Genomic DNA, 60,948 nt, shown 5'->3' on the forward strand with positions numbered 1-60,948 from the left:
CAATACTATAGTTGATGAGACGTGACTAAGTTTTTTTTTGGTTTAATTGATGAGTTAATGGGTCTTGGATTTAGAAATTTTTGGGCTATGGTTGGGGAAAGGACCAAGTAGGTAGAGGAGAATTAATATATTGGATCGGTTTTCATTAAATCATCCGAAAACCGATCCAATCCAATTAAAATTTGCGGTTTTTTTTCGGTTTTCGATTTTCGGTTTATTCGGTTATCGGTTTTTCGGTTCGGTTTTCGCGGTTTGGATCGGTTGATGAACACCCCTAATCCTCTGTACCAGACAGGCGTATGGAAGATGAACCTTATGTTTGGCCTTAAACATAAACCAACAGATAAAGTGCCTCTAGTTGACCAGGGTGGCATGTCGGATAGCCCACATGATAGGAATGTCATGTTCCAGCACCCTGGAATGATTGAAAGTTCGCGGGAACAGGATGTGGGTGATGACATAGTGTAATATGTGGGCCTCTACACTGACCAACCCCACCGTATAGTGAATGTGACGGCCACGTGCAATATCAGGCCTCTTGGCCTCCTCCACAGCATCTCCTCGGGAATATCCAGGAATTGTTACACTGCTATCAGCATCATATTTCACAGTCTGCGAAGCATCAAAGTCATACCCCAGTATCTCCAACCATACTGGAGCCGTCATGATGATGTCTACTCCACAGACACTGGACCTCAACTCACCCTGTACATAGCTGAGGTTATGGTAGAAGGCTCGCACCATCAGCTCTGAGTAGGGACACAACATCTCAGCCAAAACCCTCAGATCACGCCTCCAACAATCCCACATTCTGAAACCCCTCCCCCGCAAAAAATGTTGTATCCAATGACTTCAGAGGGCATAAGGGACGGTTCGCATGGTCACGTACAAATGTAGCGTGAACCGACGGGTCATCATCAAACAAGTATCCATATGGGAGGTCGACAGGAGCCGACTCTTCGTCTTGTTGCCTTGACGAAGAGGGCCAGTCTTGTCGTTGCTTTGTGCGTCTCTCAACTTCGGCATTGTCTGGTCTTCTACGGGGAGCCATTTGAACAGGCGTACCTACAATGGAAGTGGAAGCAATGGTCAAAATCAATAACTCAAAATCAGACAATAAGAATATCCAAAATTTTCAAAAATCAATAGTCATGCATACTAAAAAAAAATTAATCAAAGAGCACAAGTAAACCAAGCTATACAAATAAGCTAGTGATAACTAAATATTAAAAATATTAATAACTAAATCAAAACCCTAACCCCAACCCTTACTGGTGGCTGTGGAAAATATTAAAAATCAAAACCCAAACCCTAATGTTCTTCATTACATGAAACAATATCAATAATCAAAGACAACAAAAATCAACCAACGTTCTGCCATAAAACACAAAAAAAAAAAAAGAAATCATGTAAAGGAGAACGAAATAAAAAAAACTACACATAAAACACAATGCAAGGGTTTAATCGTTACCTACCAACTCAGATTCACAAGGTAGATGGTTGACTTGGTGTAATTGGACGGCCAATGAGAGGGGCTTCGATCGATTCTTCAAGAGGTGGTGCCTTGGTGTCTCTTAATCGACTAGGGTTTCAAAATAACCCCCTTCGCGAAATTTTTTTTGGGGGGGGGGGGTTTAAAAAACGTAATCCACAAAAAGTAGTCGACTACATAATAGATTTAGTCGATTAAACCTTCATGATTTTTAATCGATTAAAACGCGGGGTTCATATTTCCTGAGTTTTTGCAATGTAGTCGACTAAAAATGTAACTTAATCGACTAAAGGGGGCAGGATGGTGGATAGTCCTGGGGGAGGGGCAAATTGGTTATTAATTAATTAATGAGGGGTAAAATGGTCAAAAAGCCTAAGATATTGTAATAAACAATTAGAATTACTATCAATATTACTACCAATCAATTTCACCGTTAGATCGATTATATTGATCAAACGGTTATATTTATTTCCATCTTTGTATGGTTATGATTCTTCATATTTAATGTGAAAACATTAAATATGAAGAATCATAACCATAAAAGGTGGAAATAAATATAAAATGTTAAATATGAGGAATCAAAACCATACAAAGATGGAAATAAATATAACCATTGGATCCATATAATCGATCTAACAATGAAATTGATTGATAGTAACATTAGTAGTAACCCAAATTGATTATTATAATATTTTTCCCCTTTAAATAATAATTTCAAATTCAAGTTCGAGAACGGAGCACCTTAAGTAACCATTAACCAATGCTAAGTGGGCAGATAAGCCCCACATCCAACAAAATCTACCTCTTTACTATTTGATTTCAGTTTTTAGTCTTCTTCTTCTTCTAAGGATGTATGAATCCTTCAACTTCAAGGCGAGTATCTTTTTATCAAACCTCTTCTAATGAATGCAGAAATAAACTCAGTGCGGTGACAATTTTTGACCGATGACTTTGACATCTTTTGCTAAAGAATCATGCTGTTTTATAAGTTGCAATATGAACACCGTCCATTCCATATTAGATGCAAAGATGGAAAAAAGAAAAAAGAAAAAAGAAAAAAAAAAAGAGGCTTGAGTTTATGAATCCATTACCACCACTGCTTTAAAACAAAACAAAAATTAATAGATGCATTTCTTGATTATTGATGATATTAGAAGGGGACAAATTACCGCCTGTAATAATTTAACGTACCTACCGAAAACACTATAGTTAGTCCATTTTGAATCAAGATACGTTTTTTAATTATAATCTTTTTGTTTAGTCAATAAGTAGTACGATTGGAAAGGATGTGCTATATATCTACTATACTATGATAAAAATTAAAATAAAAAATTTAGAAAGAAAGAAACGAACACTCAAACAAATTGGAGCGATTGGTTGTCTTGTGAAATTTATGTGTTTTCAAGGTCTGTTTATTTAGTTTTTCCCTTGAGTTTTTGTTACAAATGTAAACTTATTGAATAGAATTTAGTTTTGCAATTTATTTCATTTCAAAAAAATTAAAGCTAATCGTTTAAACACAATTAAGCCACCTATCTCCACCTTATCAATATTTAAAACAAAAAATGAAAATTCATGATAACAAAAATCCGGTGATCTTATTAAAATATAGAGTTTGTGCAGGGTTGATTCATCCATCTTCTTCTCATTAAAATCATGTGTGGTTGGTACACTGCTAACAGTCCCTCACAATTCAAATTTAGAAAGTTTTTAAGTACTTAATGGGTGCAGCTCAGTTGGTAACTTGGCGTTGAGTTAGTGGGGTTGGACATGCGTTCGATTCCTGCTGAATGCATTCTTGGGGAGGGGGCTGAACTTTTAGCCATCACTGATCCCTCGCACTCCGGATTAGTCCCATAGCCGGCTCAAAGAGTCGAAGCTCGTGGAGATACCAGAGGGAACCAACTCGCCTCAAAGAGATAATTAGAGTTGGGTAACTCCAAAAAAAGAAATTTTTCAAGTACTCTGATTATTGATTTTGAACTCATTAATTATCTAATATTTTAAATTTCATATTTTGTTATTACTTTTTTTGTTTGTTTGGTGTTTTGTTAACTTTTTTTCCTTAAGATACAGGTTAAAATGTTTAAAAAATTATTGTTATTTATTTAATCATCGTAATTATTAAAAGATAGTTATTTGCTTTATATTAATAATAATTTATTTTTTAACCCGAGCCTTAAAAATACTGTTGAGAATTTATTTCATAAAAATTTATGATGAAAGAGTATTTATCTCACTATCATATAACAAATATGCGCAATTATGAGTTATTAGGTATATCCCCTTTAATAATGGTCAATGGTTATAAACAAATATGCGCAATTATTAGTTATTAGGTATATGCCTTTTAATAATGGTCAATGGTTAGATTTAAAATCCAGAATATGCGTTGTATTCTATCTGGGAAATACAATTTTTTGTTGTAAATCCTTGATTTGTGACAATCATTTTGAACTCTGAATAATCTTAGTAGAGTTGGTACACATATTAAAGTCAATTATGAGAATGTCAGAAGAATATTGAGAAAACATGTTTAGGCAAAATAAAAATAAATTAATTTATTGTATTTTAAATAAAAAATTATAAATTTATATAGATATTTTTGCATCATTCATGTCTTGGTTGGGCTATATTTATATATTTGTATGTGTCACGTTCAAATTGGACTCACAGGTCATGATCCATTTAGACGTGACCCATTTAGGCGCGACTCACGTAAAGGTGACGCTTACATGGGACGTGACCTGTGACTTCAATTTGAGCGTGATATTATGCAATAAATGTATAATTATTTTTAAAATAACAATAAATTTATAATTTTTTATTTAGAATATAATAAATCAATATTTTTGCCAACATGTTTACCTATCTTTATGTTCCCAGGATGAAGAAACACGTGAATCTTTCTGAATGCTGAATACATCTCCTTTTTCATTTCCATTTTCCCACAACGAAAAGTTTGAGGCTGGATGGTGGGGTGTACTGGGGTGTACTGTCTATTCCTACCTCTATTTTCTTTTTGGTTTTAATCTTATTACGAATAATTGTATCAAAATATATTTTGTCCTTTCTGTTTTTATCTTATTGCGAATAGTTATATCAAAATATATTTTGTCCTTTCTCTAGTGCTTTGCCTATAGCAACTGTACGAAACTAAGAGTTGCTTCAGGTAATCGGAGAATGAACTCGTCCCATTTTACAAGTGCTTTTTTAGAGACAAACCTTAATATTGCATGAGTTCCTTCAACTAAATGCATCAAATTTGTCTATCCCTATATACATTGAGGAAAGTTGTGGTTTTTTACTTTTCTTTTCTGAAAAAGACAATTATTAAATGGGCAGGTTATATATTGCCGATCAATTTAATTTTCTTGTTTTTATTGTTACTTTTGTACAATTGGATTATATTTAAATTAATAATTTCCAAATATATTGATTTTCTCTTCTCTTTCTTCTCTCTTCAAATAAATTCTCTCTCTTCTGTTTCATTAGTCAAATATTCTCTTTTCTTTTTTTTAAGGGGTGGCTTTTTCTACATTCAATTCAATGTAGATAACTTATTTACATTGAATCCAAAATGATGTCGTTTTGAAGCGGAAATCAAGGTATTTTTATAATTATAATTTATTTCAAGGTTATAATAGTATTTTTCATTATAATTTTTTAATTTTTCAACTCAAAACGACGTTATTTTGGAAGCGAATGTAAATAATTTATCTCCGTAGAAACATTAAAGCCTTTCTTTAACCAAACATTCTCTTTCTTTAATTAAAAATTTTCTCTTTCCTTTTTACTTGTTTGATTGCTGTGAGTGAGTGAGAGTAAGAACAATTAAAATGGATTATATTAGAGGTGCACATTGTCAAGATTAAAGTGAGAGAACATTTATTTCAAAAAAAATAAAAAAATAAAATTGACATTGCATATGTTGGAGATGGCTAACCTTTCTTTCCCATAAATTTTTGCCTTTGTCCTTAGTGTTTTAGGTTTACTAAATTGTTTGTTTTTCAGTTATTTTAATGACAATGAAAGTAATAACAACTAAAAAATGTGAGAATGTGTGAAGTCAAATTAATGGGACCTTGCAAAATGTAGTCTAGAAATTCTCCAACGAGAGAAGAAAGGGAGAGAGGAAGAGGGGAAATCAATATAATAGAGAGAGAAACAAGAGGTGTAATTTGTTAAGAAAAGAGAGAGAGATACAAAATCCAGGGCGAGAAACAAAGAGATAGAGGTGTGTAACTTTTTTTTTTTTTTTTGGTATCCGGTGTGTAGCTTTTTTTATTAATATAAATATTAACATAAAAAAGAAATACCAACATAATAATTTCTTAGATTGAAAAAGATCTAGGACAAAATGAAGTTTTAGTAATAGAACCTTCTTTTCTTTTATATTTGAAAACTCAAAAAATGGGTAGCTTTAATGTTTTTACAGTGGATATAGATAAGTTATCTACATTCGTTCTCAAAACGACATCGTTTTGGGTTGAAAAATTAAAAAAATATAATAAAAAAGACTATTATAACCCTGAAATAAATTATAATACAAAAATACCTTGATTTTCGTCTCAAAACGACGTCGTTTTGGGCTCTCTACATTGACGGTAGAAAAAGCGAACTCCTCAAATAAATTAAGAAAGTTAATATTAAACAATTTAGCAGTGATAATTTTATTTTGAAGACTTAAATGAGTATTAAAAAAATCACTCCACAAAATTTATTTATATATAAAATTAAACTCCGTCAAAGTAAAATCTCGCGTTTAATAATTTAAAATAAGTTATGGCAACGGGCTCATTACATTGTTTTTTTTTGTGTTATTTATTTAGATTATAATTTTTATAAAGGGGAGAGACAGAGAGAGTTAAACTTGAAAGAGCGGTTTTAATAATAATACCACTAAGTTTTATTTGTTTATGTGATTTTTTTAACTGATTTTATAAATCTTTGTTATAATAAAAGGAAATATGCAGATACACTCTCTGAATTTTATCACGTTTAATGATCATAATAAGTTTTTGGAAATAACATCTGTCATTTTAAGGAATATATGTAAGCTTATATCATATTAGATCTTAACCGTTGATTTCCGTCCATCAACGGTTATAATTTATTGGATCAAAATTATTAATTAATTAATAATAAATTTAGCCTATTAAGTTTGACCCAATAGATTATAACCGTTGATGGACGGAAATCAATGGTTAAGATCTAAAATGATATAAAGTTATATCTTTAAAAGAATAGATGTTTTTCCCTAAGTTTTTTCACATAAAAAAATGTTTAAAATATTTTTGAAACTTGCAAACAAATCATTCAATTCACTAGCCAAGCCAGCATACTTTATAATGTAATTTGCAAGATGTAGTAACCCTCCATCTGTCTATATTTAAAAATATATATTTAATCTATGATTTTTTAATAAATATTGAATAGTTAAAAATGAAATTAAATTACAAAGGTAAAAATATTAATTTTTTAAAAAGATATGAAGAAATTAAACTTTGTGAAGTATATTATTGAATGGGTTTTATAAGAGTTATGTTGTAGGAAAAATGATTGTGTAATGTTATAGAGATTCGTTTTGTGTGCCACAGTTTTTTTTTTTTTGTTTCAAAAAGTGTGGGCCCCACAAAATATTGTGTGTGTAGGAAATTTTGTTGTGTCATGTTAAATGATAAATGCAAACTCCTTATTGAATATGTGTAAAGTATGTACTTAACAATTTATTTTATTTACAAGCGAGTTTGTTTAAATAGTTTGGAAAAGTTTAACCACCACTCGATCGTAGCAATTCAAAAGTTTGTGATTACTTATTTTAAACAAAATAAATATAATAAAGACAGCTTTTATGCATTTATTCCCAATAATAAACAATCAAAATGAAACATCTATTATTAGTGTAAAATCAAATTTCAATTTTGGTACGAGTATTTGGATAACTTTGTTCTAATTTTATATTCTACGTGTATTAAATGCTCCACTTTTTACATGCTAGCTCACAACCAATATATAATAATTATATTGGGTCAAGGTCTTAACGCAGTGGAAGTTACTCTTTTTCCTTCTTAAATTTTTTCCAAGGTAACAAAAATGTGCTTGCCCCTTGGAAATTGATCAATGCCTATTGTACTGCATGCATAAAAAAGAGCATCAGTTTCTTAAGAGCTACCAAATTCAATTACCCCAGCAAGTTATAAAAAAAGACATAAGACTTGAAAAACCGAAGGAGCAAGGCCATTTTCAATTTTTAGAGATATCAAGAAGCTAACGAAGTTTTACAAAGCACCAAGTCCCATGGCCAAAGAGAATAGTGTTGTATCTCAGTTTCCCAACAATTCACAAGTGCAGGGTGAAAATTTTGATCATCAAAATCTTGTAACATTAGTAGCAGATAAAAGAAAGGTGGAGAATACCGAAGGACTTGAGGGCACATTTTCTGCGTTTCCTGGATGGTATGCTGATGAATCTTGGCCAGGTACTCTTACTTCATGCCAAGTTTCTCTAGGGAGGATTCGATTATTTATACTGATTTATATGCTGTGACATCAAATTTATTTTATATTAGTATTCAAAAAAAAAAAATTATAGTTTTATGAGTAAATACCTTTTTTGGTCCCTGGCAATATCGACGAAATCCTTTTTAGTCCCTGACAATAAAAAAGGACCAAATTGGTCCCTAACAGTATGTAAAAAGGGCTACGTTAGTGATGGAGGAGTTGACATAAGGACTAATGTGGCCCTTTTTTCATAATTTTAGGGACCAATTTGGTCCTTTTTTATTGCCAGGGACTAAAAAGGATTTCGTAGATATTGTCAGGGACCAAAAATGGTGTTTACTCTAATTTTATTTGGTGTTTAATTTTCAAGTGGGCCTTTTTAGTATTTAGATACCCAATTGGTAGTGTTATTCCACGGCTGACTATGAAATCAATTTTATTTTTATATTTAATAATAAAAAGATAAAAGGTATAAAATTAATTTTATTTTTAGGATTTAGATACCCAATTGGTAGTGTTACTCCAAGGCGAAATCGATCTGTGATCACTGACTGGAATGAATTTTGACAGCAGAAGAGAGAGTTGTTAGACACAGATAGAAGGTTAGAGAGAATAAAGAGTAAAAATTAAGATTATAAGGATTGATTCTGAGCCATTAGATTTAATTCTGATCTAATAGTGATTAAGTTGGTTATAAAGTTGATAAACTTTTATAGTGATAAATATAAACCCTTCCAATATATATATATATATATATATATATATATATATATATGGTCGGAGAATTCTTTTCTCCTACCAGTGACCCTTCGATTTCAGTACAGTATTTTCTTTTATTTCGTTTTGTTTTTTAATAGATGCGGACTCATATAAGATGTGTCTATGGCATGAGAATTTTCACTCTCTCTCTCTCTCTCTCTCTCTCTATATATATATATATATATATATATATATATATATATATATAGGCTTATCATTTCTCAAGCTGCTTGAGATAACTTTGTCTTCGGCTACTAAATCGTAACCGTACAAAGATAGATCAATGGTGATTAAGGTAGAGAGAGAAAAAGAAAGTCATAACTATTCAAAGCTGAATAAATTAATATAAGAAAATAAGTAAACAAAACGACGTAATTTTTGGGTAGATGGAGATAAATATATCTCAAACTGTTTGAGAAATATTTCTCCCTATCTTTCTCTCTCTCTCTCTCTCTCTCTATATATATATATATATATATATATATATATATATATATATATATAAGGGCAGGTTATATTTACAAACTTTTTTGTTTACAAACTACACTATGTTCTCCCAGGAAAACACTGATTACACTACGTTCTCCCGGGAGAACATAGTGTAATTTGTAAAAATTTTCAAAAAAAATTTGTAAACGGATCCTTCCCCATATATATGACTTATCGTTTCACAAGTTACTTGAGATAACTTTATCTCCGGCTACTAAATCATAACAGTACAAAGATAGATAAATGGTGATAAAGGAAGAGAGATAAGAAGAAAATCATTACCATTCAAAGGTGAATCAATTGATATAAAGAAATAAATAAACAAAATGACGTAATTTTTGGATACATAGAGATAAATATATCTCAAGCTGCTTGAGAAATATTTTTTCTCATATATATGTATATAGGGTTCGCTTTTTCTATAGTCAATGTAGATAAATTATCTACATTGAGACCAAAATATATCATTTTAAGGAAAAAAATCAAGGTATTTTTATAATTATAATTTATTTCAGAGTTATAATAGTTTTTTTCATTATAATTTTATAATTTTTTATCCCTAAACGACGTCGTTTTGGGAACGAATGTAAATAACTTATCTACATTCACTGTAGAAACATTAAAGCGACTAGAATGTGAAAAATGATATATTTTTCATATATATCTTTTATATATGTATATGTAAGATTCTATTTCTATTATAGAATAAAATCTTCTATAAAATATATTTCGTTGTATACCAACCTATATTCTATTCATATAGTAAATATAATAATAATTTAATATATATATATGTGTGTGTGTGTATATGAGGTAGGATATTGTAACAACCAATTAGTGTTACTACCAATCAATTTCATCGTTAGATCGATTATGTTGATCCAACGGTTAAATTTATTTATATCTTTGTATGGTTATGATTTCTCATATTTAATGATTTCCCATATTTAATGTTTTCACATTAAATATGAGAAATCATAACCATACAAAGATGGAAGAAAGCATTAAATATGGAAAATCATAACTATACAAAGATGAAAATAAATATAAAGTATTAAATATGGGTGTAAGTGAAAATTTGAAACCATACGGGATTAAATGATAAATTATTTAAGCACAATAGGTCTAAGTAACAAGTTTATAATCACAGGAGTAGGTCTAAATAACAAGTTTATAATCACAGGAAGTCAAGTGATAAATCATAAAATCACAGTAGGTAAAAATAAAGTTTTCCCTTATTTTATTATAATGATATTGTAATTTCTTGGAATTTCACCAAGCAGTTGTTAGTAGCTACATCTTGCAACCACTGGTTAGCGGGAAGAAAGTGTGTTTGGTTAAGATTTATTATAATGCATATTCAAAATTCTTGTTGTTTAACACTGGTCACAATTTCCCCAACTATAATTTGTGAAGACAATGCTGCTTGGATTGCACAAGTTAGAGAAGAATATATCAAAGGAGATATAAGATCAAACATATCTCACCAAAAAAATTTCTGTACTCATGAATTCCAAGAAATCATCAGATTGATGTTAAACAAATGTGAATAATCCTGCCAATTTTTTTTACCAAATCACTACTGACATCAAGTTTTGAGAAATTCATATATAACATTGGTACGCGACAAGTACACAAGACTAATTAGCTCTAGCAGTATCTTTATGGTCCAATTAAGGGGAGTTATACACATTGTATTCTTCACTTTACCAAGTTTTTTTCACAAGAGTTTTTCTTGGAAATTTTTTAATGAGATAGTATAAGTTAACGTATAATAAAAGACGATGAATATGATACTCTTTTTCCTTCGCTATGTTTTTATCCCACTAAATACATTTTTTAGCAAGATTTTAACAAAGCATATTCATAGCGTATAGTCATCCAATTGGGGAGCGTTACAAAATATCCATGGATGACTTTAATTTGGATTTTGAAATGGTAACTAGAATTAGAATTCTAAAAACCGTTGCCATTTAACCATTTATGATTGTTCAATACCAGAGATTAGTTATCATTTAATGCTGTAATCCTATATATGGATACCATCATGTTCATGAGACTATACTTTTCTTGACACACATTTCTCATTTTCTTCTTGACTTTCTCCCTAATTTTCTCTCTAATTTCTACTTGATTTCTCTCATGCAAATTTCCCTCATCTAAACCTCTTAATTCATATCACATTATTATTTATTTGCAGCATTTTGTGCTATTAATTATCATATCGAATAATTGTACAGGAGCAGCACACATATACAAGATGGAAAAGGTCATATTCCAAGGGAAATCAGAATTTCAAGATATCCTTGTATTTGAGGTACTTGTTGTTCATAATTCGTTTCATATGCTATAAATATTAAGGATAATATTATGAAGAATAATGTATTTTATTTGATTATTAAATTAGTACAAATATTAAATAGAAAATAATTAAAGGGATACAACAAACCTCTAAATTTTTATTACCTACTAAACTAGGTTAAAAATCTTTTGCAAGGCACAAAATGAGAAAAAGACAACAACTCTTACTCCTTTTTTATCCCAATTTTGTAGCACATAACATAATACAAAAGGTATTATCATTGTTGGGCAAATTAGATCGACCTGGTCCGGTTCAGTCCTACCGAAAACCAGACCATTAACCAATTGCGGGCACTGCCCTACTTCTATAAATCTATCACCAATGATTAAGGCTTTGTTTGAGAGTTTGGAGGGGAACAAAAGGAAATGAATTCAAGGGAGAGAAAGGGGAAGAAATGAGAGGAAAATGAAGGGTATTTCTTTTCCTTGTTTGGAAGTTAAAACCCCCCAAAATATTTAAACTTTAATTTAATTTCTAATAAATTATAACCGTTAGATTGAGGGAAATCAACGGTTATGATTTGGTAGTAAGAAGTAGTAAGAAAAATAAGTAGTAAGTATAACTTTTCTCATTTATTTATATTAACTTTTTGGATAAATGGTGCTAAGTAGAGGTCTTTTTTAGCTTCTCTTTTTCTTATAACTAGAATTTAGGGCGAACAGATTTTTACAAAAACTCTTATAATAAAATGAGTTTTTTTATAATGAAAGAAAAAATCAAAAGCTCTTAAGCGATTTTCTTTTTAAATTGCATCAGTTTTTTTTTTTAAATTAATTAATTTTTTTTTTGAATTAATGGTGCTAGGTGTCGAACCTGGCTCCATCACTTGCATGGAAATAAATTCAGTGGTCCCTTTCTCTCTCTCCTCCTCCCCCTCTCTCTCAGGGTGCATTGGGCTGGGAGCGTGCAATATTTGCTCCACTTGCATAGCTCCTTAGCCAACCATTAAGGCACGTGTTTCTACTTATAATATGATTCTTTTTATATTTATTATATTTTTATATATGTATCTGGTTCAATCAGTTTAATCAATAACCTATTAGTTGAATTAATAATCCATTGACCGAGTAACTTTATTGGGTAGATGACCAATCCAAGTTTAATAACGTTGGATTATAATAAACTTTGAGTTATTCTTATATTAATATACCTCAAATTTTAATCCTATGCATTAGTCGTCAAAATAACACAAGAAATTATAGTGTGACTCAAAGCACGTGTGTTATACTCTTTTATTTATACTATTCCTTCAAAATGCATAAAACAAAAAAAAATCTTTTTCTTTCTTTTACATACATTCATGTCACATGTAAGTAAAAAAAAAAAAAGTTGTGCTCAATTTTGGTAGTGATTTTTCATTAGTAAATAAAACATTTGCAAATATTACATTAAGTGTTTCATCATTGAGGCCGCCTCATCTTGGATTTGGATGAAAAACTTTGATTATTTGTTTTTATTTTTCCTTAAGAACCTAAAAGATAGTTAAGAGAAACATTATTTATGTGGCTATCCAGCAGTTCGATACAGAAATAGTTTGTGTCCATTTCTCTTATAATACTGTCATTTGTTTAAGAAATATAAGTGGATCTAAATCTGTCTGCCAAATTATTTGATTATATTTTTCCTTTGTTGTGTTTGAATAAAAAGTTGATGACTATTTGTGCAGTCATCAAGACATGGCAAGGTTGCAATTCTGGATGGGTATATCCAGCTGACAGAGAATGATGAATTTGCTTACCAAGAGATGCTCACTCACCTTGCACTTTGTTCCATTCCAAATCCAAAGAAGGTTTTTTCTGTTCTTCATTCTCTATTCCTCCCAAGTGAACTAAGAGCCTAGCTAATGGGAAAAAAGAAACATTTCTGAAAGAACCAAGAGAGAAAATTTGTTTAACAAGGGGTTTATGAACATTACAGGTGCTGCTAGTTGGAGGAGGAGATGGTGGAATTCTTAGAGAGATATCTCGCCATTCTTCTGTTGAGCATATTGATATATGTGAAATAGACAAAATGGTGATTGATGTGAGTCTTTATGTTAACATTCCTAAGTTCCACCTTTTATGAACTTTGACAGAAATGTATTAAAAATAAAAAAGAACCCTTATTAAAATTTTCTGCTTGTATATGCATTGCTTTGAAGAATATATTCTAAGAAAAACCATACTAATTTCTTAATGCTTTTGAGTATACAGGTTTATAAGATGTTTTTCCCGGATATAGCAGTTGGTTACCAGGATCCTCGAGTGCATGTTCATATCACTGATGGTAAGAAGTTAAGCCATTTGTTTTCTAACTTACAAAGCAAACATTTCTCTATATATTAAATATCTGACAAATGTATTCAGGAATTGCCTTCATCAATTCTGCTACTGAGGGCACTTATGATGCTATTATATTGGATGCTTTCAACCCAATGGGTAAAACTATCTTTTCTTCCTGTCAACTTAAAATTGCAGCTATAGTGAGAAAAGAAAATTCTCATTTTTAAAAGCCTTAAAAGAAATAAAAGAAGTTCAATGTCATGCAGGACCTATTGCAGAAGTGCTTGCAGATAACTGCTTCTTGGAGTCAGTAGCAAAGGCTCTTCGACCCGGTGGAGTGCTGTCTGCTCCAGCAGAAAGCTTGTGGCATGAGAACTTTATCATTGCAGATACCATAGCAGATTGCAAGAAGATATTCAAGGGCTCCGTCAACTATGCTTGGACCACAGTTCCTACATATGCAAGGCATTTCTTATTAAACTTTTATGTTTACCTTTTCTCATTTCTAACTCTCCCCCAAAAATGGGGTATTATGAAAAGTTTTTGTTAAGAAGTGTTTCTTTGTTTTGGTTTACCAGTGGTGTAATTGGATTTATGCTTTGCTCAACGGAGGGTCCCCCAGTCAACTTCAAACACCCAATAAATCCACTGAATCCAGAGCACAATGGGGTAGCAAAGGGACCTCCCAAGTTTTATAACCCAGAGGTAATCTATTGAAACGATTCTAATTCAAGGATTAAACTACTTATTTGTTTTTCTTTGTTCTCTTTTCAACTAACTTAATTGCCTGTTCCTCTCTTGTTTTTTCTTTTTTGTTACTACAGATCCATGCTGCTGCATTCTGTCTGCCTTCTTTTGTGGAGAAGGTTATTGATCCAAAAAAGACATTGACAAAGAACTCTGAGTAGTGTTTAGGAATTTCTGTTAAACTTTGTATTCACAAAGAACTCTGAGTATTGTTTGTTCTTCATATCTATGGGTGAAAGGATGCCCATGAAGATAAATTTAATGTTATTAATAGCTACATGAAGCTTTATTCGAACAACTTACAAGTATATTATGACGGGAGACAAATATCAAGTTTCTACATTCAATCACTTTGCAATACGATACAGATAACATGGTACATTTATAGGAGCAATGGATGCTTAACATCACATATACCTGGTGAGTGATTGTATAAGTTACTGGCGGCAATATTCTAGCTACCCTTGCAACTAGATTGCATTGACAAAAGCTGAACATATCTCTGAAAGAGTAAACACTGTTAAAGAGGAATTTGATTTGTATCAAAATCTTTTGGGTACATGGACATTATACACAAACCATAAGGTAGAAAGAAATAAATAGCTAAAAAAACAAGAACACCAAGATCAGCCTCTTCACCAACTGCTGCACGACGTGGATTGATCCAGTATATCTGTATTGCACACCATAAGCAGTATAAGGAAGCTATGGACAAGATAAGTAGCATTGACTGATGTGACTTTTTCTTTATGGAGTTTGAGGCACTTGCTCTGCATGGTAATGAAGAAGAAAGAGAGAGAGAATATGTCAAAATCATGCTGTGTCTACAATATAAACTTGATGGTTAACATGGAAAGTTGCAAAAACAAACACCTGTTGAGGTAAAAAAAGCCTCCAATTAAGCAAGCACATAAGAAGCCCACTACAATAACAGCATCTGGGTTAACCGGTGCTCTGCTTTTCCACCAGCCAGTGCTCAAAATCCAAGTGTAAGTGGTTGTTTTCCCATTCTCCTATATGATTTTGAAGATAATATGTGTCAGTCAGTTAGGAGTGTATAAGAGTAAATTTTCAGGACGAATTGTAACAAAGTGGCTGCAGCATTTGGCTTTCCTTTGGACATCGTTAGATAATTTGCAAACCAGTAAAATTCAGCTGAATACCAAGTTTCTGCCTTAGTTTCCATCAAAAGAATAGCCAATAGCACTATACTTGTACTTTGTAAATGCTAGAATGAAGATCATAAAATTCAAGTTTTTACTTCAGAATTTAGGTAATGAACTTAAGGATGGCCAAAAAAAAAAGGTAGTGAGCTAAAGAGAGACAAATATGTTAACCTTATGAAACAAAAATACAAGGCAAACCAAAGTTTAAAAGCCATAAACAGGGTCAATTGCTACAATATGGTAGGCAAATAAGGTTCATTGACCCTTTAAAGACCATACACGCAAGTAGAATAGCAAGCAGTTCAGTATATTCAATATAAAATTGCACGGGAATCCTGGAGAGCAGAAATTAAGGTAAATGGAATGGATCATGACATTATCTTCTTAGATTAAAAATCTTAAATTGCTCTTTTCCATTCACATAATTTAAATGAGATTTCAACATTTTTCCTAGCGTTTCCATTATTTCAGTTGAATTATTTGACTGATGAGATTGGTTTAATATTCTCAAATCACTAAAATGGAAGGAGTACTACGAAAAGGATTGAAACCCAAATATTAATTGAATTCATTATTTGATTTTACTGATTGAAATAACCAAATGTTGATAATACTTGTAACACATAGCATATAAGAGTAAAATAAAACTGCAAACAATCTAACATCCCCTAGTTGGCCTAATATAAATGTTGGTTCCCCATCTAGGTTGCAGGGACAACTTGAGTGTGTAGGATGCTTTGTTGCTTGACACAATTTTGGACATGACATCTAAGATGCGTATGGCTCATCTTAAGCGTATATATGTGTTGTTATCATTTTGCAGTTTATGCATCCTGTTAATGCTCCACGATATGTAAATCTCAGAGACTTCTACTAACAAAAGGCAAGGAGTTAGGCTTAATCTGCACTTAACTTCCACCGATGCATCTAATGCCAACGAATGACTTATGTAATCTAAAAACATGAAAGTAGATTGAAACACAAATCAAAAGTAAATCGCTGTTTCTCATTATAACAACCAATCAGGCCAAAATTGACAGGAAAAAATGTAACAGAACTTGTTATATAAAAGTTATATCAATTTATATAATGAAGGAAATACTAAACCCATGCGACTCTTGGAAATAATCAAGTGTGAGTAAGTGGTGGTGAAGTAAGTTCCACATAGTCTAAACATAGACCAAGTGATGACTATATAAGTGCAAAAAGACCCATAAACTTACAGCTGCAAGGTTTTGGGTTGAGATGTGGTGTCGGTTCACTTATTATGGTTTGTCATTTGGCCCATTGGTGGATGTACCCTTTGCAAAGGGTTTTGCGCTCCCCCAACAATCAAAATATAGACGCTTATTCATCTATATGTGAAAAGCCATACATTTTGCTTCATTTAACATTAGTCAAGAAATTTGTTGTAGCGGACACAAAACGGTTGGCAACATAAATGGTGTCTACATATTACCTCAAACAGATCATCTAGAAAAAAGTGAGTAAAAGAGCCAGCTGATATCAAGAAGAAGCATTGCGTCCTTGTAAGCGGCACCTGCAATATGAAGTTAATGATATTGTAAAACCTAACGGAATTTTCAGCAATATCAAATAAACGTCTAATGAACAAAATGAAACTTTATAAAGATCACTCCAAAAAATAGCTATCCATTAAAACACACACAAGCAGACGCTTTTACAAATCTTATAAACATATGATGTTAAATACTTCACATTTACTACTAACATATTACATAGATAATGAAAGAAACAAAGTTAGCTGATTCAACACCCCTTTCCCTGCAGAATAAACAAAGAGATAAAACAATAAAGGGTTAAAGCAAAGAATTAAATAGAAGGTGAGATTCTCACCCTGGAGACAGAATCAAGAAGCTGTCTTTGAACAAGATAAGAGGATATCCTAGAGTAGAGAAAACAAAGAGGAAGTCCCAAGATAAGGATGTAGTACAAGGGATGGTGGATGAGATCGGCCAAGGTAGATCCCAGAGTATCAGCTGGTCCACCCAGGACTGAACCAAGCCACTCAGAGAAGGAACCAATATCTGGTCCAAAGAAGGCGTTGACTGTGTAGGTGAGTGTGTGATGGGGGCTAAACCTGCCATTGGTTATGCTGGTCATAGCCAAGCCTGAGCCCATGGCATACATCAGGTGAGGACCAGGACCTGGCATACCCTCCAATCTAATCTCAGATGTTGCAACAAACAATACTGAAAACACCCCACAAAAAGTGATATATGGATGTGGCTACCTGCACACACAGGTTTAGGATGTTTCACAAACTGAGGTAACTAGATGTCTGAGAAGGGTAGGGGTAAATCCAATAAACTGTGTTAGTTATGTTGGATTGCAGTTACCGGTTACCCCTTTGTTCCAGTTAAGGTAAAAGTGACACCGTGTATTTTTTTTTTTGGTTTTAAATTGTACAAGCACCTCCTCTATAAATAGAAACTTACTGTTCGTTAAATTACCTCATGACATAGGCATTTGGTCAATTTCATTGAATTGGTCTGAGGGACATGCTATCTGCCTGTTGAAGGAATTTCCATGAGATCGATGAGAATGAATTAGAGATTTCCTTTCTATTCTCCTAACTGTTTAGTTTCATGATCTTTGTATGCTAAGAATATATTGGCTAATTTTTTTTATTTTTTTTTGTGAACTATACTTGGTAATATTTGGTGAAATTGCACATAAATTTTTCTTTATGATAATCATTTACATTTTATCTTTGTTTCTAAATGCACCATATATGTGTATGTATATATTCATGATCCATCTGAATCTTACCATTTATTAGGGTCTCAATTATTATTCCCCAAAGAGGCGAGTCCGTTGGCTGCGGTGTCCTGTTAAGTCACAGTGGAATTGCCATGAGTTTTTTTAAATGCTTTGGATCCAAATGATAGCTATTTGTTTTTTGTTTTTGTTTTTTTTGTTTTGGGTTGGATGACACTAACAGTAGTCGGCAAAAAAATTAAAATATTGTATTTAAATTAAATAATTACGCATTTAATGTTGTTTCGTAAAAAATTACACATCTACTGCACAATGTGACGCCAGTTTTGGACGTCACATGTGACGCCCCATTGGGGCGTCTTATCCATGGGAGAGACGCCCCAATGGGGCGTCACATGTGACGCCCAGAACTTGCGTCACATGTGTGCTCTATATATTTCCTCACCCCCTCCATTCAATTCACACCTCTTCTCTCACTCTTCATATCTCTCTTCTCCACCAACATTCCTTTATCTTTAATTTAGTATTTGAATTTTAGTTGTAATTCTATTTAAAAATGCGCTCAAATCCTGATTCTATTCGTGTTGTGTTATATTACAATGGTAGGAAGGTAGAAGGTCGACGATGTGTCATATTCGAAGGTGAAAAAAGGCCGACACGTATCCGACGCAACACAACCATTGGCGAATTGCATCAGAGAATTCGACAGAAGTTAAGTCTTCAAGACAACCAATGTATCACTGAGATCACGACAAGGGTGTGGCAAGGTGATAAATACATTAGTTTGAAAGTGCTTGACGATGAAGACTTGGAGATGACAATGGAAGAATTTTGCAACCAGTCAAGGACAGATTTTCTAGAATTGTATGTCGACATCGTTGCAACAGAGAATGCTCCCATACCGGTGAGGTCAGTTTATTTAAATTCTCCCCGTCTTCCAGCTTCTCCTGCCGCTCATGCGTCTCCAGTTGGTATCTTTTCTGAGGGAGATGAAAATGATCCGACTTGGGAAATGCACGACGAAGATGACGATGATGACGATGAAAATATGGCAATGGAAGAACATCTTCTGGCGGAGGATGCTAGTGCTTCAGAAGGAGATGAATCTCGTGAGATGGGTGCGTCTGAAATTTCAATATTCCATCAACCAGTCGTCGCGCAAATGCCGCAGTTGAATGACGTTACGTCTGCTCCATTTGGTATTCCACAAGAAGGTAATTGTTCCCATTTGTATACTGCGTGAATAAATAACTGATTTAATACCTGAATTAGTAGTAATTTCGTATTAAAAAATTATAATCCGCAATTGCAGGTGACACAGATGTTATTCCTTTTTGGGAAGGAATTCCGCATTATTCTTACATTGATTGGAGTTATCAGAGCGAACAAGAATCATGTACTGATGGTTCGGTGTCTGGATCGGCTTCAATACAAGGTCTGTGGCAACTGGGTGACATGTTATTTGTCAATCAAGAATTTGCGAAAAAAAAAGATGTCCAAATGGCACTTAAGCACAACCTTATTAGGGATCAAGAAGCCATTGTAATTGAGAGCACGCCTGCAAAGTTGTCCATGAAATGTTGTGCGTACGATCAAGGTTGTCCGTGGCGCGTAAGGGCGATCAAACCGGTGTTTTATGAAAATTGGAAAATAACGAGATGGGGTGGAAAACACGAATGTGTGAATGAGCACATTTCCCAGGGTCATAGACAGCTCGATGCGGACGTTATTGCAGATCTCGTGATAGGTACCTTTTTGTATTTTAAATGTGTGATTGACCACAAATGTGTAATTAAATTCGTTCGATGTTATCGAGGCACTGATATCCTCTTCAATGCAGGGATGATAAAGTCTGAACCATCTGTGTCAATCTCTTTGGTGCAAGAAAGGATAACTGCTAAATATGGCTTTCAAGTTTCGTACAAAAAGGCGTGGTATGCGAAGCAGAAAGCGATGGAAATTCTGTACGGTGATTGGGAGGAATCGTATGCTTTTTTACCAAGGTGGTGCGAATACATGCTTCGCTTTTCTCCAGGTTTATTTTATCATATACAAACTAATGATCTTTATGCCGAGCAGAGCTTAGTTTCTGGAAAAAAAAGTTTTTCATCGCATTTTTTGGACGTTTAGACAGTGTTGTGAGGCGTTCAAATTTGCCAAACCCGTCATCCAAATTGATGGAACACATTTATATGGAAAGTACAAAGGGAAATTGTTGGTGGCCACAGCCCAAGATGGTAATAATGAATGTTTACCGATCGCATTTGCCATCGTAGAAGGCGAAACTTTGGAAGCATGGGATTATTTTCTCGTTAATATTCGTGCTCATGTGACTACGATGTCAAACATATGTTTGATATCCGATTGGCATCAAAGCATAATATCTGCAGTGGAAAATAACCCTACTTGGCAGCCGCCAAATGCGTATCACGTATTCTGTATTCGTCATATTGCAAGCAACTTCAATCAAAAGTTTCGAAATGAAGATTTGAAGCGGATGTTACAGAATTTAGGTATACTCATTGACTGAATGCTTAATTATTTCTTTCCATTATGACTGTCAATTTATGTTTAATTCGTTTATGTCCAATTTGTGCAGGTTATACTCCAGCAATGGTTGATTTTGAAAGGAATCTTGCGAGTTTCCGTGAAAGTAGTCCTCAAATTGCTGAGTGGATAGATGCGATTCCTAAGGAAAAGTGGTCGCGTGCCTACGATATTGAAGGACGAAGGTACGATCATATGACAACAAATTTGGCTGAATCTGTCAATAGGGTTTTGAAGGGAGCCAGAAATATGCCTATAACAGCATTGGTTAAGCATACATATAGCAGATTGGTTGCATATTTTGTTGAGAGAGGAACAAATGCTCTTGCACAACTTCAATCAGCTCATCGTCACTCCAAACATGTTGTTGAATTGGTCAAGAAGAACCAGGTAGATGCAACAGGCCACCACGTTCGTGCATACAATGTTGAACATACTGTATTCGAGGTTGACGCAGGTTGGGAACGTTCATATTCTGTCAACCTCCCACAGAGATACTGTCAGTGTGGAAAGTTTAAGGCCTTTAAGTATCCATGTAGTCACGTTGTTGCTGCTGCGTTAAGTGTTAGGCAGTGTGCGTTCACTTACGTTGACGACGTCTTCTTGATAAATAACTTGGTCGAGGCTTATTTTTTTCCGTGGGAGCCAATCGGAAACGAGGAAGCAATACCTGAAATTAGTGGTGCAAAGATTATTCCTTATTGTACTATGTTGCGTGCAAAAGGTCGTCCAAAGTCAACTCGTATCCGCAACGAGATGGATGAAGTTGAGACAAGCCAGAGCCGTATCAGGTGTGGACTTTGCAAGGAACGCGGCCATAATCGTCGGCGATGTCCAAGTCGTGGGAGAAACGAATGATTTGCATATTATGTTCATATTTTGCTATTGGTTATGTTATTGCATGAATTGTAATGTCCGTTATGTTGGACTTTTTACTTTCCGTTTATGTATGTTTTTAATCTTAAATTATTAATTAGCTAATGTTGTTAGTTACCGTAATATAAATGCGCAAAGAACGATAACCAAAACATAGTGAATAGTCCAAATAATATAATAATGTAGCGTCCACAATATAACAACATGCTACACTCATATGACATATACAAAAGAACAAAATAATAACAATATGAAACAGTCCACAACATAGTGAATAAACAAAATGTCAATGAAACTAGGACCACGGTGGTCATGGCCTATGTCGTGCATCCCTATCTGGCAGTATACGTCTGTCCCAGACTGGGTCACCCTGATGGTCCTGTGGAGGTGGAGTGTGGAAGTCATCCATCGCCGCACGGATGAAATCATCTGATGGTCCTGCACTGCTGCCCGGCACATCAAAAGGGGTGTGTCCCTGACTGTGAGAATCCGTGGCTAGAGTCTCCCCACTGTCATGGCTCTCTGCAACAAGGCCTACAGAGCGATACAACTCCATCGTGTCCTCTGCAGACCAAAAGGGGTAATCGGCATCAAGTCCCTGTGAATAGGGCTGGAAATCAGGCTGTGAGGATGCCGGATCCGCTCCTGCTATAGCCATCGGACTAGCCTGGAAAACTGGCTCCTGCTCGCTCATGTAAGGGTGCTCAGACGCCGCCTGACTTGGACCTGCCGCATACTGCGATCCGTGATGATAAATCGGCTGTGACCCGTGAGTAGGACCAAATGTTGGAGGTCTAAACCATCCCTGAGTCTCGACCACTGGTCTAGGTGCTATAATCGGGACAGGCTCAGCAGCAACTCTCTCACGTGTACGTCCTAATCCTCGTCCTTCCCGTCTATTACGAGGAACATCCACGATCAACTGAGGATCAGGCTGAGTCTGCACGGGGGGTGCCTTAGGTCCAGGCTCATCAACTCGTGAACTCTCACGAAACATCCCAATAATCCGGCCTATCTCCTCGTGGATATACTGTAGTCTAAATCGAGGAAACTCCTCCGCCGTTGTTGCATGATACAACATTTCAAGACCGTCAATCTGCATATTATGAAAAAATGTTAGAAATGTGAAACAAATGTAAAATAAGTACAAAACTCACCATGCGCCCTATCTTTGCTGCCCTCCGAGATATGTAGCGCTTTCTCCTCTCTCTGTACCACTCCATGTACGCATGATTAGGTGACATCAAACCATATAATGGCGGTGGCAGTACAATATGTTGAATCCTAGTATTCCATCGATCAATGTGAGCCCTGAGCTTACGTCTCCAGTTCTCTTCAACCTTCCCCCGTAGAGTATAATCATGTATTCCTCTCAATTTTCTAGATTTTTCCGGGATGGGTTGATTAAGACCAAACTGTCGCATGCACCTATCCGGTTGACATGCCTCAACTGTGTGGAAGTAGATAATAGGTGTGGGAGCTAGCCACAAATACTGCTGCTCTGGAGTCACGTCAAGCCACTCATATTCTATATACGGCTGCCACACCACCTACAAACAAAATGTGAAACAATATATAGAGTTACAAAAAAAAAATAATCCCATAGACAAATAACAACATCGTAAGTATCTAACACCAAACCTCATCTCTACAGAGTGTGTCCAATGTTGCCCGATAATGGGTGACCTCATGAGGTTTAAACTTTTGTACAACATTAAACCTGTCAATCAAAAACATTATCAACCATACATAATCGTCCAAAGTCAAGAAGTATACAGTTAGTACATACAGTATTAAGCATACATTATCGAAATCAAATGAAGTAAATAAATCATACCGGCATCCATAATGTGTGCCCGGCTGTGGATGAGGAGGAAGGGGTGGAGCAATGGTGGGAATCGTATCCATGCCCAAATTTGAAGGAGAATATGGCAACCACCCATGTCGCTTCGACGGGAATGTGTCACTTCACACAAATTCCTGAACAAGTGTGTCAAAACTGCAGATCCCCAGCTGAATCGGCCAATGTCCTCAAATCCTCCACCTAACAACGGGACAAGTCGGCAACCAAAATTGCTACCTCCAGACTTGTCCGCCAGCAACCAAGTCCCCAACATCCGCGCAATGTGAGCTTTTGTGAAGTAGATCTCGGCAGCATGATTCCCTTCATGATCAGTCCACCGGGTATAATGTCGATCCAAGAATGAGATGCAGAGGTCGCCAGAATGATGGAACTCACCGGCCTCTGGAACATGTCCAAAAACACCAGCACAAGCAGCGTGCCAATCCTCAGAGGTCGATCCGATGACGACAGTACCGTAGGTCGGCAAGCCCAAGATGCCTGCCACATCTTGTAAGGTGATCGTCATCTCACCTTGGGTCATGTGAAAGGTATGTGTCTCTGGTCTCCACCTCTCGACCAGAGCACTAATTAAAAATGTATCTATCTGTGATAAATTACGCAGTTATCACGTGTTAACGAATTACATTATTTAATTACATAAATACAAAATGACATAAATAACATACCTGGATATGTTGCATCCTGGCAACATGTACGAAACCCGCCTGTCTGAGGTACTCTTCCACAACCTGTGGAATAGCACCGGTAGGTGGGCCCCCTTGTGGCTTCCCACGCCTCTTCTTAATCTTTCTTACATGCTCAGTATTCCACACTCGCTGTGAAATATGACCTTTCTGCGTCCTCTGACGAAGGACCTCCCACCTGTAGGGTCCAGGTATGATCCACATACTGGGATCGGTGGTCTCTTCATCCGAATCAGATCCCGAAGAAGATGATGACTCAGCCATTATCCTTAACTAACTACAAAGTTATGCACTCCCGCATTAATAACATCATACATACGAAATTTACAAAGTCTCTAACACTATTTATAAATCACTAATTAATATGCTAAACCCTAATACATAATTAAAAATCAGTAATAATAATAACTACGTAATAATAATATTACTATATCATTACAACATTCATAGCATGACACAAAATTTCTAAGTGACTATCCTAATGTTCTAAGTCTCTAATATACAATCAATCCTAACATGTATTACTAACTAGCACTGTAATTTAAATGTATACATATAAGGTATTATGACCTTACCTACGTTGGCAGAGCTTCGCTACGAACCGCGGTTAGAGAGAGGTTGGAGAGAGGTTAGAGAGGTAAATGAGTAAGGAGTGAAAAAAGGAAAGTGGGGTATATATAGGTTGCACATGAGACGCCCTCTTTAGGCGTCACATGTGACGCCCAAAGAGGGCGTCTCATTGTGCAACAGATGTGTAATTTTTAACAAAACAGCATTAAATGCGTAATTATTTTAATTAATTATATTATTTTAATTTTTTTGCCAACAGTAGTCCCAATCAGATACAACAAGGGCTTAAAACTTGGGCCCATTCCTATAATAAGCCCGCTGTAATAAGACTCAATTACTCGTATCTAACCACAAGTAGGGGTGTAAATGGACTAGGCCGGTCTATAGGGACTTACGGCCTAACCTATATTAGGCCAGACTAAGCCTATTATAAGTAGTAAAATAGAATAGGCTTAGGCTTTTAAAAAAAACTATTTAGAAAACAGGTCATAGGCTTTTTTTTTTTAAATGTCGGGCCTATAAGCCTATAGGCCGGCCTATATAATATTATTTATTTAAAATATAATAAATAAAATTATTATTTAATAAAATAATATTATTTTAGTTATTTATTTACTTATTGAATGTTTAATAGGCTTAAACAGGCTAACAGGCCTAGGCCAAAGCTTTTATTTTTTGAATATAGGTCATGTCAGACTTGTAATTTGGAGCTTACACAGGTTAACAGACCATACCCAATATTTTTTACATAGACTTGCCTATTTAAGTCAAAGCCTAGCCTAAACCAGCCCATTTACACCCCTAACCACAAGCAATCAATTTAATCCAAAAAATTAAGTTATAAAGTGAAGTTATATTAATGATTTTATATATCTCTGCGAAGCTCTCTCATAAGAAAACCGGTTAGGTTTGAAAGATAGCCTACTTGTGCTAAAAAAATTTACAAAGAAAATGAGAACGACAAGGATCGAATCGGGACATCGAGATTTTGATACCCAACAAGTAATACTACATTAATAATTTTATATATCTCTAATAATAATAAACAAGCAAAAATTAATGAGGATACCCAACAATCATTCAGTTGTAAGTGAAGAAAGGTGGAGCATCAGTTGTAAAGATCAATCGCTAGAAAAATGGGACAATACAATGTATTACGAATAGAATCTGCAAAGCATGTGCAGAGCATATTGTTTAAAAGAGAGTGAAAAATGATCGGGGGAATGCTTAACACGTAACACTTTTGGGCTAGTTTAACATTTTTCATAATAACACATCTTTAATCTAATGAAATATTTCGGTATGGAAAAATGAAAAAGGAAGAGAAGAAAAAATTGATGAAATAAGAAAGGCGTTGTTTGATTGTTGATTCAAGTTGGCGTCAAAGGAAATGAAACGAGGAAGCGAAAAGAAGGATAAGATTAGAACATTCGAACAGAGCGCGGGCGCGGGCCCACTCACTGTGTATTTTCCATGTTCCATTTTTTATTCACCTTCTAACGGATAAGGACTTCAGGAGGGTTTAATATGAAATTTTTTTTATCAGGAAAATATATTAACTAAGGATATGGTGGGAAATGAAGTTTAGTAGAAAAATAAAAAAAAAATTTGTTTGGTTGGCAAAAATTATATCGAAAAAATTGAGTAAAATTTTATCAATCTATATTTAATTAAAGGTAAAATATTAATAGAAAAATGAGTTAAAATTATCAAATTAACCATTTTCTTACTATATGTGCTTACTTGCACACCTTCACCAGATGTCCAAGAGAAGGTAATTTTGTCATATTTTTTATTCTCACTTCTCCATTTAGCTAGTCAACTTGCAATACCATCTCCAAAATAGCATTTTAGCACATTGTTTCATATCACTTTTTCGATTCAATTCTAAAAGTCTAGACAAGTTGATTTGCTATCCATATTCTTAAAAAACTTGAACCAAACATGGATCACAAAAAATCCTAATATGTGATGTCTGGGCATTTTCTAACAAAACTTGAACCAAACGTCTCCTTAGATTTGAGACCGCATGATGGTCTTTCTCTCTGTTCAAAATATTACTTTATATTAAAAAAAAAATAAGGATATTATATTTTTCATGTAATATGAGATAAAATTATTTCCAACTTACAAATAAAAATATACAGAGACCATGTGAAAAGAAGGGAGAAAAAAATATAAGTCTCACACATTTTTACGTGTGATAAGAGATAATTTTATTTCCTATAATACGAGAGACATTAATCAAAAAATCGTAACACTGTCTTAATAATATAATTATTATTAAAATTGTTGAAAAACCAAATATCAATTAAATAAAGTCGACGACATAAAATTATGCATAATTTTATATGTTTAAATATGAATTAGATTATGTTATAAAAATAAATAAATAACTAGATACCCCAAGATGCCGTGATTATTTCTCACATGGCAATGGATAGACGCATGCCCTTGCGTCATGTTTTATTTCTTAAGAGTATTTTTTTTATTTAATACTTGAAAAAATTAATCTCGTGAATTCAATTAAATGCTGAAGACAAAATCCTCCTCGAATAATATATATATATATATATATATATATATATATATATATATATATATATATATATATATATAATTTATTATTTCTCATATTATAAGAGATAATTTATCTTCTATATATACATAAAAATGTATGGGATCAATATTTTTTTTCCTCTTATTCTCATATGAGCCTCACATGTTTTGAGATAAAATTTATTTCTTATATCATGAGTTATATTAAACTCACCCATATATATATAGGGGAATATTAGTCTTATGTTATATGGAAGTAATTCTTTCATGTTATAGAGAACAGTGTTTTAAAACTCGGACAGGTCATCGAACCGGTCGAGGTACTGGGTCACTGGTTCAACCGGATTGAACCGGTTTTACTGTTCACATATTAAAAATATAAAAATATTACTTATATTAATAAAAATTCACATAAGAAAACTATTTGAGCTTCAAAAAATAAATTGGTTTTCAATGATAGCAAATATTATATACTTCTAAGCTTCTAGCTTTAGACCGTTGAGATGAGATCATGAGACCATCAGTGTTTATCACCACTTAACTTCATGAGATTATTATAAGATGCAACTAAATTACATAAACGAACTGCACTAATCTAAAATACCTTATTATTTTCACCTTACTTTTAATCATATTTATCATAAAATATGAATATGATTTAATTCAAGAGTTCTTATTAACAAAAAAAAAATTTACCAAAAAAAGAGAGGAAAAACCGGTTTAACCCGAGTCAACCGGGTCGTCGGGTTTCGGCCGGGTCAACCGGTCCAATCCGGGTTGACTGCATAACTGGGCTAATTACCCGCTCGGACCGGAGAACCCACCGGGTCACCGAGTCCCGGGTCTACCCGGCCAGTCCGAGCCGGGTTTTAAAACACTGATAGAGAGAGTTTAAGTGGGGCCCACCATTAAAAAGCAAAAAAAAGAAAAGAAAAAAGAAGAGGTGCGATTTTTGAAGTGAGAGAAAATGAGATAACTATCTCATGTAAATATTTTTCATATATATATATATATATATATATATATAGGTGTGAGAGAGAAAAATAACAAAATTTACATCAATATAAAATTAATAAATTCTACTTTAAATTTTAATGGCTATAAATTATTAATATTGAGAACGTAATCGATATAAAATTATCGTATCCTTCTACATATAAATCTCGAAATCAAATTTGAAATTAAGTACTTGAAAGATCAGTACCTCTTACATTGTCACCAACTTACGTTAATCATGATAATTCCGTACGCCATACGATTCACGTCCTTTGACGTTTACTTCGAAAGACAAATTAACGTAAAACACGGCTCCAGCATCCCGGTAATGTGGGTCCCGCACGAACGGTGCGAACCAATTCACAGCCAGCTTGTTTATTCTCCTCTGAATTGAAAGTCAAGTTGAGTTCAAGCGCACGCTATATCATATGATATTGTTTTAATATTAGATTCTTTATTTTCTGTTGAAAATACTTTATAGTCAAATTAATTCAGAAAGCTTTTTTTAAAAATTTAAATAATCTAATTCAACCACGAGTTATGTCTCAAAAATAAAATATTTCAACCACCAAATAAATTAACATATTTGTATAAACTTATACTCATATACCGTCTTTATGTATTTTTCAACAAATTATTGGATGATACTTTTAAATTTACCACAATATATATATATATATATATATGTGTCTTATTAGATTTTTCTACATTTTAAATATAAAATTAGCCCTGACTTATTATTTTTATAAATAGAAATGTGAGTACGAGCATTTATTTTTCGTTGATAAATAGCATTTACAAGTTGTACTATAACAATTCATTTTTTTAAAGTATTATTGCATATTCGGCTCTCTCAATTTCGGTAGATGGAATAACATGCTGAAAATTTGTGCTTCTTTTCATTCTTACACATATAGGTTTTTATTAGACCAGATTTGATTAACTCTTTAGATGCCCTTTAATTATTATATAAAACAAATTATATACAACATAAATTAAAAAGTGTCAAACTCTAATGTTTAAATTACACCTACTGCATGTTCTTAAATAGGAATTGGTTGATTATTTGTTTTTTTTTAAATATAAAATTATGAATGCAATACAAACATGAACATAAATGATGAAATAATTTGGTTAAAAAAAAAAAGTAAAGAAAGGAAAAAGTATAAAAATTTAAAAGGAAGAAGGATAGGACTTAGGAGAAGCACGGTCGAGTAGCCTCGTTTCTTGTCGGTCACGCTCTCTCACTCTTGTTCTCTGTCTCTCTCCTCCCTAGTAGGCTTGTACTATTCCTGTGACCCGATTCTCTATAATTACTTAATTAGCCTTTTAAATGTTGTTTTTTCCATTAACCACTCCAATTTCTAAGCAAGCAAGCAAGCAATCAATTAATACACGGATAAAATTTTCTGTGTTATTCAGTAAGTAAGATAATCTCAATTATTTTAAGTTAATTTAGTTCAGTTTGATGTTATATTTTATTTCAATTTTCTTCAAAATCCGTAAACTTTTAAATTTAAATTAATATATTCTATATAATATGATAATATTTTTTATATTAATTTAATTTATTTAAAATATACATATTATAAAATATTATTTAATTTTATTTTATTTTATCACTTAGTTATTTACAATAATTTTTTTTTGGTACACTATTTAATTTTATAATATTTACCTGAATATTAAGTCATTATAATTCTAATCTAATCATTAATTAGTTTTGATCACATTGAATTTGAGTTTAAGAAATTAGTCCTATAAAAATATAAAGTTAAATCTGAATTAAGTTACACCCAACCAAGTTGGGTTAAGATGACAAAAGTAAATTGAAATGGCTCTGATTAGAATTAGAGAAAAAAATGGCTCAGATTAAAGCGTTGTGTAAACACAAAAGGGTAGATTACCAAAAAACAAAAACAAAAAAAGAAAAAAAAAGGTTTATAAGTAAAAGTGGCTAAGTATAAGGGCATTTGGGGCAGCAAAGTCATGATTCCATGAAGACTAAAACATGAAAGCAACCGAAGTTGTAGTCCAACAGGAATGGTTTATAACTTAAAATATCCATATCACAATGTTTGTTTCTTATTTTGACTTTCTAGTTTCTTCGTTTTAACAAGGAAAGACACCAAAACCAAACAGAACCTAAGAAACGAAATCTCCAACGTTTTTATTTTCACATGTTATTGCTAACAATTGTTACTATTGAATATTGATAGTCTTTTTAAACGAGTTTCCATCCCAGAAAACTCACTTGTTTCCAACCTAAGATAATTATCGCATATTATCTATAAAAAAAATCTAAATTTTACTGATAACTTTTCCCAGAGTTCATACTCAATTTTCAGTTCTTAATTATTCTTTTCATGTGTTTTTTTTTTTATTCCTTTGCTATTTGTTCATTTTGGGTCTGTATGTTTGTTGAGTCAGGTCAAGGTCAAGGTAAAATGGCTACTTGATATTGCATTGACTAGTGCTTTATTTATTGAATTTCATTTCTATTGCTTCCTAATCCTCGTGGATCAAAGGGAAAGGAGTTTTTGATATTTGATTTTGTTTCATTTCTCTCACCTTCTGTTTTCCTAGCAGGACCATTTTCTGTACACTAATTGGGAATTAATCTTTGCTATTTGGATCAGTTTGTGCTCTTCAGGTGAAATGGCTGCTCCTCTCTATCCAGCTTGTTATTTGGGTTTTGCAGGTTCTATTGATTTTGGCATTTGGAATTTGGTTAGAAATTATCTTGCTTGGTGACAAACGAAAATCAGATTTGTTGCATGTGCATGAATGTAATAATGCTATACATTGCTGAAGCTAGCTAGCTGTACTTGGTATCCAAGGCTGAGCAGCATGTATGGACAATTTATAAATGGGAATCCTCAAGATTTATAAAAGAGAGAAAAGATAAGAAAAAACACACGCGCGCGCCCACATAGACACACACACATGTACAATCTTTCAATGCAGTAGCAAACAAAGCATCTGAAACGATTTTACCTTGCTGCAACTGACGAGTAACACTGTAATACATTTGTACTTTTACTTTCCTTATATCATTTGCAAAGAAACAAAATTGAACAATTTTTTCAGATACCCATGAATTATTAGTCCTTTGTCCATTGCATTAATTCAAAATTTCCCTTGTGGCTATGATGTTCTTTATTGGCTGAACTTTTATTTCTTCCAAAGCCCTTTTTATTTTTTATTTCCTATTTTGGCACAATTTACTTCAAAATTTGTGCTTTTTTATGGGATATCGGCCGCCCGCTCCAACTAGTTTGGGATAAAGGTGATGTTGATGTTGACGTTGTTATTTCAAAATTTATGTGTACTAAGGATAGGGAGGTGCTCCTTAAGTAGATGAATTTGATTAGTGTACTTGATTGCTAAACTGATATAAATTAAATCATTTTTTTCTATTTTAGCGTTATGTATGACAATGTGACACAGGATGCTGCCATACATGGTAGGTTTCCTAGACTGATACGTTGTATTTTACCTAGCTGTTCACAATTGTAACGCGTTCTTAATCACGAGCTTCATATGATAGGCAAGGAAGAATCGCGTGACTGGTTATTAATCGATTAGAGATATTCACAATATTAGCTGCTTGAGTTTGAGTTCAATATCAATCTAGGTATACTAGTGTGTGTTAACTTGAGTGTTTTTTTTGTCCATTGAACTATTTGTTTTAAGATTCTGATTCTGTGTACCTGATCGAATCGGACTTTGCTTGCATAGAATTTGGATGATTCAAAGATTGAGTATAAAGAGAGGTTCATGAGATTGGCTGCAAGAATTTGAGTTAAATCCAAGGTATACATGTTTGTGCTTTCTTATATGCTTTTTGATGTCTGAATAGCATTTGGTTCTAGTTTTATGATTCTTTGTTTCCAATTAAATCTGCCTGTAATTGTACAAATTAAATTAAAAGAGTCGGATGATCCAAAGATTGAGTATTGGACCCATTAAATCCTTGGTTGGATTGTCTGCGGTTTTCTTCCTTTCTCTGAAGAGAATTCAATTTGTTTTATTTAGAGAATTGGGAAGTTAAAATGAAATTTTATAGGTGGTAGGATAACAATCATAGTATCCATTTATGATATTAATATGAGCTGTTGTTTTCCTCTTCTTTTCTTAAATAGAGGAATACAGTTTAAACAAAGTATTACCTGGGAGCGCCTGCTAGGGTGTAACTAGAATATTTTGGATGGGGGTGCTAAATATACTTTCACTCACATGTTTATCAAAAAATTTAGAAGAGATGTACAAAAAAAGAAAAAAAAAGTTTAGAAGAGGGAGCAGAATTTATCTATTAAGGGGAGCTTTTTCAAAAAGTTACAAATTGTATTTATTGATAATATTTTGGTTTTGGTTTGACACCACCTCCTACTCCCTAAGTAGTTCTGCCCCTGACTACCTAATTCTTCTAATGAGTGTCTGGGAATTAATTTTCTCTTTCTTTTGTGCTACATATGTGGTTGATGATTAGTTTAAAAATTTGGGGTTGTGTAGCTTTATTCCTTTGATTCTACCATGCGACATTGTTTATCATCTAGGTAGTGATGTCTATTTGTGACATTTTGTTTGCATTTGCTTGTTCATAAAAATTATCTTTGTAGTTTTCAATGATATTTTCGCTTGTAGGACTATTGATTTCAACCATCAATAATGGAGTTAAACATGCAAAATAATAATTGGCAAATATTATCTGACCATATGAGTAGCATTCATTTGTTATTCAATTTCAACATCTTCATGGCGCTAATTTGTTAACAGTGAGTGGGTATCTACCTATATTTAGATAACTGAGTAATTGTACTCAAATATTTTGCTTGAATTATTTATTTGTGTCCTATACTGTTACTGCAATAACTAGTTTTCTTCCATCATTGCAGGTTCTTGCTTTTCTTTGGGTTATTTATTGAAGACTTTTTAGTAGTGGATACTGGATCCTAGATAATACTTCACTTTTAAAGCTCAGTAATTTGGAATTGCAAAGATGGTGGCAAGATCATGCATGAATTTGTTGAACTTGGTGTCAGGGGACATTTATAATTTCCCTCAATCTCCCAGAGCTCTTCCCCGAGTTATGACTGTTCCAGGAATTATGTCTGATGTAGATGGCAAATGCAGGGACAATGATGATTCAAATGCTTTCTCGTCAGAATACAATCGCAAGATAATTATAGTAGCAAATTTTCTTCCTCTCAATGCTCAGAAGGACAAAATATCTGGCAAATGGTGCTTTAGTTATGACGAAGATTCAATTTTGTTGCAATTAAAGGATGGTCTCCCTTTAGACACTGGTGTTGTTTATGTCGGATCGCTGAAGGTTGATGTTGATGCTACTGAACAAGATAAAGTTTCTGTCGAGTTGCTGGAGGAATTCAATTGCTTGCCTACCTTTATTCCTTCAGACCTCCAAAAACAATTTTATAATGGATTCTGCAAGCAACATTTGTGGCCTCTATTCCATTACATGCTGCCCATGTATCCACATTACTGTAATCGCTTTGATAGGTCACTGTGGCAGGCTTATGTTTCTGCTAACAAGAGATTTGCAGACAAAGTCTTGGAAGTCATTAATCCAGAATATGATTACGTATGGGTTCATGATTATCATCTTATGGTTCTTGCAACATTTTTGCGGAAGAAGTATTGTCGTGTCAAGCTAGGATTTTTCCTCCACAGTCCATTTCCTTCATCGGAAATATTTCGCGCTCTGCCTGTTAGGGATGAAATATTGAAAGCACTACTTAATGCAGATTTAATTGGTTTTCATACATTTGATTATGCTCGCCATTTTCTATCCTGCTGCAGTCGAATTCTTGGCTTAAAATATGAATGCAAAAGGGGTTACATTCAACTTGAATACTTTGGCCGTGTAATATTCATCAAAATTTTGCCCGTTGGGATTCATATGGGTCGACTTCAATCTGCCTTAGATCACCCTTCTACTTTAGCCAAAGTCAGAGAAATCAGTGAGAAATTTAAGGGGAAAAAACTTATTCTTGGTGTTGATGATATGGATGTTTTTAAAGGTATCGGCCTAAAGTTCTTGGCCATAGAACAACTCCTTCAACAATATCCAGAATTGCAGGGTGAATTAATACTGATCCAAATTGTAAATCCACCTAGGAGCACTGGCAATGATATTGAGGAAGAAAAGAAGGAGATATACATTACTGCCAAAAGGATAAATGAAAGGTTTAGTTTGCCAGGTTATGAACCTGTCATCATCATTGATCAACCTATTTCTTTATATGAGAAGACATCATACTATGCTTTGGCAGAATGTTGCATTGTGAATGCGGTGCGGGATGGTATGAATTTGGTTCCTTACAAATACGTTGTCTGCAGGCATGGGAGTCCTAAAATGGATGAAGCTTTAGAAATTGCTTCTGAATCCCCTCGTACAAGTGCACTTGTTGTTTCTGAGTTTATAGGTTGCACTCCATCTCTTAGTGGGGCAATCAGGGTAAACCCATGGGACATTAATGCTGTGGCTGATGCACTGAATTTGGCCATCACAATACCTAGTGGAGAGAAACAACTGCGTCATGAGAATCACTATCGATATGTTAGCTCTCATGATGTAGCTTACTGGGTCCGATGTTTTATGAAAGATCTAGAGCACTCGTGCAGGGATCACTATAATAAAAATTGCTGGGGCTTTGGCTTTGGCCTGAGTTTCAGAATTTTATCTCTTTCTCCTAGTTTCAGTAAGTTGTCTATAGACCACATTGTCTCTGCATATAGAAGGAAAAATTGCAGGGCACTGTTTTTGGATTATGATGGTACAATCATACCTCAAACATCCATTGTTAAAACCCCTGGTCCTGAAGTCATAACTGTTCTGAATAACCTTTGCAATGACCCTAACAACATTGTGTTTATAGTAAGTGGCAGGGGGAAAACCACACTGAGTGAATGGTTCGATCAGATTGAGAATCTTGGTATAGCAGCTGAGCATGGTTATTTTCTAAGGTGAGTTTTTTAAAATTTTATAGTTGTTTATGTGCAATTCAGCTGATAACAATCATGTCAATCCTTTATTTAATTTCTATCAACCCCTAATTCCCTCTTAAAAGAATAAGAAAGAAGAGGACAAAAGGAAGTAGAAGCAATTGATAGTGGTTTTTTGAGGGCTTACGCCATTGGCTTATTATGATATGAAAAGTTAAATTCACCTTGTAACACATGCATATGTGGGAGTTTTTTTTTCTTCCATGGTGCAGTGGTTTCCATGTTATTGCAAGTTCTGAGAACTGATGATGTCTTGTTTGGTCTTTGCTACAGGTGGGGTCAACAATCAACTTGGGAAATAAGTCATCCAAGTACAACTTGGGAAATAAGTCATCCAAGTACTAATTTTTCTTGGAAAAGGATTGTTGAACCTGTAATGAGATTGTATACTGAGGCAACGGATGGCTCCTATATAGAGACCAAAGAGAGTGCCTTGGTATGGCACTACTATGATGCTGATCCTGATTTTGGATCTTGGCAAGCCAAGCAGCTGTTTGATCACCTTGAAAGTTTATTTGCAAATGAACCTGTAGTTGTTAAGAAGGGAAAGCATATTATAGAAGTCAAGTCACAGGTTTATACTTAACTCTTCATCTCTCAACCTATGATTATTCTAAAAAGATTTAGTATTGACTAATGAACATTACAGGGAATCACTAAAGGGTTAGTTGCAGAGGAAGTTCTGTCTACAATGGCCAGGGACGGGAAATTGCCAGATTTTGTATTGTGCATAGGGGATGATAGATCTGATGAGGATATGTTTGAGAGCTTATTAACCAAAGCTTATAGTGGAACCTCTTCTCCTGCACCAGAAATCTATGCATGCACTGTTGGTCAGAAACCAAGTAAAGCTAGGTACTACTTAGATGATGTTGTGGATGTGATGAGGTTGCTTCAAGCTCTTGGTACCGTTTCAGTGCCTTAATCAAGATATTCTGAAGAAGGCTCTTCTGGAAAAAAACAGAAATCTGTTTTGAGAATGTTGTTTGAAATGCAAACTTTACCTATATCTATTTTAATACTTGTTTTTCATACATAGACATGCTTCAAGGAAGTCGTTTAAAATTTGATTTTCAGGTTTTGATTATTGAGGATGCTGTGGCATTAGTTTCTAGACAATGAGCATCAAGGGTTAGAGTTGCTGCTTTTGATTGGTGGGTGGGGGAAAATGGATGTTTATTCTGTATCTTTTTTTTTTTTTTTTAGTACATTGTTTATGCTGTCTTTTAGCAGTACTTTAGATATTGAGAAATATTTTTAGGTTCTGAATCTAGGCATCTGGCTTGATGAGATGAGAATCCTTTATTTGTATAGTTGAACTAGTTACAGTTTATTTTATGAAGGTCATTTAGAATTTGAAACCATAAACCATTTTCCTTAATTGTTAGCAGACAATATTTTTTATTTGGGGGTGGGGAATGGGGATCCGTGTGAGATGGAGTAATGTTTTATTGGATTCACTAATTAAAAAAAATAAAATAAAACATATGAATGTAGCTCCGGTGACACAGTAAAAAGAGATGTCTTAAGTTTATCAAAAAAAAAAAAAGAGATGTCTTAATGTTCTGGAATGTAAGCCCCATTAGTCAAAATATAAAGAGGTGTGCAAAGAACTAAACCAAATTGGTTAAAATTAAATTAACAAAATTGAACCAAACTCTTTGGTAAAAGAAATTATACGCTTTGCAATTGGTTTAGCTTACAGTTATATCCAGTATTTCAGTTGTCCATATAAAAAAAAAAAAAAAAAAAACTTACCAGGATGAGATATTGTTCTATTCTAAGATAATAGCATTGAAAACTTATAATGATACTTATATATTATTGAAGTATTGTCAAACATATTATCCTTAAATTGAAATTAGGAGCACAGATCTCTGTGTGGCTCAAAAAAAATCCATGTGTTTAGAGTAATAAAATCCTTTGATGTTTTCTCGAAAAAAGTCTATTGGAATTCTGTTTTTTTAAAAAGCAGAAGTCGTAAAAAAAGTCAAAAATTTACTTTTTTTAGAAGTTAAAAATTTTAGTTTTAAAAAAAAAAATCAAAAGCCAAATATTTTTTTCAAATATTAAATATTTTTTAAAAATTTAAGTAGCTGTAACTTTTATAGAAAGTGCTTTTAAAATTAAAAAGTCATAAAAAGAAATTTTTTAACAAGTCAATACAAACGAGGTCTCCCCCCTCCCCAACAACTCACACATCACAACAACAACAAAAAGAAGAAGATAGATAGCTAAGAAAATAAATTTAATTTGAAAAAAAGCTTGGGTTACAACTTGAAATCTATTTTATTTAAAATATTTATAAATTTTATTTAAAGTTTTTCCCCCCTAAACGAGGTATGATAATGTGGGGTGCATTTTCCTGATTTAAATTTTTAATTAAAAAATACGAGATAAAACCCTAATAAAGTAATTTTTTTATTAAAATTACATAACTCTCCTGTTCTTTTTGTCGAACGAAAACTAATTTCATCAGTCTAACATTTATAGATGTACATAGTACATGCATCTTGGTTAAAAATAAAAAAAAGTATATAGAATATGAATTTTTAGATGACACGCGTCGTCGTTTAACGTGGTAGAGGTAAAAGGTGTTCCTTCTTAACGAAGTATACTTGGTGGTAAGCAATTTTCACTGGTGAAGTGGTAAGTCAGAAGACCTCAACTTGAAAGAGTGTGGGTGTGAGAGAAAGAGCAAGAAACGCCGTCGTTTTTATTGTCTTCCGAAAATGCGATCCTCTAGTACCCGTAGCTTCATTGTCTTCACTGTCTTGCTCATAGCGATTCTGCCCCATGTTCGGGTTCGCCCCTTTTTCCTCTCCTTTCCTTTCCCCCTATCGTTTTTCTCCGATTCCTAACCGTCTCTGAAGAAAAAGTTCACGTTTTTCGTTTTGGGTTTTTCCTTCTTTCTTTTTTTTTGTTATGCAGGGACACGCAACAAGTGAACTTCACTTCAAATCAATTTCGCCGTTTTCATCGGCTCTCGAAACCCTCCAGAAACAACTAGGGTCTGTCCTTTTCTTTTGTCTTGTTTGTTTTGCTTTGTTTCCTTGTCATTGTTTTTTTGAAATTGTTGGGTGTTTTTACCTTCATCAGGTACACCTTCAAGAGCATTAGTCTTCTTCGTCGTGCCATGACTCATGCTTCCTTCTCGGAGGAGAACAACAAAGCTTTCAGCATTTTGGGTGCCAGTGTCATTGAAACATCGGTGTCTTTTCAGTTGCTTTCGAAAGACGTTGACGTTTCTGCAAAAGAACTTAACACTCGATTATCTCAAATCTCCAACGTGGACTCTTCCTGTGCTGTCGATGGAATGCGATTGGGCTTGCACAAGGTGGTTCGAGTTTCGCCAAAGACCAATTCTTCTGCGCCTGCTGTGGTTTGCGGTGCTTTTCGAGCAATCTTTGGTGCTATTGCTATTGATACTGGCAAATCTGATGCTGCTGGTAACATTTTCTGGACCCTTCATGGTGGTGACATTGGGGCTGCTTTAGCCCTCTGACTTGTGAGTTCAACTTTCATTAAGTCTTCTGTTTGCGTTTGGTGCTGAAAACACTTCTTAATGACTTATGTTTAAGTTGTTTATCGTTTCTTTAGTTTATCTAATTACTGTAATTAATAGTACTAGACCACTAGTTGTGTGAAGCAGTGAATGGCAACCTCTGATCCTATAGTTGCTTGTGTATTAATTGAATGAAGATATATAACTTCTGTTTGTTTTAACATTTTTTGTTATGTTAATATAGATATGTATTTTTAATTGCTCTGAACTTATGAATTCATTTAGCTACTGTCCATTGTTTTCTTGTGCTAGTTAATGTAAGACTAAATACTCTAAAGAAATATGGGACATTAAGATTGATCCTTTAAAGGTTTTGTACATTAATTTGGCATCTACTTTTAATTGTTTTGTTGTGCTACTTCTTTAAAGACTAAATACTCAAATTAGTTATATAAAGATACAAAAGGGACATGAAGTTGGTCTTGACATTAATTTGGTCTCTTGATATTTAAAATGGGTAACAATTTTGGCCCTCAATATATTTGGTCCCTAAATTGATGTTTATTTTACAATTTACGTTATGAAAGACCAAATTGATGTTCAAAATCTTTGGATGACCAACCGAATGTCCCGTGTATTTTTAGAGTTTGAGGACCGATATAAGTATTTGGATGCGAACCTTGGGAGAGCCTCACCTCAAAAGCTAGCCCTTGAAGTAGGAGATCCCAAAGTCCATATCAACCGCACCAAATTTGGCTATTCATTAATCCACTATCGTGTTACCCTGTCTAAATTAGTGTAAATTTTGCTTGCTGGTTTCATCCCCTCACAAAATTTTCTGGCTCTGCCATTGACGACAGATTATGTTGGTGGGATGGTTCCATTTCTTCTTACCTAAACTTACGTTCACAAGAATGCCAAAGTGGGAAAACTAGATTGAGAAGAAATGTGTCAGTATTAGGATGGTTTCATTTCTTAATACCTAAAATTACGTGCATAAGAATGCTAAAGTGAGGAAACTAGATTGAGAAGGAATGTGAGATCGTGATAAGCTATCCATTGGATAATGATTGTTTCATTCGATGAGTGTGATAATGATGAAGATATCATGTGGAGCAAAGTGTATAACAAATTAAATTAATGTGAAGGATATTTAAAAGTAAATATCTTTGGGGGAAGGTAGTAAAACAAGATTTAATGGAGTGGGATATAGTTTGGCGGACGGTATGTCTTAGAATGGAATGGAGAAAAGCTATAAGTATGGTGGAGAGTTAGACCCGTTGTTATTCCTATGTTCGAGATGATCCCTTTTTAGTCCTTTTCCCCTTCATTTCCCCCCTTCTTCTTTTTCCCTTTCTTTTTTACTTTTATATATATATATATATATATATATATTATTACTATTTTTTTAAAAAAAAAAATCGTTTTGTATCTTTCATATGGGTTCATCTACCATCGATCCCAATTAATTTGGGATAAAGGTGATGTTGATGTTGATGTTGATTTTGATATTTAAAAGTAAATAAGAAAGGAAAGTCAAAGTTTATGTAGAAACAATCGCACCAGCAGTTGACAATTTTTGAACTGTAAAACTTGTGTGTAGTTGGAAGTATTAAATTATTTTAAAAAGAAAATGCCGTGTTGGTGTCGTCTAAGACATACTGGACGTGTACACAAGACTTGCGACATAATCTTAGCATGTTATGTTTTTTGTCCATGTCTGCTTTTGACAGATTGTTTGAATTATCTCAACGTTTGCAGTAATGGTAACAAAACAGTCAATAGAGTCAACACCAACTCGGGGTTTGGCCACCATTACATAGTTTTCAAGGTCTCTGAGGCTCATAATTGAAATGGGAAATTTAAGGGAGAAAATTCAACTTCTGGGCATTACTCTGGTTGTTGGCATTTTCCATATAAGGTTAATTTATGTGCGATTTGGTAAAAGGATAAAGTTTAGTTCCTAAGAATCCTAGTTACCCATGTTTAATATAAGGATTCTTAAATTTTTTTTGGGAAAATGAAATTTCTGAGAATTAAAATTGTGAATAAGAATTCTATGAAATAATACTAACAGTTAAGTGGTACTTTTGAATTCCCACTTATGAATTTTTTTTACATAATTTATAGAATATAAATAACCTTGGTTTAATATTTTTATGATTAAAATACCCTCTTTTGTTAAAGTTTAATAGTTAAATGTGTAAATAGATCGTTCTTATATTTAGTAAAGAGTTTAAAGTTTTAAAGTTATTTTAGCCATCACTGTTCCCCCCACTCCGGATTAGTCTCATAGCCGGCTCAAAGAGTCGAAGCTCGTGGGGATACCGGAGGGAGCCAACTCGTCTCATAGAGATAATTAGAGTTGGGTAACTCCAAAAAAAAAAAAATAATAATAATAATTTTATCTAATGTTCATTAAAATACGCATAAAAAAATGTGTTGGGTCCATGTGGACTCGTGTGAAGAGTAGAGAGAGAAAAAGAAAATATGAATTTCACACATTTTTATTTGTGTATTTTAGTGGATATTAGATAAAATTATCTAAAATAACTTTAGATACTTTAAACTTTTTTGTAAAATAATAAAGATTTAGGTTTCCAAAAGAAAAATAGTAATAATAATAAAGATTTAAGAAAATATTCTCAGACCAACTTATATTATATTAATTATTTTAAATAAAATAAAATAATTATTTAATTAATTTCAAATAATAAAATAATATTAGTATAATATTTCTCTTCCTAATTCTTGATATGCTCGAAAGTTTAATAGGTTTAATTAAATAGCTAATATGACTGGCCAGATTCTTTTATAAAAAAGTAGTTGTTTAACATATGATTTTGCATCTCAAAAAATTATCGCCACTGATATAATAACCTGCAAAGTTTAGAAGAATTGTATGACTTGATGTATAAAATAAAAAAAAGGATTATATGACTTGATGTATCAAATAAAAATAAAAATAAAAAAAAGAAGACCATATGACTTGATTTCCAACACTGCATTTTGACCCTTTTATTATATATCAGATTTTTTTTCTTCAAAAATTCGTCAAATTTTAATTTTGTAAAATTAATCTATAATTTTCAGAAATTATTAACAATCAACCGAATATAAAATCAGAAAAATTGAACCAATATTTATTAAAATATTTTGAATTACCAAATAATTTTTCAGTCCACCAAACACCATTTGAAAGGGAACAGGAATGGGGAATTTAAAGTATATTAAATTTTAAAGGTGGATTTTCCATTTTATATCATGACAACCTTCCCGGGCACCCGAAGGGAATGAACTAACCTTGCTTTCTTTGAAATCGAGCACAATGATGGCTGTTTAACATAATAATTTTACACTTATTTTGGTTGATGTATATAATTTCAGACTGAAGAGAAGGGGAAAATGATAGAATTAGTTCTGCATAGGAAAAATGAAATGAAATGAGAGGATCTGAACTAACTTTGTAATCCTAAGGAAAAGTGCTTTACTTTAAGGTGACAAATAGAGATAAGGGTTTATAAATTTGGGCATACAATTAAATAATAAAAAGTGTTCAGCTATTATATGTGAGTGCGAGGAGATATTATCTTTTTAGAGCTCAGTTTGTCCCGCGGGAACAAGCAGTCAACACAAGCGTGACTCACGACTCTGGTGGATAATAAGATTTCCGTGTCCGTGTGTGTGACGTGTGTGTTTTCTATTCTTTTCTTTTCTTTTCTGTGGGCACTCGTCGCATCCTTATTTTCGTGGTCTTAAATTCTTAATCTCATGCAGTATGCCTAAGCCTAACTGATAGTGATAATAATAATATTAAATAATAATATAAAACAAATGATATTGTTTTATTAAGTGGTTGCTGAATAGTTAGCACTAAGAGACGAGTGAATTAATTGAAAGGGTTACATTAGGAATTAAAATATACCGGTCCACCACCTATTTATACCTGAAATCTTTCTTCTTCTCTTCTTACATAGCATATCAACGCTCTGTTTAGAAAAAAACAAAAAAACCATCAACAATCTCATATCGGGTTCTGACATGTCCATCGAGCTTGAATCTAAATCCATTCCGAGCGGCGAAGCCCAAGCCCAAGCCCAAGCCCAAGAGAGTTCCAAGTTGTTTTTCCCATCCTGCTGCTTCGGTCCACGACGTCGTTCCGCATGGTGGGAGCGCGTTCGCTCCACTTCCTGGTCACAGACACAATCCCGTCCAAGCGGAGAGCGGTGGTGGTCGCGTGGCCTCAGGGCTCTCAAGAAGCTACGCGAGTGGTCGGAGATCGTGGCGGGTCCCAAGTGGAAGACATTTATTCGGAGGTTCAACCGAAACCGCGCCACCAAGCGCATGGCCAACTACCAATACGACCCATTCAGTTACGCGTTGAATTTCGACCAGGGGCAGAACGAGGATCCCTATGACGATGGCTTTCGCAATTTCTCCACGCGCTACGCCGCCGCCAACAACAACAACAACAATGTGAAATCGGTTACGACGGAGACGGGTAGGGACGTCGCCGTTTTGGTTTGAGTTGAGTTGAGTGAGAGAGTGCGCTGGAATGTGCGCGTCGTGAGCTGGAGTGTGGGGTTTGGTTGGTGGCTCAACCTGTGAATGAAAACGGGTAGTGGGTGGCGTCACTTTTTGTTTGTTTGGCCCTTTCCTCTATCCTATGAGTATTTTATTTACTTTTCTTTATTTCTCTTCATATATTCATGATAAGATAGACAAATGGAAAGGTTATTATTATTGTGTATGTAAGTAATCAATTCTTTTCACTATTATCATTTCATAATTAATTCCTTGTTTCTAATGGTTGGTCCTTGGGTGGAGTGAAGCATGAGAATTGATAAGGAATAATAAGGCTTCTCTTGCAATTCTTTTAATTTTTTTTTTCTCCTTCTTATTTCGTACGTAATAATTGTAATTATTATTAGGGAAATTATACTCTTATGTTGCATAAGATTACTCTCTCATTTTACACTCACATAAAAAGACGTGCATATCTTTTCTTTTCTTTTTCTTTTTTTTAAAATTAGTGGGCTCCACTTAATTTATCTCACAACATGAGATAACTTCTCTCCTACAACATGAGAAAAGTAAAACCCTTATTATTATTATTGGTGGTGGGGTTTGACAATTGCTATCAATAAAATGAGCCTTCCACGAAATTAATTGCTTGTCATAGTTAGGTATTTGTCATCGTGTTTTTGTTTGGAGTATCTTCACTTCACCATTGAAAATGTGTCATTTTCATCTCTTGAATAAGTTGTCGAATGATTAACCAAAATAGAACTTGTTGGGGAAGCCGTGTGCTACTTGAGTAGGGCAGATTGATATAGCTTGTAGGAGGTTGTTCGATCAACTAATAACTGAAGTCACTACCGTATACTGACTAAGTGAGCGAGCGATATTGACAGGTACGATCAAGTAATTAATAATAATTAGTTACCTTTTAAATCGGCCCTCGTATATTTAATTAAATTAATATTATTATAGGACATAAAGTTTAAGCTTGACCTCAATAATCAAAGTATATAATTCTTGAAAATTCTATTAATAGAGTCGAGAGACCAAGAATAAAAAAAAAAAATCAGTTTTGGGTTTTGGGCATAAGTACACATCATTTTCCCATTAATGTACAAAGGACAGATAAATTATTATGAGGTATTGTTCTAGGAAATTTTTATCAATAGTTACAACGACATGGCATTAGTTTATATCTTCAACCTCTCCTTTGGGGTTTATGACAATCAATTTTAACTGTTTTAATAAGACTCACAACAGTCAATTGCTTTATCATGTAATTGTTTATTTTATTGAAAACCTTCATCTTATATTATTTTCCATATCAAGTGCCTTAATAGTAATAATAATAGTAATTTTAATACCCTCCATTTAATACTTTTTAATTACTTGAAAGAAAACATACCATTTTTTTTAGTTTTTAATACAATAAAATTTTTCTTTTTATTTGATCTTTTCTTTTTCAATTTCCTTAACTAGACACTCGTTAGCAAATTTCCCAAAAAATAAAATTAAATAAAAAAATCATACAATACTAAAATAGGATCTATTCGATCATAGTAAAATTGGCGGACATCAAACGACTAGCAACCATATAACATATTCAATAGTAATTATTGTATAAGGAGCATTGTTAAAATCTCGATTTATCACTACGATTTTATGTTTTTACGATTTTTTTTTTTATCAAAACGATTTTACTAATATTCCAAACGTTTTTACGATTTTTTTATAATACGATTTTACGTTTTACGATTTTTTAATCTCCTTCCGATTTTACTTAAGATCTCGATTTTAATAACATTGGTAAGGAGAGGAAATGATAGAAGAAAAGGGAGAGAGAGAGAGAGAGAATTGCGGAATTTGGGTAGCTAGGCCATCCCCCCAACGCTGGTCTCACTAATGAATAGTTCATTGAAGTAAGTTAGCTCCAAAATAGAAGTCTAACTAAGGCAATCCTTAAGTCTAGAGAAAGCTTCAGAGACTACTTGGTTCCATATGAAGACAACTTTCGTTAGAAGATTGGTTAAGGGAGCAGCAATGGAAGCATAATTGCTCCATAGAATTCATCTTAATTCAATGAAAGCAAGGTCAAAATGAAACGAGACCAAAAACGAAATTCAATGAAGGGATGGGGAATTATGTATAATTTTCTAATGTTTTCTTAATTCATGAGGCACAGTCTCTCATGGATGTTTGGGTTGCTTAGCCTTCCTCTTTGGGCGCATGCCAGTATTAATGGGCTAGGTCCTACATATTCCGTTACATATTGTGCCCAAATAATCATAAATTTATGCCAAAAGAAATTTCAGATACTCACAAGATCCCCCACCCTTGATCAAAATGGGTTTTGTTCAGATAAGAAACAAAGATGCATGGAGCATTGGAGCAAGCCGTCATTCCTGAACCCTACTGTTTACAGACTTTATGTGCAATAAAATGTCACCAACTATCCATGGAAAGCTTAAAAAACTGGAGTTTTCCTGGTAATATCTCTGGTGATAGGTCACATGATACCATGCAGAAGCCAAAGGTTGATATTCATGCGGAGGGCAACTTGTTTCAAACCATTCTTTAGCTTCACGCTGAAGATTCTTCACTGAAAGCAGAATCCGATCCTTCATATCTCCGTATTTCCTGTTATCACGCTGCAAATATGAAGCACGGTTTTGCAAGTTACCGGTTAGCATTTCGCCCTCAGTCTCTGCACCATAGAAGTTCATTAAACTGCTCATCTTCTGTGCATACATTTCTTTGTGACTTGATGCAGTCTCAAGGAAGACCTCAAAACCATTAACTTCAAGACCATGATCATATGTTTCTTCAGTAAGCTTCTCTGACCAGACAAAGTCAGATCTTACTTGCAATTTTGACTCGATTATGGCACGATAAAGTTTTCCTAGTACCCCGTTGGAGATATACATAGGCTTGTCCACCCTCTCCATGAAATCTGGAAACTCTCTTGGTTTCAAAACTCTAGGCATTGCAGCAGGTGCTCCAGTCTTTGCAAAGTCAACAGCCATGGAATGAAGCTCCGCCAACTCCAGGCATTTTCTACTCCTGGCCTTGTCTGGTTCACGGTCAGCATGAACAAGGTGTGCGGTAGAGATAGCACCCAAAGTATCATTGATCATGTAATCAACGAAAAATTGTTGGATTTCCTACCCCACACAGGTAACAACAAATAAATATCAGTACCACATTTATCACTGCTTAAAAAAAAAAAAAAATCACGTAATTTTGTTGAAAATTACCTCTAGTGTCACCTCATGGTCCATTATACGAGGCCTCCTTCCAGTGTAGTCCATTGGAGCATCAGTTTGACATGGGATCAGATCTTTGTCCCAGCTTATGAAAAATAAATCTCCATCAAGATCACCCCCAGAGCATTCATTTGGATGAGGTCTGTAGGCCCACCAAAAAAGCATTAGCAGCAATAAACATCAATATAAGAACAAATATGTTGCAAAATGAACATCAATGATAATGACTTTTTGATGTATTACCGACGTAGGCTCAACCAGCCCAAAAAGAAACGGTTTGGGACTTCAAAGTTAAGCACAAGAGTCAGGCTTGGACAAAATTTTAGACCTGGTTTATTAAAATCCAGGTTGGGCTTGGACTCGGAACAAAAAAGAGGCCTAAAAATTACGTACACAATCTTAAATTACAAAAACAAACTATAGTATGTAAAATTATGTATACATTTTTTCTTTTGATTACATTGAGTTTAGGTGATGTGTATACCGGCCAACTTCACCTCAACTACTCTGTCTCCCTAGTCAGGTCAAAGGCAAACCAACTAAACTAGGACTAGATGATTCATAAGAAAATTCCTCATGGCCTAACTAATACTAAAGCTAAGACTTGAAACTTCGTGCATCTGACTCTACATATATGTGTATACACTAATTTAATTGTATTAATATTTTTTTCTTCTAAAATATAGATAATAAATACATGATTTTTTTTTTTCATTATAGTTAAAAAAGTAAGAGGGCGAGCTCGAAGGAGTGATAAAGATGCTCTTTTGTGACTGAAAGGTTACAGGTTCGAATCCGGGAAATAGTTTCTTTGCAAATATGTAAGAGAAAGGCTGCATACAAGGATTGCTCTCACCCCTACCTTTGCTAGTCGAGGTTTAATGGGAAGTGTTTTTTCGTAGTTGAAAAAGTACAAATATATACTATTACCAGTACTGGGCTCAGCCCAAACCTAGACTGTCAAGGATGCAGAACCAAAACCCTAACACCCAAATTGCAAATAAATCTAAGACTTACGAAACAATTTCAAACTGATTTCTTCTTTGTGCATTTCTCTTGGTCAATGGAAATTGTGGAGACAATAAGCCATGTGAAGGACCAACTCTCCTAAAGCTGCAAGGTGAAAGCTTGTAAATGGTTTTATATCCAACACACATCTCTCATGAAACAACTCCTTAGGCTCGAAGCATGGATTGGGCATATGCCTACCATACTTTGTGCAAAAATTCAACTTTATTAAAACTCCTAATCACTGGGTGATAAAGGCTGATACCATGTCAAATACCAACTCTCTTAAAAGCTTAAGCTGTTACGTGAAAGCTTATTAATGATTTTATATTTAACAAGGAAAAACTACGCAAAATCTAATATTACTACCGAATGTTCACCAGACAATGAATATAAAGAAGTCAAATAGCAGAACTTAAAGGAAATTAACAGAGATCAATTGGCACCATTAGATGGTAATCAACCAAACAGGACTAATGACACCAAATTCATGAAACAATAGGAATAATGTCTGTTATTTGCTAAAGTCAATGATAGCATCTAGCAAGTAGATGCTGAATGTTCTAAATGACAAGTAATTGAGAAGCTATTGACATCCACCCTTTCCCCTTTTATCTCTTCTCCCTTGGGTTATGTCACCTTTTGTTAGAACATGATTAATGACTCATAGTATTTAATAACAGCACACCGGGACCAAAAATAAACGTAAAAAATGTAATAATTCTACCTTGAATAAAACAAATGATTACAATCAAATGTGATTGTAAATGTCATCCATTATACACATACCTATGTCCTTTTTGTGGAAATACAAGGCAATCCCTCAAACCTTTTTCCTCTAATTCTTCATTGTAGATAGCATCAAGGACTCTGATATCTCCTGGGTGAAGACAAGGATTTTTTGCGACCACCACCTTCCCCACTATTATACGTGTGCTATCATCACCATCCACTTTCCTTAAGTTTTCATCTCCAAATTTTTGCTTAGTTTTTGCCACGGTTATGCGGACAAATACTTGGCCATAATTCAAAAGACCAGTTTCATCCAAGCAACCCAGTAATACTTGACCCTTGGGCACAAGTATTCGACATCTACTTTTCAAATCAGATAATTGGTATGCATAATGAGCCTTAAGCATCATTGACAGATAAGGCTCACTGTTTGGCTCATAATCTGCATGCAACATCTTCACAAGAATGCTTTTTGAATCAGCTCCGCTTAAACTTTCCAAGACATCCAAAGCCGCCTCACTATCAGTCAACATCCTACCTAGCAATTGCAATTGTTCCTGTTGCATTGCCAAAAGCGCCTCATCTTTTACTCCTAAGGTAGACAGGAGGGATATAATCTCTCGATTGAGAAAGCAAGGCATCGACTCACTCCATTTAGTGACACAAAGCATCCTGTTATTGGATTCAAATTTAAGCATGCTCCTACGCAATGATAACTTCCTAAACGAACGGCGATCAACAGCAATGACACCTTTATATCCACCATACCGAATTTGAAATGCTGATGGAATCTTACTCTGATCCAATTTTAGCTTTTGAGCGACTTGCCTTGCAAAAGATTGGGAAATTTTTCCAATACCATCTGAGAAACAGTAGTTTATACCATCAGAGCTAACTCCAATATCTGGAATTATCTGCACATCTTGAGTGGGCACTTCAAAAGTTTGCATGGAAGAACTGAACAACTGACCCATCCTTGCTGCACATTTAGAAACACTGCGAATATTGTTGAAGCATCCCATCCAATCTCTTATATCTGCTGCTTTCACATTGTCATTAGAAGCAAACAACCAAACAGAATTTGATCGCAGTTGACTAGCCGAGAAAGCCAGAAACTCAAATCTTTTCAATCCAATTACAATCCCATCACGAAGAATCGTCAATATCCGCTTATGTATTTCAGTTTTAAAAGGCTTTGAAAAGATTCCCTTTTGCACACCGGTTGATACTGCATTAGTTGGAAGCTTACTCCAATCCTCTTCAACAAAATTAACCCTCATGAAGTCTGAAGCATATGAGGCAAAATGCTTTACCACATGATTTGAGGTTTCAAGCTCAGGACCGAGGCAATAAATCTTTGATGGGGTAATCAAGGCTCTATGACAACTCATTATGTTATTATCCGTCAACCTTTTATGCGATGATGGCAGAGGACTCGCACTCTTGCTACTTAGCACATGTAATTGAGTCTTAACAAACTTAAGAGGCTCGTAACAAGTAGAGTTCAGCTTGTGCAATTTCTGAAAAATCACGGCTTTAGCTTCTTCATTTAAGCTTCCTAACAAGTCCATCAATTCATCATCCACCGAAGCAAGACTAATCTTGTGGGTGTGAACAAGGGAATTCAGTTGGAAAAGGATCTCATATGGCAACTTAGAATCCGAACGACACTTAACAAGTGGAACTGTTTCTGTTGAAGAACAGAATTCCTCCCCATCTTCCAGAGTAAGGTCTTTCAAATTTTCTCTATAGAGTGGCAAGCATTGAAAAATATCTGAAGCTAATGTTTCTTGCTCAATTTCCCAGCAAAACGATGTAGAGTGCCCAATAGACTTCATAGCCGAGAAATCAGTGGTGCGCACCCAAAGAAATTCAAAATCCTCCTTACAAAAATGGTACCTATCAGCCTTAAACTTTGCTGCTACATTTGGCCCGATTTTTTTCTGATAGATCCTTGGACCATATTTCAGCTGAGAAGAAGAAAAACTAAAAGAGGTTAATAAATCAAAACCCAGAAGAGGTTAAACAACAAAAAGCTTCCTAACATTGAATAAAATACCTTTAAGATGAGGGTATTGAGTTTGGAATCTCCAGAACAATACCCATTAGCCTCCAAAATGTCTTCAAACATAATCTCAAGTTTGTAAGAGTGAGAATCATGAGATACCCAGAACTCAAGCTTCCTCCTTTGTGGCATTACCCAACCTCTGACACCTTCCCACGACTCCAGAACACTCATGCGGTCATCGCCGACCATGAAACCCGCGTACAGGGCGCTGTTCTCCACGCGGTTTCGGGGAAGGGGAGGCCTGATGATGATGTCTTCGTAGGTTTCGGAGAGTCGGAGGAAGTGGGATTTGAAGAGGAGTTGGTTTTGGAGGGAGAGAGAGAGGGCGCGTGATTTGGCGTCGAAGGTCTCGAACTGCACGCGCCCTATGCCGCGAGACTTCCAGTTGTCGTGGTCGCTGAAGATTTCGAGGGCGAAGACGGAGGTGGGACCCACGGCGGAGTCGATGAATTGAAGGAGTTCTTTGGCGGTGGCAGATTGAGGTATGTTCGACACACGAACGGTGGGTAAGTCCGAAGCCACCACCATTGTTGGGTGAACTGAACTGAACTGAGTGAGTGAGTGAGTGAGTGAGCGAGTGAGGTACGTTGATAGACACAAAGGCAGATGCAACAGAAGTTGAGGAGAAAGGGTCAAATAGATTAAACTAACCAATTGGGAATTAAGATACTAAATTATAGTAGTTATTTTATTAATTAAACATTAATGAATTCGTAAACTATTTAACTCTTTAATTTAATGTCGAAGATAAAATTATATTCTTTTATTTTAAAATAATATTAATTTGAAGTTAAAAGGAAAATATATAAGCATACCAACAAAAAACAATATATATATAATAATAAAGATTAATATTATTTCAAAATAAATTGAAATTATAAAAATATATTTCTTCTACCATCAAAACGAGATTATTTTGAAATCAAGAGTTAAAATCATTAAACCTTTTTTTAAAGATTTAATTCTTAAAACTACGACATAATTAAAATTATATATTGATCATACATTAAGAATGTAATTAAAATCATTCTTGAAATGAATAAATATATAAGTAATTAAAATGTAAATAAATTTATTTAGTTTTTAAAAATTATAAATAATTTTTATCAAAATAAAATGTAAAATTTAATGAAGGTTAACAATCTCTCTCCTACATATATAAAATATAGTATTTAATAGTTTTATACAAAATATCTTTTCTATTGATTCCATAGTTGAATTGTAACTATTTATTATTTTAATTGTTTGTATTAAATTTATAAAATAATAATAATAATAAAAACATAGCCAAATAATTTTTATTTGCATATATTTTAAAAATAAATATAATACATCAAACTTTATGCATATTGATGACAGAAAACTATGTAGTTAATAATTATTGATTGGCGTAAAAGTTATTTTGACTTAAGCTATATAAATCGATCACTCCTCTCTATGTATATATGCTTTTCATTATTATTTTCATATTTTGTTTTATACAGAGTAATATAGTATTAATATAGCTTAAAAACTTCACACTTAAATTTTATTTTCATATGCAAAAAATATTTCTCCTGTCACAAAATATAAAATTATCTTGTATAACTTCAAAACTATGTAATTTCGAGGGTCAGAGGAATTAATGATAAATATTTTATTAAAATTCATATAATAAAGAAACGAATAAAATTATCAAAACACTTCTCATTAATTCCGTCAACTCTCAAAACGATATAATTCTGGAGTTATAAGAGATAACTCTATCTCCTATGCATATGTATATTAATACATACAAAAGATACACCAATATATGCGATTAATATTAAACAAATACTTACAAAAAATGAATATTTTCGTGAAAAATTTATCTTTGATTTAATGGGAAAATATATATCATTTTAAATGACACAATTTTATGTCATTTTTAATAAAATTATGCTGTTTTGGTGTGTGTGTTTGCATTCTCTCTCTCCTTTTTCTTTTTCTTTCTAATTTTATAAAAAAATGTAAAAAAATATCAAAAACATATCAAAATGACATAGTTTTGTTAAAAATAACATTGTGTCATCTATTTTCCCCTTTTCATTAAAAATAACATTGTGTCATCTATTTGCCCTTTATTTAATCACTATTAGTCTTAGATCTCTATAGGGCAGCTCTTTGAATTTGAATTTTTTTATTTTTATTTTTAAGGCTTGAACTTTAGATTTAATTAAGAAAATAAATTCTTTATCAATTGAATTAATGATATTATTATCAATATAGTCTTTTGATCAGTGCAGTATGGAGATAAACTTCAATCATCAACAATAAGCAAACAACAGGTTCAAATTTCCAAGGAAAGAACTTGCTTTGCACTTGCAGTCGCAGATATACAAATGGAAATTAATCCTTTTATGTTATTTTCATGTAAAAAAGAAATAGATAAAAAGGAAATAAATAGGATTCCAAAAATTTTAAAACAGGTTACTTGTTTAATGTATTTGTACCTATTTTTCTTAATATAACATTACCATGTGAATATGTGATGGATCCATTCCCTACATATTAAAGGACCATTAGGCATAGAAGAATAGTAACAACGTGCTTGAACTTAGATGTGTTTCATCAGAGAATGAAATTTCAACCCAAGTCAAATGGTAAATCGAGAGACAAAGTAAATGAACGAAAAAGAAGCATATTGATGGTATTATGATATTGAAACCAGTAGCATTATTATCGTCACATTACATATACTTAGTTTTCTTAGTTCTCCCATTAACAAAAATCAAGGGAAAGCAGCAGCATTAGAACTATGAAATTTAGTCTTCTTAGACCAAAGCCAGATCTTGGAAACAGAGAAGCTCTCACCTTTTGTTCTGTTTCCTATCCTCTTTCCCTCCACATTCCCATTTTCTGAAACATCAATACTACTCACTTCACCACCTTTATCATCATCATGAGATTGAGATAACACCACTTGAAGATTTGAATCACCAACCACATACTGATATGAACCCATTGAATAGCATCTCCTTGTATCCAAACTACAACTACTATTATCTACTCCTCCTACTACCTCTCCACTCTCCAATCCACTATTTCTGAATTTTCCAAGTCTCACAGAAAACACCCTTTGACTATCTGAACAACATCCATTCTCTTCCTCACCCGTGACACTGAACATATTTGGCAGAACCAAAGAATTATCAACATTGAATATTGGATTCTCCACAGGGAAACCAGAGTTGGAGAGAGTTGCTCTACAAAGAGGACATGTAGAATTTGAGAGAAGCCATGTGTCAAGGCAATTCATGTGAAAGGCATGGCTGCACATGGGAAGCAACCTTAGCATGTCATGGTTAGAGAGTTCACATAGACACACAGCACAATCAAACGGTTCTTTCAAACCCAATAAATCTTTGTAGTAGAAAACAGGCAGAGAATCTATGAGAGATTGGTCTAGACCTGAATCATGCAAGTTGAAGAGCTGTTGAAGCTGCCTTTGAAGAGCACGGGTGCGTGTGGCTTCTGGAAATCTATTGGAATTATAAAGAGATGAAGATGATGGCCTTTTCAGGAGAAACCATAGAACCAAATGAATAAGTCCATAGATGAAGAAGATAACTGCTAGTACTATTATAACCAGCAAAATAAGTGGACTGATTCTGCTAAGAGATGATAAAGTTGTTGCTTCATTCTCATTACTAATATTCCCTTCATCACGTGTCATTTTCTAGCATTGAGTTTTGGAGAAGGGAACGAAGATTGTTGTAATAAACTATAAGGAAGATTGCAGTGCAAATGAATCACTGTTCTCTGAGAAGAGAAGCTTAAGAAAATAGATGGTTCTATATGCAGATTTTGTAGTTGGGAAATTGCTTTCTGTTTTTTTTTTTAATTGTTACGAGTCACTAATATCTCAACATGAAAGAGATATGGATGACTTAAAAGGAAGCCAAGGAAAAGTGAACAGAAATTGCATTTGTCAGTGTAGTGGTTGGTGATGATGTAAAGTAGTTAGAACTTAGAATTATTTTTTGCACCAAAATTCCCTCAAAAGAATGTTTGATTTGTTTAATATTATAATGAAGGTGCAAGCAAGAGAGACTATAGAAAGGAAACTATTCTTATTCTGAAAGACACTATTACACTTTGGCGTTTGTCTTCTCTGATTGAAAAACTTGTGTACCACATCTGATCCAAGGATGTTCACCAAGTGCATCAACAGTGTATGCAAGTATTTCATTTTGACTTGTATTGTAACTCTACAGGACAAAAAACAAAAAAGAAAGAAAAGAAAAAAAGGCAAATGATTAAGATATTGACCAATTTGCAACACAAATTGATAAGTCTAAAACTCTAAAGCTGTTTATTTGTTGGGTGGCTTCTTTTTTCGAATATAGATCACGATCAAAATCATTGCAGATAATAATGACCCGGTAACATGGTCGGGAAATCGTGCCTTCTCACGCCAATCTTGGCACGATCGCAGCAAAATAACCATTCATGGCTGATGGCTAAGGAAAAAAGAAAAGAAAAGAAAAAAGATTATGTTTTCATTTTTAGATGTTATCTAACAATAAAAGTTTAAATGGACCCGTGAGTTGAGTGTTTCTATTGCGAGTTTTGGATGGTGATTTGACCAATATAATATGGGCTAGTCACATAAGGTTGATATAAGAAGACTTTGGGTTGGGTAATCTGTTTTTTGAGCTGGTTGAGGTTGATGTGATGAAGATGATTATCCTTTGGCGCGATGATTCAGACTGAGGTACCTGTCATGACACTCTGACGCTCAAGTCAGTATCAAAGTCAGGTTTATGTTGTATTCTTACTAAATTAGATTATCATACCTGAGCATGTAGCCTTTGTTTATATAGTGAATCTGATGCCGCCTTTGGTAGGCGGTATGTCTTCTGATTGGCTGTTTATGGGCTGCAGGCTCAGCTGGTGCTTTCCTTAGCCTTATCTCATTATGTCAGGCTATCTTGTTAGAGTGGTGGCAAGCTGGTGTTGTCTTCTGTTTATTTGTTCAATGGCGCAGTGGATCTTTATTAGTTCCTTTAATCGCTTCCTTAACTCCAAAGTCATGTTGAAATGAGGTTTCAGACGCGATGATACCATCGCGCCCTCTGATGCGCGATTGAGGATATCAAGCCTTGTTCTAGGCTTTGTGGGTTTGGGTCTTGTTATTTGGATTTTAACTTTTGATGGGCCTACTGTTTTTTATCCAGATAAGGTGGTTTTGGCGTATTAAGATTGAGAATATTGTTTTTTTTTAATATTCCAATCAGTTCATCACTTCGTGACTAGTTCGATTCGTGACGGGTCCCAAGATTAAGGGTTTAAATCACTCCCAAAGATGGTACTGAAGAGGATCGAACACATGCTTTCACCTAGGGTTGGCAAAACGGGTCAACCCGGCCCGGCCCAACCCTCATTCAACCCGAAAAAAACGAGCCGGGTTAGGGTTGGCTCGAAAAAAAAATGAGCCAGAAAATCTAACCTAACCCGACCCGAGTCGGGTTAGGGTTGGCTCAAAAATATGGCTCGTGGGTTAACTTAAAAAAATAGCTCACGAGTTGGCTCGAAAATTGGCTCGCGGGTTGGCTCGTTTTCATCCTATTTAAATGACCTTGTAGTATTAATGCACCAGCTATGTAGCTTCCATCAGCTTAAACAAAGGGTTTCAAAATGAGAAATAAAAGCAAAATATTTTAGTTTCGAACTTTCTTCACAATAAATTTGTATCAACATCAAGAAACAATCAGAACCATTTGCTACCAAGTGGATAAGATATTTGAACCAAACAGAGTCAGCACAGCCTAACAATATAAAAATGACAGGATGTGAGAAGATTAGGGACTTAGGTTTAGAGAAGGAATAAAAATGATGACAACATGTGTAGGTTTTGTCCATTTTTGTATATTATATTTTATATTTTTTTATATAAAAAAAAAATCTTAACCCGCGAGCTGGCTCGTTTGACCCGCGGGTTGGTTCATTTTTTCACGAGCTGGCTCGGGTAGGCAGCTCATTTTTGCCAACCCAACCCGGCTCATTTTTAGCGAGTTACGAGCCAACCCGACGGGTTGACTCGTTTTTGCCAACCCTACTTTCACCATCACTTGCTCAATTTTCTGGCGTCAATTGAGCTACCATCGTTTGGTTTAGATTCATAATATTTTAAAGTTGTATGAGACAAATATGATACAATTTATCTCATTCAACATATAAAAAAATGGATGGGATCCACATATTTTCTTTCTCTCTTTTCTCCTTAATAGGTTCCATATTTTTTTTTATATATTACATGAGATAAATTGTCTCGTATATAAAGAAAAGCAATATTCCCAAACTTTTTTATATGTTGCATTAATATTTAGGTAGTATACATTTTGGGTAATACTTCTCTCATTTTACATTAACAACAAATATAGAGGCCACAAATTAAAGAAAAATAAAAAAGAAAGAAAATTAGGCACATTTTTTATGTCTATATGACATAAGATAGTTATCTCCTACTGTTTGGAGAAAACAATATCCCATATATTTTTTTGTGTTAATACGTTTATACATTGTATCTCTCAAATTGAACTGTGTAATCAATGTGTCTTTTCAATTTTCCTCTTATTTTATTTTCCAGATTATCTTTTCAGGTAAGCATGTTTTGATACATCATACATGCATTTGGGCCATATTTGAAATGATTAATGTTGTTAATTAATCATAACAGCTCTAGGGTGAGAAAATCACGAGCCTTAATGTAGGCAATCTTTAACATGTTTGAAGATGATGAAATTTTAGATATCCTAAAAGACAAAAGCAAATGGCAGGGTCCCGTTTTCTTGCACGCATGGCAACTAATTAAACCTATGATTTTGTCTGTCCAAAGTAGGTGTGCAAGAGCAACTATATAAAATGATGTCCTTATTTTATCTCATTTTCTCTTTTTTTAATCTTTTACACTCTTGGTTTATGAATGCAGGACAGACATAAGAAGTTAAAGATTACATATTCATATGAAATGACACAACTTGTATTGTAGATGCAAAAAGCGTTACTCCTTTGGTTTCTTTCAACGTTGTTTAGTCCATGTCTTCTTATTGTATTCAGTTTTGTTCTCGTTCTCATTCTAAATGTTAAAGCAAAAGAGTTTGTGACTTAATGTTGGATTTAGTGCTTAGCATTATGTGAAAAACTATAACAGGTCACCATTAGGCAATCATATTTTTTTTAATATCATACTAATTTTGCATATAAAATCATTTTTTTTCCCCTACATATGGGAACTGTTCACGATATGCTTGAAACTGATTAAACTCGAGAAGTTCTAATTAACAGAGGGACTTCCTAAAAGAAGTCTTTTATGATCTGACATATAGAATATATAGAAGTGTATAACTAAACTCTCGCTAATGGGTGGAACTTTCGAAGGTTATGTATCTTTCTTCTTCCTCTTTCAATGTAATTGTCATGACAGCAACTTCACTCATACTTGGTCTATCAGTTGGAGAAGGATTTATGCATTTTAATGCCACCTGCAACAAGTTCACCATCCTCTCTTCACTAGCACCTTGTGAGATTAAGGACTTGTCAAAAACTTCAAATGTCCATTCCTCTCTGAGCACTGAACTCACCCATTTAGCCAGATTGAACCCACTATTTTCAACTACTTTTCCGGTCAGCAGCTCTAGAAGTATCACACCAAAGGCATACGTATCAACTTTGAAGGTGTTATATGCATGAGCACTAGCAGCACTCAGACTCTTGTTTTTGAGACTTTTGCCTTGAGAAATTGCACTTTGAGCTTTATTTTCACTCACCATAAGACCATATTCGCTTATGTATGGATCCATATTCTTGCCAAATAAAATGTTACTTGATTTCAAGTTACCGTGAGCAATTCCACTTCCACAAAGCTCCTCATGCATATAAGCCAATGCATCAGCTATTTTAGCAGCAACATTAAGTCTGCTCCCCCAGTCAAAAGATTGGCCACTTGGGGATCCTGAAATATCATTTGAATTATAGAAAAACATTTCGTTAGATGCATTCATTGAGACTACATTCCAATGCAGGTCCATGTTAGAAAAAGTTAGCCCTGAAGAAAAACCAAAAGAGACCAAGAGATATGTCTCGCAAAAGGCAAAGAGCATCATACTGTGGAAAAACACTACTAAGCAATGTGTAATATGTCATTATTTAGTATTCGGTACATATGTAAGCAAATTTTGGTTTCCATTCTCATTGTTAGTTTACAATACCTCTTATGTTATGGTATAAAAGTGCATCCATTGGGTGGAGACTACTTACCTAGGCGTTATTACTTATTGTCACTATATCATTGTAAAGAACCAATTCAACCCAAAAGCTTAAGTTGTTGGGTGAGGTTATGTTAATGATTTTATATATCTCAACATGGTCTCTCACACGAGAGCTCACTGGGCTTGAAGGGTAGACAATGCACAGGCTCACCTACTTGTGCGCACACAGAAATTCCACTTGAAAGAAAGTGGGAGGCGACGGAGATCGAACCCGGGACACGAGGCTCTAATACCATGTAAAGAACCAATTACTTTGCAATCCTAAATGGATGAAATGACACCTTCTTAAACAACTTACCGCATAGCATCTTGAAGAGATTCCCATTCTCCATGTATTCATATGCTAGGAGCTTCTCATCTCGTGAGCAATAATATGCAACAGGTGGCAGTACGTATGGATGCTTCACTTGGCCAATCTTGGCCATCCTTTTCCCAAAATCTTGTTTTGGAATTCCCCAATCCTTGATCCTCTTGACTGCCAAAAAAAAACCATTGTCTAGCATCACCTTGTAGAGGCTTCCCTTCTTTCCTCTCCCAATCAATTCAGCAGGAGCTTTGAGCAAGTCCTCAAGTTGCAGTTCCTTTGATGCTGGGTTTGAAAAAACAACAAGAGTTGATGTATTCATCCCACTTTCAAGGGATGACATTGAATACTCGGATTTCATCCCAATGCTACTCCTAGTTTCAGAGGAAATTTCTCTAGGCCTTTCACCACTAGTTTCTTCTGCCACTTCCTTCATTTCAACGATTAATGCTTCTTCTTTGGTTTTTAATTTCCTTACCAATTTGAAGGCAAAGAAAAACAGGACCATTACACCAAGAATTACATAACCCGAATAAATAGCCAAACCATCAATGAAGGATTTTATGTCTTTCTTTGCATGTGGAGGAGGAGTAGGGGGGCATGCCTTTGGAAGTGGTGTTCCACATAAATTGGGATTGCCAGAAAAGCTGTCTACTTGGAATCCCCCTCTAAAATCAGGAAGTGGACCCTCTAAATTGTTGTTGGAGACATTAAACTCCAAAAGTTTGGAGAAGTTAAAATCAGGAATTTCCCCCGTAAATTTGTTGTTTTCAGCAAGAAAGGATATCAACCCTGAAACATGAATCACATTATAAAGCTCTCCAGAGAAGTTGTTGCTTGCAATATTAAGCCTCTCCAAATTGCCTAGTTCTGCAAGAGAAATAGGAAGATCACCAGAGAAGTTGTTCTCACTTAAATACAAATGATTCAAGGACTTGCATGTTCCTATATCCTCAGGTATCAATCCATGCAAATTGTTTTTCTTCAGGCTTAAGCTTTGAAGAGACTTTGCCATGCAAAGAGAACTAGCATCTAAAGTCCCTCTTAAGCTGGAATCATCAACAACTATAGTATTCACATTCCCCTCTAAGCAGCTCACACCATACCAATTTCCATTGCAGGGATCTGAAGAGAGGTTCCAACTCAAGTACTTGGCATCCCTTTGTGGATTCCCTTGTGCAAGTTTGTCCATGAATCTGACTAGGGCCTGCTTAACCACTTCATCCTCTGAATATGTCATTGGAAAGAACAAAAATATGACAATGAAAAGTCCCCATATGGGGTTTACACCCACCATTCTTGCAACAACAGTGTTGGGTTCTTTCTTGTTTCTCTTGAGTCTGTAGTGGTTCTATATTTTTGGTTTCCTTGTTTGCAGATGTTTTGTATAATCATAAGAGTGAAATTAGCTTAACACTTCTATAATCAACTGTTGTATGGTCACTTAGGCCGTTACATTACATTGCCAATTGGCTATGGCTTATTAAACAACAATTTTATGTATTGTTCTTGATGAAATTGACAATGAGAAGGTAACAACAACTTTAGTAGCTGCCGGCATCTTGAAAGGGTCACACACAGTGAGTATCACATCTTTCTCTAATAGCTTCT

General features: G+C 34.2%; 9 protein-coding genes across 10 annotated transcripts; 5 read left to right on the forward strand and 4 right to left on the reverse strand.

The window, feature by feature from the left end:
- The first annotated feature begins 7,792 nt into the window (after positions 1-7,792).
- On the forward strand, positions 7,793-14,824 carry LOC133285408 (spermidine synthase 1-like). The gene is made up of 9 exons (XM_061482617.1): positions 7,793-7,973; positions 11,484-11,560; positions 13,272-13,394; positions 13,523-13,627; positions 13,798-13,870; positions 13,951-14,022; positions 14,133-14,331; positions 14,445-14,571; positions 14,691-14,824. Exons 1-9 carry the CDS (start codon positions 7,793-7,795, stop codon positions 14,772-14,774), a joined length of 1,041 nt encoding a protein of 346 aa, XP_061338601.1. The 3' UTR covers positions 14,775-14,824.
- A 152-nt stretch (positions 14,825-14,976) lies between these two features.
- Positions 14,977-18,101, reverse strand: LOC133285409 (uncharacterized). The gene is made up of 4 exons (XM_061482618.1): positions 17,637-18,101; positions 17,239-17,319; positions 15,487-15,626; positions 14,977-15,383 (listed from the first exon to the last, which is right to left on the reverse strand). Exons 1-4 carry the CDS (start codon positions 17,952-17,954, stop codon positions 15,134-15,136), a joined length of 789 nt encoding a protein of 262 aa, XP_061338602.1. The 5' UTR covers positions 17,955-18,101; the 3' UTR covers positions 14,977-15,133.
- Positions 18,102-19,683: 1,582 nt separating this feature from the next.
- Positions 19,684-21,926, forward strand: LOC133285432 (uncharacterized). Its single transcript, XM_061482646.1, has 3 exons — positions 19,684-19,735; positions 20,362-20,490; positions 21,121-21,926. Exons 1-3 carry the CDS (start codon positions 19,684-19,686, stop codon positions 21,924-21,926), a joined length of 987 nt encoding a protein of 328 aa, XP_061338630.1.
- Positions 21,927-31,250: 9,324 nt separating this feature from the next.
- On the forward strand, positions 31,251-36,922 carry LOC133285413 (probable alpha,alpha-trehalose-phosphate synthase [UDP-forming] 9). Of its 2 annotated transcripts, XM_061482624.1 has the most exons (6): positions 31,251-31,269; positions 32,358-32,432; positions 33,515-34,370; positions 34,485-35,606; positions 35,919-36,219; positions 36,295-36,922. In XM_061482624.1, the coding sequence occupies exons 3-6, from the start codon at positions 33,619-33,621 to the stop codon at positions 36,568-36,570; spliced, it is 2,451 nt and encodes an 816-aa protein (XP_061338608.1). In that variant the 5' UTR covers positions 31,251-31,269; positions 32,358-32,432; positions 33,515-33,618; the 3' UTR covers positions 36,571-36,922. The 2 variants fall into 2 exon arrangements, with proteins under 2 accessions (XP_061338608.1, XP_061338607.1); XM_061482623.1 differs by having other exon boundaries at positions 33,515-35,606.
- A 1,373-nt stretch (positions 36,923-38,295) lies between these two features.
- LOC133285454 (protein NUCLEAR FUSION DEFECTIVE 2) lies at positions 38,296-39,397 on the forward strand. The gene is made up of 3 exons (XM_061482686.1): positions 38,296-38,449; positions 38,577-38,656; positions 38,745-39,397. Exons 1-3 carry the CDS (start codon positions 38,378-38,380, stop codon positions 39,148-39,150), a joined length of 558 nt encoding a protein of 185 aa, XP_061338670.1. The 5' UTR covers positions 38,296-38,377; the 3' UTR covers positions 39,151-39,397.
- A 3,609-nt stretch (positions 39,398-43,006) lies between these two features.
- LOC133285456 (uncharacterized) lies at positions 43,007-43,896 on the forward strand. Its single transcript, XM_061482688.1, has one exon. The coding sequence runs from the start codon at positions 43,192-43,194 to the stop codon at positions 43,675-43,677; it is 486 nt and encodes a 161-aa protein (XP_061338672.1). The 5' UTR covers positions 43,007-43,191; the 3' UTR covers positions 43,678-43,896.
- Positions 43,897-45,855: 1,959 nt separating this feature from the next.
- On the reverse strand, positions 45,856-51,270 carry LOC133285422 (RNA-dependent RNA polymerase 2). The gene is made up of 4 exons (XM_061482638.1): positions 50,734-51,270; positions 48,732-50,644; positions 46,926-47,076; positions 45,856-46,832 (listed from the first exon to the last, which is right to left on the reverse strand). The coding sequence occupies exons 1-4, from the start codon at positions 51,268-51,270 to the stop codon at positions 46,068-46,070; spliced, it is 3,366 nt and encodes a 1,121-aa protein (XP_061338622.1). The 3' UTR covers positions 45,856-46,067.
- A 2,221-nt stretch (positions 51,271-53,491) lies between these two features.
- On the reverse strand, positions 53,492-54,436 carry LOC133285433 (RING-H2 finger protein ATL47-like). The gene is made up of 2 exons (XM_061482647.1): positions 53,650-54,436; positions 53,492-53,619 (listed from the first exon to the last, which is right to left on the reverse strand). Exons 1-2 carry the CDS (start codon positions 54,434-54,436, stop codon positions 53,492-53,494), a joined length of 915 nt encoding a protein of 304 aa, XP_061338631.1.
- Positions 54,437-58,121: 3,685 nt separating this feature from the next.
- LOC133285434 (probable inactive receptor kinase At2g26730) lies at positions 58,122-60,634 on the reverse strand. Its single transcript, XM_061482648.1, has 2 exons — positions 59,332-60,634; positions 58,122-58,717 (listed from the first exon to the last, which is right to left on the reverse strand). The coding sequence occupies exons 1-2, from the start codon at positions 60,632-60,634 to the stop codon at positions 58,122-58,124; spliced, it is 1,899 nt and encodes a 632-aa protein (XP_061338632.1).
- Positions 60,635-60,948: the final 314 nt, after the last annotated feature.

The sequence above is a fragment of the Gastrolobium bilobum genome, unplaced genomic scaffold (assembly GCF_033153095.1).
Source record: "Gastrolobium bilobum isolate Gb01-03AN ecotype WA unplaced genomic scaffold, APGP_CSIRO_Gbil_v1 utg7290, whole genome shotgun sequence".
NCBI classification, from domain to species: Eukaryota; Viridiplantae; Streptophyta; class Magnoliopsida; order Fabales; family Fabaceae; genus Gastrolobium; species Gastrolobium bilobum.

Excerpts from the sequence above, each read along its gene's own strand:
- LOC133285408 (XM_061482617.1), top strand. The coding sequence starts at position 7,793 with ATGGCCAAAGAGAATAGTGTTGTATCTCAGTTTCCCAACAATTCACAA. Across the intron at positions 11,561-13,271 it reads AAGATATCCTTGTATTTGAG|TCATCAAGACATGGCAAGGT; the intron begins GTACTTGTTGTT and ends CTATTTGTGCAG. Across the intron at positions 14,332-14,444 it reads ACAGTTCCTACATATGCAAG|TGGTGTAATTGGATTTATGC; the intron begins GCATTTCTTATT and ends TTGGTTTACCAG.
- LOC133285413 (XM_061482623.1), top strand. The coding sequence starts at position 33,619 with ATGGTGGCAAGATCATGCATGAATTTGTTGAACTTGGTGTCAGGGGAC. Across the intron at positions 35,607-35,918 it reads GAGCATGGTTATTTTCTAAG|GTGGGGTCAACAATCAACTT; the intron begins GTGAGTTTTTTA and ends TCTTTGCTACAG. Across the intron at positions 36,220-36,294 it reads TTATAGAAGTCAAGTCACAG|GGAATCACTAAAGGGTTAGT; the intron begins GTTTATACTTAA and ends TGAACATTACAG.
- LOC133285433 (XM_061482647.1), bottom strand. The coding sequence starts at position 54,436 with ATGACACGTGATGAAGGGAATATTAGTAATGAGAATGAAGCAACAACT. Across the intron at positions 53,620-53,649 it reads ATCTCATGATGATGATAAAG|AAAATGGGAATGTGGAGGGA; the intron begins GTGGTGAAGTGA and ends TTGATGTTTCAG.
- LOC133285422 (XM_061482638.1), bottom strand. The coding sequence starts at position 51,270 with ATGGTGGTGGCTTCGGACTTACCCACCGTTCGTGTGTCGAACATACCT. Across the intron at positions 50,645-50,733 it reads TCAATACCCTCATCTTAAAG|CTGAAATATGGTCCAAGGAT; the intron begins GTATTTTATTCA and ends TCTTCTTCTCAG. Across the intron at positions 47,077-48,731 it reads TTTCCACAAAAAGGACATAG|ACCTCATCCAAATGAATGCT; the intron begins GTATGTGTATAA and ends GTGGGCCTACAG.
- LOC133285454 (XM_061482686.1), top strand. The coding sequence starts at position 38,378 with ATGCGATCCTCTAGTACCCGTAGCTTCATTGTCTTCACTGTCTTGCTC. Across the intron at positions 38,450-38,576 it reads CGATTCTGCCCCATGTTCGG|GGACACGCAACAAGTGAACT; the intron begins GTTCGCCCCTTT and ends TTTGTTATGCAG. Across the intron at positions 38,657-38,744 it reads ACCCTCCAGAAACAACTAGG|GTACACCTTCAAGAGCATTA; the intron begins GTCTGTCCTTTT and ends TACCTTCATCAG.
- LOC133285432 (XM_061482646.1), top strand. The coding sequence starts at position 19,684 with ATGCCGCAGTTGAATGACGTTACGTCTGCTCCATTTGGTATTCCACAA. Across the intron at positions 19,736-20,361 it reads ATTTGGTATTCCACAAGAAG|GGATGATAAAGTCTGAACCA; the intron begins GTAATTGTTCCC and ends TCTTCAATGCAG. Across the intron at positions 20,491-21,120 it reads AGCGATGGAAATTCTGTACG|GTTATACTCCAGCAATGGTT; the intron begins GTGATTGGGAGG and ends CAATTTGTGCAG.
- LOC133285409 (XM_061482618.1), bottom strand. The coding sequence starts at position 17,954 with ATGCCAGGTCCTGGTCCTCACCTGATGTATGCCATGGGCTCAGGCTTG. Across the intron at positions 17,320-17,636 it reads TTCTTGATTCTGTCTCCAGG|GTGCCGCTTACAAGGACGCA; the intron begins GTGAGAATCTCA and ends TTCATATTGCAG. Across the intron at positions 15,384-15,486 it reads GGCTTTTTTTACCTCAACAG|AGCAAGTGCCTCAAACTCCA; the intron begins GTGTTTGTTTTT and ends ATTACCATGCAG.
- LOC133285434 (XM_061482648.1), bottom strand. The coding sequence starts at position 60,634 with ATGGTGGGTGTAAACCCCATATGGGGACTTTTCATTGTCATATTTTTG. Across the intron at positions 58,718-59,331 it reads TCTCTTCAAGATGCTATGCG|GATCCCCAAGTGGCCAATCT; the intron begins GTAAGTTGTTTA and ends ATGATATTTCAG.
- LOC133285456 (XM_061482688.1), top strand. The coding sequence starts at position 43,192 with ATGTCCATCGAGCTTGAATCTAAATCCATTCCGAGCGGCGAAGCCCAA.